At 38.5% G+C, this 72089-nt stretch overlaps 1 protein-coding gene across 8 annotated transcripts; it reads right to left on the bottom strand.

Annotated features, from left to right (window-relative positions):
* Positions 1-16758: 16758 nt before the first annotated feature.
* On the bottom strand, positions 16759-28148 carry LOC114256035 (transferases, transferring hexosyl groups). Of its 8 annotated transcripts, none has more exons than XM_028195605.2 (9): positions 28037-28148; positions 26957-27419; positions 26753-26858; positions 26167-26259; positions 25885-26080; positions 22229-22407; positions 21455-21705; positions 20816-20988; positions 16759-17373 (listed from the first exon to the last, which is right to left on the bottom strand). In XM_028195605.2, the coding sequence occupies exons 2-9, from the start codon at positions 27288-27290 to the stop codon at positions 17206-17208; spliced, it is 1500 nt and encodes a 499-aa protein (XP_028051406.2). In that variant the 5' UTR covers positions 27291-27419; positions 28037-28148; the 3' UTR covers positions 16759-17205. The 8 variants fall into 8 exon arrangements, with proteins under 8 accessions (XP_028051406.2, XP_028051403.2, XP_082778775.1 ...); XM_028195602.2 differs by having other exon boundaries at positions 20816-21003; positions 28037-28145; XM_082922649.1 differs by having other exon boundaries at positions 26957-27479; positions 28037-28110.
* Positions 28149-72089: the final 43941 nt, after the last annotated feature.

Genomic DNA, 72089 nt, shown 5'->3' with positions numbered 1-72089 from the left:
AGCTTGCAGCCTACCAACAACAGCTTGCCAGAGCTTATAATAAAAGAGTCAACCCAAGGGAGTTCCAAGCCAGCGACCTAGTCTTGAGAAAAGTCGTCGGCAACAAGAAGAATCCCAGGGAGGGCAAGCTTGACGCAAACTGGGAAGGACCCTACAGAATCACTTCGGTATTGGGCAATGGGACATATCGACTTGAAAATAGCGAGGGCAAAGAGTTGCCAAGACCTTGGAATACTTATAATTTGAAGTTTTTCTATCATTAGATTTTCCTTGTTATTTGCCGATGTAATGAATAAAATTTTAGCAGAATTCTTTTATATTTGTGACTGATGAAGATACATAACGTTGTTTCGGAATACGTGCATAATGAGACCCCAAGTGGACCTTAGGTTCACATTAGGGGGCAGAGAGAAGAAATGATGTCTAACACTTGTTGAAACTTGGGAAAAGCTTACAAGTTGAAGTTAAACCGAAATGATGTTTAACACTTGTTGAAACTTGAGAAAAGTTTACAAGTTAAAGTTAAATCGAAATGATGTTTAACACGTGTTGAAACTTAAGAAAAGTTTACAAGTTGAAGTTAAACCGAAATGATGTTTTACACATGTTGAAACTTGAGAAAAGTTTACAAGTTAAAGTTAAAATCGAGGTGATGTTAAACACTTGTTGAAATTTGAGAAAAATTTACAAGTTGAAACTGAGGTCACGCCAAGAAAGGTACTTGGATACTTGCCGAAGTAAATCGCCATAATCGAGGTATGTCACCCCGAGGAGGTTGCATAAAGATTAAAGAATATATTAAAGATATGCAAATTATTCTTAGTAGGAGAGTCATACAAGAGCAATAAAGGGAAGACAAACATACAAGCATTAAAGAAAGAATGAAGTTGTATTCATGAAAAGGCACATCGGCAACATAAAGAGTTTACATTACTTTGAAAGGAAAAATGAAGTACAAGAAAGGAAAAGAAAAAGAAAGACATCAAGACTAAGATTCCTCAGCATCATTAGCAGGCTGAGTCTGGATCTCGGAAGACTGTTGGGAGGACATCTCGGCCACCTTCTCGGCCGCAAGCTCAGCATCAATCTCTTGAAGGGTCTGATCAAGGCTCTTGTCGACGAGAGGCACGTCCAAAGATGCATGCTCAAGGGTAACTTCCTTGAAGACTTCCTCAACCTCTTCATCTTGAGTCAAGTCTAGGACTTGCTCATTTTGAGGAAGAGACTTGGCCCCAGCAGCTTCCTTACGCTTCCTCACCAAAACCTCCTCCTCAGACTTAGAGTCGTCGTCGGCAGGTTGGCTTGGAGTTGGGGGGAATGGTAGAGGAAGGACATCGGCATTCATGAGGGGGGAGTCTTCGGGGACATTAAGCCTTTTTAGCAAGGTCATCCAGCCAAGGGTAAAGCCCTTGTTGCATGCCTGCTTCACTTGTTTTTCATAGCCCGCCGTGACATCGGCTACCCCTTCGTTGTACCCCTTTTCATCAGCTGCCTTGACTTCGGCCTCTTTGGTGGCCAGGGCGTCTTGAAGCTCTCTTTGGGCCTCGGCCATTTTATCCTCGGCCTCTTTCAGCTGGGCTTGAAGTACTTTGTTTATCGCCTCAACAGCGCCAACCTTTTCTTCGGCATCGTCCTTGGCTTTGATAGCGATCTCAGCCTAATCCTCCAAAGTCTTCACCTTTGATTGTAGATTTTTGTTAGTCTTTTGCAGACTAGAGACCTCTCTCTTCTTCTCGGCCAGCTTCTCCCGATTCTCAAAAGATTGTATTGAGAAAGAATGGGTATGCTGGATGGCCTGAAAGTAAACAGAACAGAAGTTGTTAGAAAAAATTACAAGTATGAAATGAACAGAAAGAAAGAAAAAGTTACCAGATAAAGACACTTACTTGAACAGAGCGTTGAAGCATCAGAGCATAGTTTTCATACTCGCTCAACTTAGCGTTTCGGTCAAGATCGCCGGGGAGAAGCAGAGCGGTACTGAGGGCTACGCCGACATTAATGTCATCAGCGCTATCGTTGGCCATAACTGGCTTATCTTCCAGAGTGATGTTGGGGGCCCAGGGGGCATCATGTTTTTTGGACCCCGAGGTGGTTGCAGAGGATGACCTCGGCTTCTTTGATTTTGGGAATTCGGATGGTTGGGCCTCAAAACGCCTCTTTCTAGCAGCGGATTGAGACTTATCGCTTTCAACTAGTTTGGAGATCGGCAAAGTGTCCTCAGTGTCAACCTGAGTCACCTTGGCCTTTAGTTGAGCCTTCTTAATTCTTTTTTACTTTGGTGGAGGCTGGGTCTGCGTTGGCTGAGCGTCAACGTCAGAAGGGATGCTGGCTAAGATGTCTTTTGCAACAACTTTCTGGTGGCGCATCTCGGAAGAAAACACAGTTCGTCGCCGACGATGTCGTTGAGATGGTGGGATCAGGTATGGAGCCGAGGTTGAAAGCTGCTCAGCACGATCAGAGGTTGATCCTTGGTCTGTCCGAGATGTGGACACGACTTGTGGAGTTGTGGCAAAAGATGGAGAAAGGCTTTTTTTCTTCTTCTTTGGGACGTCGGGAAGAGCCGACTTATAAGTGGGGATAAAGTTGAGAAGCAGAGGGGCCTTCCCCTTGTGGACTGGAAAATTCAGTAGTTTCTTCAAGTCTTTGCTGGGAAAGAAAGACTGACGGAAGCCCTTTGGTGGCTGAGGGAGAACTGCCAAAAAGGAAAAAAAATGTAGACATTAGAATAGAATGTTGAAAACTTTATGCAAGAAAACAAGAAAATTTGTGAAGTGTGGCCCTTACCAGCTCCTTCCCCGAAAACTGTTCGACTTAGGGGATAAAGATGGAGGTCATCGTTTGGCTAAAACTCTCAATTACCCGAAACGATGAAATAATCATCCCCCGCTCCCTTGTTGGAGTCAGGGAGGTCGGCAACAACTTTGTATTCCGTAGACCTCGGCTTGAGGTAATAGATGTGGCCTTTTTCTGATTTCAGGCGACACATGGTATAACAGAACTGGAAGTCGGCAAGAGTAATCCTAGCATTCTCTTGTTTGGCTAAGGCTATGGTACCATTAATAACTCGGTACGAATTGATTGCAAGTTGCATTGGGTTCGACCTATAGAAGTGGAGGATTTCATGGAAGAAAGGGTCAGGTGGAAACCTAAGTCCACACTAAATAAACGCTACTACTGGGAAAGGCATGAGGTTTACATCGGGCATGATAAAGTCGTCATCCCAGCCAAACTCAGATGGACGTCGGCAGGGATGGAAAACTCTCGCCTAAAGTAGTCTAATTTTGTCGGGGTGTCTACCCTATGCTTCCACATACCCATGACATCGGCCTAGCTAGGAGGAACTGGATTTCAGAATAAAGGTATTTTAAAAGGGTTATTGCGACCTCGGCAAAAAACCTAAAGAATGTGCTGGGTAAGGATTTGCGAAAATAGTTTCAGTTTTTCCTAAAAATCAAGGGTTCTATAGGCAAATCCCAAAACCTAACTCTATGGGAGCAAGATTGGAGGCAAAAATCTGGAAAAAGATACAGAAAACAGAAAACAAGAACGTGTTTAAGAATTAAGAACAAAGGTGAACTACCAAGAACACTGTGACAGAGTGTGTGAAAGGGTACAAGGTCAAGAACAGTTGCAAAATTGCAGAAAAATTGTGAAGTAGTACGAGTATTCAAGACATGGGCAAAGGGCAAAATCGTGAAATAAACACATTCAGATGCATGATTCATGGATCAAATGTTTGAATAAAACAACAATGACGACTAATGATAAAGTAAAATTTCTTGGAGCGCAACAAGAACTGAAACCAGGAGGAACGATGACTTACCAGAGGGAAAAAGCCGATGTTGAGATCGCCGAAGTCAGAAGAACGGCGGCAGCAGAACAGATTGGCAGGAAATTCGCCGGAGGAACTGGACGAAACGAGTTGCAGAGCTTTGGAAGCTTAAGCAATGGAGGATCTTGAAGGAAAAAGTTCGAAAGAGAAAAGCTTCAAATGCAAAGGTAAAGAGTAAAGAGTGAAGAGACAAAGAGAGAAGAAACAAGTTTTGTTAATGCGCCTGGAACAACGAATACATCAGACGGCGCATGCAGGCGTGAGACGACTTAAAGACGCGTCATAAACACGATCGACTAAGGGGAAGACACGTGGCCGAAACAGTTGAGTTGTTATGTATAACAGCTCATACGCGTGAAGAAGCCCTTGGGATTCTTGATCTCTAAGAAGACATGTCGGCCTATAGTAATGATCTCGGCTGAAGCCGATGTACTGGCAAGAAGTACCGATATAGGTTCCATCACCTCAGAATGCCGAGGTAATAAAACCTAGGGGGCAGTTGTGAGGATATATTTTCTGAAGTACCAACACGTGGCTAAGGTGACGCCAACGTGTCAGCCGAGGTGCCACGTGTCCAGGTCATGACGCCGAGGTTATCTCGTCAAGGCCGAGGTTATCTCCGAAGATATCAGAATCCGAGATAAGCGGATAAGGGACAAGAGTCCTAGAATGATGGACTTTAGCATAGATAAGGATAACACTCTTAGAGAGTTTATCTTTATCTCTTAGAGAGTCCAGGATAAGTACTGAGCAAGAGTCCATTGAAGCTAGGCTTCTAGTGGGACAAGGATTGAGTTAACTATAAAAAAGAGGCACTCTCATGGGTCTAAGGTACGCAATTTATATTCTGAACAGTGAGTTTAGCACTATTGATTATCTTTGAGAGATATACTGACTTGATCGTCGGAGTGCCCCCGGGTGGACGAACCACCGTCGGAATCTTCTCTTTCTGTTGCAGGTCAGCCAGGTGTCAGCTATTCTGCCAGTGCTCTCCAGCTGATTATTGAGTTGGCAAGTATGATCGGAAAATCACTCACACAGAAACTTAGTCTCAATGGAGACTCTAAGAGAGAGATGTCCCTTTTTCTATTTTCATGTATTGAGATCCAACAGTTAGTAATACTTCTCTCACAACTTCTTGGCAAACAAATAAACAAAAAATCAAGAACAAAAAAACCAGTAAGTAATATAATTATTAAGAAAATAAGACAATATGAGCCAAATAAACCAAAAATCAGAAAACATAAATATAAAAAAACTAATAAATAATATATATATATATATATATATATTAGAAAAACAATACGGCATATAAAAAAACTAATTAGAAACTAAGTTATTTTTCAAAGTTCCCATCCTATATAATTGAGAGATTTTCCTGAAATGATCAAGGTAATACTCGCAAAAGTAATAAAGAAATTACAAATTGAGCAAATATTTCACTTTTTGGTTTTTTGGCATAAAAGAGAAAAATTCTATCCATCATATTAGATTGGATATATGAAAAAGATTAAAAAAAACATAATTAACTCATGATGGACCTTCCTTAAATTCTAAAGCTGATATTTGTTAATCCTCATGGACTAATTGAAGCTTTAAGTCATGCAAATATTGAATAGAAAGTCTAATATTATTATTCTTGCACAAAGCATAAAAAGTTACAGTGTATTACCTTTCATGGTAACTGATGACAGAAGATTATCGGTTATTATGGAACCAATTTCATATATAAGAACTGCTAAACAACAACGTGAAGCAGAAGAATTCCTTAACAATTTAATAAAAATAAATTTGCTAAATCTTCCTCTAGATTTGACTATGGAAGCCGACGAAATGAAAGCTTACAGAACACAAGAATGGAGTCAACCACAATATTCTTCATTATCTTAATTTAGTGTCTTTATGTACCATCTAAAAAATATGATGGAAGCATAGTGGATCCATAAGGATTCATTGTAGAATTACTCAAACCATTGCAATCTTATCCAACACGTGATAACATTTGCAATAATAAGAAAAATGGAGCTTTATTCATAAATCTCATTTCTAAGACTTTTATACCATAAAACTCAAATCATCTTTGATTATTCCATTAGGTCCCATTCAGTATAGTAAGACCAAAATATCCTCCTTCCATTTCTTCCGCGCATACTCCATTCTGAAAACTCAACCGTTCATATTCCATCTCTTCACTCCACAACACATTCATTTCCCCAACCAAAAAATTTCCAAACCATAACCCTAGATTTCACATCGCCTCACCACCGTCGTCCATCACCGCCAACCGTCGCCGGGCACTACTATTCTATATCAACGCACCACTGCGAAGGTTTAAATCGAAAGGATTGGGGTTCGTTCTTCCTAGGTTCTCACCGTCGATTTACGTATCCCACCTACAATGAGGACCAATGGTAAGCACCATCCTTCCACCCTCTGTTTTTCAAACAATGATAATATAATCTAATCACAAATGTATATGTTTACATTGCCCCTGTTATTATTGTTGTTTTTTTATTTCATTTTGTAATGAACCCCCTATTTTCACTCTCTGCTTTTTTCCTTTTGTCAATGTTGGTATTACTGATTGTTGATGTCCATAGAACTCCTAATTTTCCCTCAAATTGAAATATGATAGAATATGATGTAAACATCATATTGGCAACTGTACAAAATTTATAGGGCGATCAACTATGATGTGAATATGGTGTAAATATTGACATTGATGTAAATATCTACTTCAATGTCAATATTCAGATTATGAATATAATGTAGATATTTGACATCTAACATCAATGGAATATGATGTAAATATTTACAGAGTTGTTGGTATTGTTGCATGTTGATGGTTATAAAGCAATTAGAGCCCCTAATCTTGGATGGTTGTCAACCATCTTTTGGTTCAATGTGTATTCTATTATACATAATTTGTGCAATATTTAAAGGGTGATCAAATATGATGTGAATATGGTGTAAATATTGACATTGATGTAAATATCTACTTCAATGTCAATATTCAAATTATGAATATAATGTAGATATTCAACTTCTAACATCAATGGAATATGATGTAAATATTTACAGAGTTGTTGGTATTGTTGTGTGTTGATGGTTATAAAACAATTAGAGCCCATAATCTTGGATGGTTGTCAACCCTCTTTTGGTTCAATGTGTGTTCCATTAAATATAATCTATACAACATTTACAGTGTGATCAAATATGATGTGAATATGGTATAAATATTCACATTGATGTAAATATCTATTTCAATGTTAATATTCACATTATGAATATAATGTAGATATTCAACTTTTGATCATCAATGTATATATTTACATTCCTTTCCACCCCTCTGTTTTTTAGTCAATGATAACATAATGTATTCACCAATGTATATATTTACATTGCCCTATTATTGTTGTTGTTTTTGGATTTGATTTTGAAATGAACTTCCTATTTTCACTCTTTGTCCATGTTGCTGATGTTGATTTTTTTTGTTGAATATTACATTCATTTGTTATTAATGTTGTTTGTAGTTGTGATTTGATAATGGACTCTTTGGTTTTTTCCCTCTATTAATATTGATATTGTTGATTATTGATGTTCATAGAACCCCCAATCTTCACCCAAAAATATGATGGAGTATGATGTAAATATTCACATTGTGACATCAATGGCAATATTCACATTATGGTTGTCAATCCTCTTTTGGGTCAATGTGAATTTCATTATACATAATGTCAATATTTACATCAGATTGTTAAATTTTGGTAATGACTTGTTTGTCTTAAATTGTCATGTGTTATTGTTTTGTAATACACTCCTTATCTCCTCATTTGTGTCAATGTCAGACTTGTTGGTGTTGTTAGTTGTTGATGGTCATGAAATAATTACAGTCCAAACTTTGGATGGTTGCCAATCCTGATTTGGTTACATATGAATTCTTGTAGGCATGTTGTAAATAATAACATCATATTGTTTCACTTGTTATTGATTAACATCAATGTCAATATGCACATTCTGAACATAATATCAATATGCATATTGTGACATTAATGACAATATTCACATTATGAACATAATGTCAATATTCATCTTCTGACATCAATGGAATATGATGTAAATATTTACGGAGCTATTGGTATTATTGCTTGTTGATGGTTATAAAAAATTAGAGCCCTTAATCTTTGATGGTTGCCAACCTGTCACGACCCAAACCCGCTCCTAAGGGTTTAGCATCGTAACCGACTAGTAATTTGTGATTACCGAAGGCCTGAATGATAGTAAAAACAGCAATACAATATAAAAATGGCTGGCGGAAGCCAAACAGTAATAACAAGGTGTCCAATGAGCTGTGAAAACCTGAATGGGAAAAACTTTTATGAACTAATCCACATTCATAACCATATATATATACATATCAAATACACATAATATGCAGGTTAGGGATCCAATCCCTTCACCATAACTATACAACCAAGTTTTAAACATTCGATACATAACAGAGACAAAAGGGTGAATCTAAAACATCCCAAAACAGCCTTGGCTTGAGCAGGCTCGGAACCTCGAAGTGAGGCACAACGGTTGGCTGGACAAAACATAAGCTTAACTCGGCGCTTCTAGCTTTGGTCCGGTGCCTGGCCACCTACATACATATATAAACTATGAGCTAAAGCCCAGTGAATAACAAATGCGTAAAGGGGTTAAGAATGAATGTCCTTTCAGTAATTACAATAGTCAATTGCATATATAGATCAGTTATTCAATCAGTGACTCATAGTTCATGTCATAACAGTCATTTAGAAACCATAGCAGTCATACGCGGTATATCTAATAGCAGAACAGTATAGTAGATCTTAATAGACCGAACAGTCAGTTGATGGCCATCAAAACAGTAAACAGTAGTAGTTCCAATCATTGGAACTGACAGAGATCTCTGTAACAGTAACAGTAACAGTAGCAGTAACAGTAACAGTAGTAGTAGCAGTAACAGTCAATTGCTATGGATGCCACGGGTACAATTCATAAAATAGGATAAACATTCATTCAGTAAACAATGTCATTTCAGAAAACAGTACAGTCAATTGTTCAGAAAATAATTGTAATTAAACATAGCTTTACAACATTGTTACTCACAGATTACTGAGCTATACGCAGGCTAATCAGCGTCCTCGGGTGCCCACCCTACACAGTTGTAGAACGAACACACACTAAATTACACGCTCGGGATTAATAACTTAGCCCCTAACTTGACTTGGTGTGGTTCTATAACATTATCCTCATTATGATGACTTAAATATGGCCTAGGAATGCCTAGGATGAAACGAGGATGCAAAAATGTATTTAAAAACTTTTCCAAAACTGCTGAAAACAAGGGTCTTGCTCGAGCGTAGACTCCTTCGCTCGAGCGAGCTTACCAAATGAGAGAGGTCGCTCGAGTGTAGACTCCCTCGCTCGAGCGTAGACTCCCTCGCTCGAGCGATCTGCAAAAATGTGAAAAGTACTGGTTGCTAAAATTCTCTGCTCGATGCTCGCTCGAGCGTGAGACACAGTTCTTCACTCGAGCGTAGGTCTCGTCGCTCGAGTGTGCGTTTGCACACGCAAAAACCTGAGAGCTTGCAATTTACGCTCGAGCTAGCATTCCATAGCTCGAGTGGAATTCTGAAAACAAAGGTGGTCGCTCGAGCGTGGAATCCTTCGCTTGAGCAAGGAAGCCAAATTCTGGGTTTTCCAGATTTGCTCCCAAGCTTCAAACCATGAATCAAAACATGCCAAAACTCATCCTTTGGGCCAAATTTCTGAAAAACACTTAGAAACTCATAATACAACATGTTTTAAAGATCATTTCATAAAATCAAAGCCTAAAAGTATGACAATTGAACACCAATTCAACTTCAAATAAAAGAACATGATGCAATTATGCCATGCATGTGTTTATTTGAATTCATAACTTCTAACACATGATCAAATGAGTCATTCTTTCCAAAAACATGATAAATTCTTAGATTACAACTATAATTTGAACATGCATGGAAAAACTTCATGCAAAAATAACTTCAAACTCCATGATATAGACATGCATGCATGAATTTATGTTTTTTAAGCTTAAATCTCATATCTCATAATTCAATTCACTTGAAATCATAGGTGATTCAATTTAAATTCAAGACTAGGGACTTGGTTTCTTTACCTTAGATGTTCAATTGGGCTTAGGACACTAAAATCTTGAGCTAGATGAACTAATCTCCAAAACTCCTTCAATTTCCTCTCAAATTCAAGCAATACACTTGTTGAATTAAATTTTCCCCTATTCTCCCTCTCTCTCACGTTTTGGGCAAGGAGGTGGATGGAGAATGGTGTCAACAAAAAATGAAATCAAACAAATGGCCTTGTAAAGGCCCACCAATGGCAAATGTGTAATAAACTCAAGCTAAAGTAATTTAACATTATTTATTCTAATTTAATCATTCCAAATCGAATTTTAATTAAACCTACTATAAAATCATATAAATCCTAATTAGCACATAACACAAATCAATTTCTAAATCGGTCGCCGATAAGGCTTTCAATTCGCAATTCAAAATTAAAACATGAACAGATCATTCTGTAACAAACAGATAGAAATGCAATTAAACAACACATTCACACAATCAATTTGGGGTTTCACCTTAATTACTTATCATGCTTAATCATGAATTAACGCTAATCAGATGTGAGGGTTGTCACACAACCCTCTTTTGGTTCAATGTGAATCCCATTATACATAATGTCAATATTTGCATCAGATTATCAAATATTGGTAATGACTTATTTGTCTTAAATTGTCATGTGTTATTATTTTGTAAAACACTCCTTATCTCCTCCCTTGTGTCAATGTCAAACTTGTTGGTGTTCTTGGTTGTTGATGGTTATGAAATAATTATAAACTAAACATTGGATGGTTGTCAACCCTATTTTGGTTACATCTGAATTCTTGTAGGCATGTTGTAAATAATAACATCTTATTGTTTCACTTGTTATTGAGTGACATCAATGTCAATATGCACATTCTGAACATAATGTTAATATTCACATTGTAACATTCTAAACATAATTTTAATATTCATATTCTGAACATAATGTTAATATTTACATTGTAATATTCACATTGAATATTCACACCATATATTTGGCTGTGAACATTCACAGTCAAATATATAATATAATGATGTGAAGATTAGCATCATATATACATTATGTTAGTTTAATAGTTGTAATATGTTATTATTCCATATTTCATCTGTTATTTTCCTTTAATTTTTTGGTTGTTATCCTTGTTGGAGTTGTTGATTATGATCAAATGATTTGAACTCCCAAAATTTTGTTTATTTTTCAGACACATGAACTAATGACATGATATATGATCCATGTAAATGTTCACATAATTTATTTAATTTTTATTATTTTATCCTATGTTGTACAGTATTCATGTGAATATTGACATCATGGTTTTGCTCAATGCAACTATGGCCACATCATTCAACTATTCACAGCACATATAGTTTGCACTTGTTATGATTTACCATTTGTGACCATTAACAGTAAATTTGTTTCTAATTGAACAAACAGATGTTGCTCATAGATTTCATGACAAAAGAAAAAGAGAACAATTTACAAACTTCCCGAAAGTGAACATGAAAAAGGCCAACTGCTGATCTAACATCATTGGGTTAGTAAAATTGATGACGAGCACCAAATTCTCGGATCCTCAGCTGGATTGTTTGAAGGAAACGCTATTTTGACAGTTGTTTGATGTGTTGAGGATCAGTAAAGTTGACCTCAACAAATGCATGAAGTTCAACGATGTTATTGTATGCGTGCTAGAGACGTACAAGGCATCAAAAGACACATTTTACATTAACGAGAAAAATATGAATATGAATTTCACATCACTTGCGATTTTGTAAATATTAGAATACATTGGACAAAACAACCATAATTAGTTATTTTGATTGTGCTTAATAAGATACAATGATAAGTTGTCATAATATTTGTTACTAGAAAGTCAATGTTAATATTCATATTAGTTTATGTTGTCTTATAATTATGTACACATAACCATCGGTTTAATGTAACTAAATTAATTTATTTGATGTTTTATTCGTGATATTAACGTTCACATCAATAATCTAATTGTGCATAAATATACACTTCATGTTTGTGTACACACAAAAATGATGGTTTGTGGTTAAAGCAATGCTGATGTAGTCATATTTTAGAGCTTAAAAAATTGATGTGAACATTCACATTGTTGTCAGCTGCTTTACAATTGTGTACACAAAATCATTAGCTTAATGTGATATGTGGGCAATGCAATTTTGATGTGAACTTTAATATCATCATTCCATATTAGTAATTAATACTTTGAAACCATAGTGCATTTACCTATATTTCAGAATTCATGTTAACCTTCACATTCATATGTTTTAGTGTGAATATTCACATCATGTTTGTATTCAAAATGAAAGTTGAGGCTTGTGGTTGTGTAATTTGATGCAATATTGATGTGAACCTTAACATCACATTGTCATAGTGGTAATAAACACAACAAAAACATATTCATCATTTAATATTATATGGGTGTGTGACTAATATTAACATAAATTAACTACACAATGACAAATTTTCAATTCAAATTAATGTGAATATTAATAATGATTAATAATATCAACATTTACATAATTTTTATATCAGACACATTACAAATCTCAAAAAATCATTGCTACATTGAATCCAATAACAAAAATCAAAATCAATGACATTAACAGAATCATGTTCACTTATCCAAGCAAATATCACTGGAGATGTGAATATTCACATAAATGTGGATATGAAAACAAAAGTAATATGAACAAAAGTAATGTGAATATTCACATGAATGTGTTTAATATTCACATGATAAATTTTCAATTCAAATTAATGTGAATATTAACACTGATTAATAATATGAACACTTACATTATTTTTATATCAAACACATTACCAATCTCAAAAAATCATTACTACATTGAAATCCAATAACAAAAAATCAAAATCAATGACAATAACAAAATCATGTTCACTAGCCCAAGCAAATATCACTGGAGATGTTTCCAATGGGAACAACTTTTTTTTACTGAATTTCTCATTTGAACATATAATCAAACACTTGGTGGGCAATAATTTTAACAATTGTGAAAAAAAAAAAGAACATCATCCGAAAGAAGAACAATATGAAATGTGAACATTCACACTAATTGACAGAAAAACCAGAAACAGAGCACAAACTCCTCTATCTCCTCTTCCCCTTTGATTCAATCCAGTCGAATGTGGGTTTCAATCAATCGACTAAACAAGTTTGTAAGCCATCTTATCCAGTCCTTCGATTCAAATCCTTATCTTTTCCTTTGATTTCCAGTTGAAATAGTAACTATGACAGAAAAAACAAGAGCACATACTCTGAGTCATCAGCTTCTTTCCTACAAGAATGAAACTCTACTACAATGAAACACTACCACAAACTCTGTATCGTCGTCTTCTCTTCTATAGGAACAAAACCCTACCACAAAAAAAATAGAGGGAAATATGTATATCATTCTTGTATATAATATATATCAATAATAGATATAAGGGTATAATAGTTTAACAAAAAATATAAATCAGGGAAAAAAGACCTTATGGAATAAAAGTATAAATACATAGGACTAATTAGGTTATAATTTTCTTTTGTGGACTTATTGGGATAGAACACCTCTAAATTGGATTTATCAATAAAAAAATCCTAAGGACAATGATAAGATTAACCAAATTTTATCTGACGCAATTTATCTTTTTCAAAAAAAAGAAAAGGGAGACTGAATTTGTATAATATATGTACAAAAGGGTGTAAGACAAGTTTTGGATAGAATAGGCCCTTTTAGAGCATCCGCATCAGTATAGTCAAAATAACAAAAAGGTAAAATATAGCTAGTAAATCACAAAATTGTTCCTTCATCATGCTCAACAAATCTTTTGTAAATTAACTTTTTGTTAGATTTGCTACAGTGCCTTAACAATTTTGTTGTGGCACTGTTCATTAGCTACATATTTTTTATTATATTTTCTAGAGCAAAACTGGGCTAAAATCTTTAAACCGGTCGTCCACCCGGATGTCCCCCCGAATATCCCACCGGATGTCTTGTGAGTGCCTATAGCAGAAGAAGAAAAAATGTCAAAACTTAGTCTAACCGGTCAGCCAGCCGGTCAACCAGTCAACGAAAATTTTTTTTTCGTTTTTTTGGTGTATTTTTATATTTTTTAAGAATTGTTTGGATGGCACCTTATCAATTTAATAAAAAAAATAACAAATACAATAAGAAATTAATATTTTAATAAAATTGAGTTAAAATAGAGAGTTTGATGCAGTGAGTACTAAAAAAGTGACTAACTAAAATAATAAAAATATATCTAACTAAAATAATAAAAATATATTTTAAATTATAATTTAATCTAAAATTTGTTGAGACTGATAACGCTCTTAGTTTATAGGCTTGGTTTGGGAAGTAAGTTGGCTTTTTGGCTTTTTTGGCTATTTTAGCCTGGGCTAAAAAGCTTGGTTTGGGAAGAGCTTTTTGGCTTTTTAGCTTTTTTGACTTTTTTTGTGAGAGAAGAGTGTAATGATTATGGGTTGGATGTGATATTTTATTTTTTGTGGTTAAAATAGCCTATTTTATCTTTTATGGCTAAAATAACTAAAAAAATCCCAACCCAACTTGCCAAACGGAGCCATAGTCTATTGTAAATGATGTCCTATTGGCAGTAGAACTTTTTGATAGACTCGACTTTTCTAGTTTTTTTTTTATGGATTCTGTATTTTAAAAAAGGGCCTAGCTTTGGTCCAATCTATCATCGAATTGGACTGTGTTGTTCGGTCCGTGGAGGCCCACCACGGGTCTTGTTTTGAAAATTTGAACCGTTCAATGTATAGAACTCGTCGAGTACTACATGCTTGTGAAAAATCACGTTGATCGGATATCAATAGCTATGTGATCAAAACAGTTTTTTATAAACCGTTAATTTATTCACCCTCTATTTTTTTTTATACCAAACTAATTTGATCACATAACTATCGATATCCGATCAACGTGATTTTTCACAGGCATATAGTATTCGACGAGTTCTACACATTGAACCGTTCAGATTTTCAAAACGGGGCCCGTGATGGATCTCCACAGGCCCAATAGGACGGTCCAATCCGATAGCGGACTAGACCAAAGCCAGATCCTTTAAAAATTACAAAAGTGGGTACATTTCTCAAAAATTCCCTCATATTTCGTTTACATCTCGTTTACATATTTTTACTTTCCGCAATTAATTAGTTATTTATACTTTTCGCAAATTCGATTACAAATTTTTACTTTTCGCAATTAATTAGTTGAGCGTATTTTGTGTTCAACAATTAGAATTGTTTTGAGGATGATTTCTAAATTATTATTTTTTTATCTATTATGAACAGACGTGTAAATCAATTTAATTTATTCTATCAGTCATATTTCTACTTGATTGTTTTTTTCAGGAGCAGCTTATCTTATTTGGTAACACTAATTTTTGTTATCAAATCAATTTAATTTACTTTTACTAAATGAATTTGATTGTAAGTAATGAATTAAGTTATCAAACAATCACTTAGTTTGATAATGTGATTTCTACTTGAATAAGTGATCTGCAATTAGGGGTAAGAAAAATCAAAAAATCAATCAAATCATTTGAACTAGACCACACCAGCTATATTTGTTTTTTTTTTTTTATTTAAAACAAGAATCGGTCTGTGCGACTTTTTAATTTGATTTTTTTCGATTTTCAGTTCGATATTAGTTCAAACACCTTGTATACCGAACAAAACCAAAACTGACCGCTTCATCGTATTTATAATTTATAAATATATAATCTAAAAATATAATGATATTAACAAGTATAATAACTTATTAACAATAATTAATTAATCTTATCATTTCTATAACCTAATTTGTAAACTCTTATTATATATATAATTTTAACTCTAATTCATTATTTTTGAAATCTTAGTATTTTTTATTCATTTATTTTTTGTTTGTATTTTTGTTAATTTAGGAATTAAAAAGTATTTATTAAATATATAGATTGGATACGATTTGAAATAGTGTAGAAATAACTAAATTAATATTTTTATATAAATTAGTGACTATACTAAAAAGTAGTTCAAGTTTAAAGATCCTAAACCTTTTAAACTGTACCGTTTCAATTGGTTCGGTTCAGTACAATTTGATAAGAGAAGCGGTATGTATTAATGCTCAAAATAATAAAATCGATATTATTCAGTTCGGCGAAAATTTTTCCCTAAATATTGATCGTACCGAACCAATTATATCCCTATCCGCAATTGTATTTCTATTCTAATCCATTCAAAACCCTAGAATCATGTACACTCAGAATTAACTTGTTTGGTTTTACTTTTCTAGATTCACTTTTCAAAAAATTAGATTTTTTTTTTTCATATTTTTTTTATTTTCATTGAATATTTTTATATTTTAAGCAATTTTTTTAATTTTTAGATACATCTAATATAAATACACATAAAAAGTATAATATTTATTAAATTTTTTTTTTAAAATTCACTAAATACCAACAAAAAAAATGAAAATTTAATACATTTTTATATTCTTGTGTATTTATTAATTTTTTAAAATATTTATATTTTAGACACATCTAAGCAAGATGTATTTGAAAGAGTAAAAAAATTACTTAAAATTTTAAAATATTCAAAAAAAAAAAAACTCAATTTCCAAAAATTTAATTCAAAAAATTAAAACCAAATACCATTCAACCTCAAAATACCTGCTATTCAAACTTAGCCTATAGGTTACAAATACATTAATCAACATTGCATAATATACTTGGGAGAACAAAAATAATTCTGAATAAAATAATAATTCCACATTTCTGCAAAGGTTAATCTACAAAATCACGAGCATTGCCAATAAAAGTTACAAATTGAGAAGCACAAAATGTTGATTTTCTCACGAGCACAGGGATGGTGCTTCCCATCAGTCGCTCCAAATAATACACATTTGGGCGTCCATGAGAGACAATATTAACGGTAACTAGGCCATATCATCTCTCTGCTGGATGGGATTAATTATAGGATTCCTATTTCCCTAATCCACTCATCCATAGCAAAAAAATGTTTCACCAATATTGAACTTGTTACATGCTAGTTTTGACATCCATTGCTCCCAAATCAAAGTGAAAAGCATGCAACAATCAACTGTTTGCAGCAGCTCAAGGTGCATATATGTTTCTCAGGAGCCCAGAAGTCAAAAAGAACAAAGTATCAAGACTCCTCAAGTGAAAGGATAGAAGTTTGAGAAGAGCAAACTGCCAAGAAGGATGTAGGCTGCACAGTATGCCCATATCAAGTATCCCCATCTCTTACCAATTCCAGGAGATACCATTAAATGTGAGGCAAACCAATAGAGAGGCGGACTGGCAGATAAGAAACGAGTTGCAACCTATTAAATATTTTACATCATTAGTACAGGCATTTCATGAACTCTCATCTTTTCCTTATGAACAATGATGTGTGACTTCATTTCCAGAAGGACAAGGTTGAGCAAAAAAAAGTTGTTTTGTCGCAAAATATGAATACAAAGAGGCGGCAGAAACTAAGAAATTGAAAAGAAAAGAAAGATTAATAAAAACAAAAATAGCACACGAGAACATAAGAAAAATAATATTAGGTACCAAATTATTCCACCCATCTTTGCACATCATAAAAACTTTACCAGAAAATTTGACCTGAAACATGCAACAGTTGCTAACCAAAGCTAAAATGATCCGTTTCAAATTTTTAATTTTGGCTTTCTGACTAATATCACTAGTCATAAGATCATCTTGATGAAACCAATTTAGGAAAGAGATTTCATTACAAAGAAAATCATAATTAGAGATACGAGGGCTCTCAAGCTTGGAAATACAATCACAAGATATCATAAACTGAATACTAGAGCCTAGAGGGGCCTAACCACCTATTTATAGGATAAAAGACACAACCAACTCTTATGGTACGGGAAACATGACGACCACACTAATTCTAACTACAACAGACTCCCCCTCTAAAGAAAAACAACTTGTCCTCTAGTTGGAACTACGCCAAACTGACTCAAGACCGTAATCAACAAAATGATTCAAAACAACGACTCATGGAAATGAACATGCAATGCTGAACAAGACTAAGCAATTGCAAGTCCTTGTTCAAGAGCACCCTAGCATATATCCCTTCATCAAAACAAGTTCTCGCTTATGCACATCAACCGAAGCCATCTTGAGGTGTGAATAGGCCACCCATGTAGCATGTCATTTTGGAAGCAAGATGTCATCAAAATAACAGCTCTCGCATGGTTCCAAAAAAAGCTCATCCTTCCTCCACGAAGTTGGGCTGTGTATCAAATGAACACAAAATGGCACAAATGACTTTGAAGATAGCATATGAGGGCATTCGAGGAAGCAACATCCAACACCTATGAAACTTCAACTTCATGACTCTCCACCATAATCATCTTGGAACCTAAAAGGGATCGAAGGTGGGATTGCCACGACTTCCTTCATGGGAATCAATGTAAGAGCAAAACTTGTTTCATCGACAAAACATTTTCAAGTATGCCTTCACTCTCTAAAAGAAGGTCATCGTTATCATCATAGTGGTCAAAGATTGGAACCCCTCCATATTCACAACTATCAACTTCCTCTTCATATTCACAAACATCAATTTCCTCATAAGCCAACGCCACACTATCGTAGTCAAAGAAGGCAACATCTTGACTTGATCATAGTCTTGTTCCACATCTTGATCAAAGATGGGAATATCTTCATCACAAATGGAAAGAGCTTAACCACAATTTCAACAAAGATAGAAGCTTCTTCCTCATCATATCTTAGTTCAACCACCTCGTCACTAAAGAGCATCTTATGATGACGTCCATCATCGAAAGTTCTTTCACTCCAACACTAGTTGAGTAGCCGACTTGGACATAGTCATAAGATGGTTGTCCGATTGCAAAGCCGCTTTGGTATTGATGTTCGGAACTTGAAATGCCCTTCTTTTGTTGCTTCTGAACCAACAAAGACAACACGTGATTAGAAGACAAGAAGTGCTCCTTGAGCTTCTTTCTCATCTTCCTCCAACTTTCTAACCTTTTCTCGGCCTTTTCTTTCCCTATCAACTTGTAATTGTTTCCACCAATCAGCGGCTCTACCTTTGAGGCTTTGAGAGACAACTTTCACCTTCTTTACATCTGGCACATCATGGTACTCCAAAAGAAGCTCAACAGAAGTAAACATTCTATAAACACATCTGGGATATGGCTCCCATGAAATTCGGGAAGTACAAAATCCTTGACAGTGTTCTTCCACTTAGATTCAAACCCATGTGAATATGCTTGATGCCTGTGCGGAGCACCGAAGGAATCATCAAGTTGATGATCCTTGGAACCATTACTACTACCACCTTTGGAAAGAAGTTTCCAATCAAGGTAGCAACTTGTGAACTCAACTCATCAATCTCATTTCTTGGATTTTGGTTTACCATTGGTTCATCCATTTAAGGATACCTCCCGATTTCTTCTTCCAAAGTCACAACAAATGCCCTACCATGTTTGAGCCATTTACAAGACCAGTTCCAGAATTTCAGCAAAGTAACACAAAGTAGTACGACTCTTCAATGCAAACCCAAAAAGAAATGGACTACAACAGTAAAGACTGAAATTCTGACCTAGACAAAGTTTCACAATCATAGAACAGCTAATATCAACCCAATTCAAAAGTACTCTCAGCAGTATCTCAGAGCAGGAAACAAACAATCAAAGACCAAGAACCAAAAATCAAGAATGGACTCACAACAGTATCATTTCAACCAATAGAATTGACTACAGCAGTTGATTCGTTGGTCGATGCATGAATGAGGAATCAAGTCAAGCAAGGTTGATCTTGAGTCGCGAAATGGAATCCCAATCGAAATTCAAATCGTGAAGTTAAATACAAGAAGACACTGAAAACAGATCATGAACAACAAGGGCTTTGATTTGAATTTTAGTGCAAACACCTAGGTTAAATCTGGAGGTTTTCATTCAGATTGCAAGTTGTGATCTAGGGCAAACTCAAACTACAAAATCGAATCGAAGAACAGATTTGCGGCAGCCCAAATCTCTACCAGAGTTCTGAATATCTTCAACAGAAACAGCAAATCTTGAACAAGAGAATTGAACCAAGAACAGGTCAAGAAGTACCCAGGTCACACCAGGGCTTCGAATCAAACCCAAATTGCAACCTTGCAGGTCAGAATTGCAGGCTGAAATAAGAACCCTTCGGTTCGAACCAGAAAAATTCAAGGAACAAAGTAGCGATCTTGATATCTTGACCCGAAATAGGCACAGTTCGAACCCAGAACTCAGAAATCGTGAAGAAAAAAGATCGCAGCTTGCGATAGTGTCTGGATATCACACAATCAAACTTGAATTCTAGGTGTGTTCTTCATGATTGAACTCAGATGTTGAAGTATAAGGTCCAGTTACTCTAATGATCAGAACTCAGTCGCGTAATTATCCAACCAAATTTCAAACAGTGCAATTAGGCAAGAATTGAAGAAACAACACAACCTAATGCTCTGATACCAAAATGATGAAACCAATTTAGGAAAGAGATTTCATTAGACAGAAAATCTCAATTAGAGATATAAGAGCTGTTATGCTCTGAAAATACAATCACAAAATATCATAAACTGAATATTAGAGGCGGCTAACCACCTATTTATAGGATAAAAGACAACTTACTCTTATAGTACTGGAAACATAACAACCAAACTAATTCTAACTACATCGCATCTCCACTCAAATTTTGAAAACTGTACGGATTTATATTTATAATTTATAACAAAGAAGAGATCGGTGTGAGTCTGACCTGCACATGCATGACAAAAAATGCAGTGGCCACCATGAATCCCAAGTGTAGGACAAAAGGAAGAACAATAACTGATAAATATCTTGATTTATCGGATGAATTATTTTCTGCTGGAAGAGTAACAGGACCCTCTCCTTTGATTGTTTGTTTCCTCCGTCTAAGAATGTGATCTTCTGTTAACACAAATACTGGAATGAGACTGTTGTAAGTAGCTACCAACAAAAACTGTCAATGCATCTCACAAAATAATGCAGCTGAACTAATGTTGATATTACAGCAGGCCACACTACTAAAAGTTGACCTAAAACACCTCAACAGCATGAAATATCTTCTTCAATGGTAAGGATGGTATATCCCAGGTTAGAAACACACCTTCAGCTACAATCATGCTTGCAACAAAATATAGTGGGTGTAAAGTACTATTCTTGGCACAGAAACGAATGAGTAGAAAAACAAAACATATCAAAGTATTGCAGATGAGTCAAAGCACCTATTTTTTTATAGCCAGGCCACTGGAAACATAAAGAAGTGGCGTAACCAAAAGCCATAATTGATTAGCCAAACTACTTAAATCAGTAACATGTGAACTGGTTGGCTCTGTGCCAACTCCAAAACTATTTGGGACTTCAAATGATATACCTTGATATATTCTAGAAGAGTGTTCCTCTAGAAAATAACCACCTTTTTCTCTTGTGTTTGACCCCGTTGGAAATGAGACAGATGCTGAATCATTATCCTCAGGTGAACCTCGGAAACCCAGTGAGAAAAAAATTTCAGGCTGTAGCTTTACATAATGGATGATCGAGCAAAGTGCTAGAGATAATATTGGAGATGCAAGCAGGAAATTTGGCAGTTGTTTTAGTTGGAAATATCTCAGAAAACCCACTCCCCTGACACACAAGAAATTATCGATGTAAGTTCACAATAAAAATGTATAATCAACACTTTTATGAAAGTCATAAAAAATATGAATTACAGGACTCTTTATCAAAAACAAATTTACTGTAGCCCCAATAGACTCAACTTAGCAAAATCATAATGATGCAATACCAAACAATAACATAAAATGTAGTGATAGGCTTGCTCCTTACTTTTAGTTTGAATTACATTTGAATCTCACATCAGCATATCCAACAATATTCTAAGTTTGCACTTTCAAAACTAATGATTAACATTGATATAAACTCCACAGATCCCACAGAAGAAGAAAAAAAACCTTAAATACTCTTCTGGAAAAATTTCACAAAGAGTTAGAAGTAGAAATATTATACTAATCCAAATGAACATAAGAATTAGCAAAACTACATATAAAACAACATATACGATAGCATATCTTTACTGGCACATGGACATGGTTTTGACAATGAAAAGGGAGAATAGGCAGATTAACTAGAAAATATATCAATGACATACCAATAATGACTTTGAATATAGTTGTACAGTAAAGGAACTCTTGCCTTGCACCATGGTCTCATTTGATCTGGAATAAATCCCAGACAAATATTATAGTATCCATATGCTTGAAAAGCAATAAATGGAATAAAAATACATAGACAACGCAAAGCTCCAGCAGCAAGAACCTGCACTGCCAACTGGCATAGGAAGAAAAGAAAAAAAGACGGAAGGAATCCATGAGCATGCCAACTTCAGAAATTCGAGATATATAGTAGGCAATCCATATAACTAGTAAGTAACTGAATTTCCAAGTTATATATATATATATATATATATATATATATATTCAGGCTGCTATTGCTTGCCAGAAAGCGAAAATAAAGGACTGTCTCAATAAAATTTTCTTTCATGTTGTCCATCAAAAAACAGAAAAGAAAAAAGAAAGGATTGTAAGGTTACAAGCTGCTACAGTGAGGGAATCAAAAGCTTGCAGGTCAGGGAACAAAATTACATTTCCCCTCCAATAAGTTCATTCCCATACTTGAAGACCTAGAAATACTTCAATCTCACTAAAAAATACAGCATGCTTTATAAGATGGCAGTGATTCAACTGAAAATAAGAAAGGGATACCATACCCTTTATTCGTGCTGCAGCCTAACCAAAGAGGATGAAGCCTAAGGTATTCTAGATGATACTCAGAAGATTTTTCTTCTGCTTTTTCTCCTAGGATCATATTTTCGAGTCCTTGCCGGCACTTGATTTCTTTGGTTTTAAGTCAGAAAACTAGTATTGCATAGGTCAACTCTTTTTTATATCCTATTGACTAATTTGAAGAGACCAATTACCCAAAAGATAAAACAACCTATCAGCCAATGTTGGCAAAAGCACGCTTAAAGCACAACAATACAAAATCTTTTTAGTGGTTAAAAGTGAAGCGCATTTACAAAAGCGATTTTTTTGTGTTCTTTTATGCTTCAAGCTCTCTTTTTTGGGCATTTTATTTTTTGTTTAAGAAAATATATTTTATTAACTTTAACCTTTAGATTATAATAGTATTGAAATGAATGGGCTCATGATTTGTTACATAAATTCCAATATTGTACACTACACACAAGAGAACACCAAGTAATTTTTGGTCTGTGTTTTGGGTATGTTTTGATTCAACCATGTACTCATTTTTTATCATCGCTATTGTTAATATTTTGTAAATCACAAGAGAAATTATATAAAATCTATGTTTAAATGTTATATGATTAGTCGATCATTTGATTATCAGATTATTCATTAACAATTGTTCTCAAATTTACTTCACAGAATTTTTAAAAACTAGAAAGTCTATAACCCCAAGAGATTGGCCTGGTGGCAAGGCTTTGAGTCTTGTAGGTGTGCTCCCTCTAAGGTTCAAGGATCGAAACCTCTTAAGTGCTAACAATTCCTTGGGCCATCGGACTGGAGAAAAACTCTTGAATTAACCGTGGTGTACTTGCTAGAAACTCCTTGCCGAAGGCTTGTGCACCCCTGGGGATTAGTTAGGCTTTGATCTGGACAATTCAGTGCCAATAAAAAAAAACACTACAAAGTCTGTAAAATTTGCACTGGCAACCTCTGTACAAATTACACAAGACTAAACCATAAAAAGTTAAATATATAGATTTTTTATTATTTAAACATTTTTAATTATATATCATGAATCATTTGTCATTATACATTATTTGAAATGTGATTTACTTCAATTTGGTCCGTGCTTGTGCTTTCCGCCTAAAGCTTAAAGTGGCCTTTGCGCTTAAGTGAGCCTCACATATTCACCAACACTGCTACCAACTTTGAACTAGAGCAAACCACAACATTCTCCCATCCATTAAAAAATACAAAAACAAAAACTTACACCAAATTTCTACCATTTAAACCCTCTAAACTTACAAGCTTCCATAACCTTCGCCTATCTTAAAATTAATTATGCTGACACTATTTTGAAAATTCAAGTGCTGTCCTGCGTAGTTGTTGGTATCAGAGCTCATAAGAGCTTATTTTGTTCCACTTATCCTACACTATCATTTCATATGCAACAGTGACCTCGAGACACTCTTGGACACATAGCTAACTCCTCTTGATGTGTCCATAATTTAAAAGCAAAACTCATAATTTGGCACACTTTATCAAACTTATTAGATACTCTCTAACATGGGCAAACCTTTAACATTGAGAGAAAATATTTTGAGAACCACCCTATGGGAAAGGAAACAAACTTGAGTTATATGAGGCTAACTATTATGTCTACAAATATCAAGAAGCACACAATCAAATAATTTTTTGTTCTTCAATAAATGGGAAGGCTTCTTACAGTCTTATTCTATTGATTGCCTCTAGATTAATACTAGTAAAAATCAAGGTAAGCAGTAGATAATGCTGAAGGTGACAAAATGTGCATGTAAGAATAGAAATGTGCAAAATCAGTTCCAAATTGCAACTACTTACATCCACATCTTACAGGTTACATTTTACATGGGAATTGTATGGAACACCCTCCAAATTTGTAGAACTTGAGATCAAAGTTAATGCTTTCAGCAAAATTGAACAAACAGAAAATAGCTCAACCTTTATGGCTTTGTTTGGCAAAGGTTTTTTTTTTTTGGACTTTTTGGGCTAAAATCCACAAAAAGACAAAATAGACTAAAATAGCCAATAAGACAAAATATCACATCAAATCCATAATCATTTCATTTTTTCTCTAACAAACATCACATCCAACTATAAAAAAATCCAACCATCTTCCCAAACACAAATATTTTAGCCTACTAAAATAGCCAAAAACTAAAATAACTTACTAAAATTGCCAACTTTCCAAACGAGACCTATATATATACTAGGCTACTAGCATTTGGGTACACGAGATGCGTGGGGAACTCAACATGTGGAGGTTTTTGATTTGTTGATTCTACTTTTTGGTCCTTAGTGTAACTGCCAAGCAAAGATAAATAACAACCTAAGAAGCACGGACACTTCTAAAAAGGTGATGTATCCATGTCGGACACCGGCACTCTTTGGACACTTCCTTGACACGTGTCCGACACTCTTCAAAACGTGTTCTATTTTTTAATTTTTTTTTAAAGACATGGACACTCTCTGGATACTTGGAGGACACATATGTCTATTGTTTAAACACACGATTATTAGACACAAGGGAAACTAATTATAAGTTTGAACAAAATAATTTAAGATATAATAATAAAACAAAAACCATATAAATGTATAAGAATTAATGTCACATTGCATTTTTTATTATCTTTGAATGATATATTCATATATATAATATATAATAAATATATAAAATTATATATTTCATGTGTGTCCCCCACGTGTCGTGTCCTGCATTTTTTTAAAATTAGCGTGTCCGTGTCGTGTCGCGTGTTTGTACCCATGCTTCTTAGATAATAACATTGCTTTTGTGACAAAGCTTAAAATGATGTTCACGCCAAGTGAGTTGTGTTCTTTACATAATACAATAGATACGCAAGATTAAACCAATTCAATGCATATAACAGCTCACATATTGTTACACTAATGAAAATCAACCCTCTCTGGCTTTATCCCTCCCATATAATCCCCATCCCCAAGGATGGTACAATCAACTGCAACTAGTATGTGGCACTCAAATAAAATAAGTAAAGCTTACAAAGAAATGCCTTCTACAAAAGACAGCATCATAAGCATTGTGCATAGTCTGATAGCATATATAACCTGCGGTAATCACCCCATTTGACCTTGCAGTACCAGAGAGGGCAAGCAAAAGTGTTGCAACATTATTTGCACCAGACATGAACTGATATAATCCTCCAATTGATAATAAAGAATATAAACTTTCAGTATATCTGCAAATAACCCACAAAAAAGGTAATGCAGAGTCTATTTATTTTCAGTTTAAATATGAATATAGGAATGAAAATAAGAAGAATACATCGATGAGTAGAATATGGAAGCTGGATTGAAGCAAAACAAAATTGATGCTCTCAGTGCTCCTTCTCGGTCCTTCAAAATGGTAACTGAAAGCCTGTTAGAGAACAAGGTAGGAAATAAATGATCAGAAGTGCAAAAGCATATGCATTTCTAGATCAATATACATATATAAACATGGAGGAACATGTTCATGTTTATTTATATGGGTATGGGTGTCATCATTTTAAACAATAAATGCTCACCTCACTACACAACCTTGATAACAGTACTGAACTTAATTGTACGTGTTGCTTATCTATATGCCGGCCGTAGCTAGCTTAGACAAACCAATTTATTGGGCCTGTTTTGTACAAACACCGATGTATTCCTCTTGAATACCAACTGCATCATTTCCATCGTTTTAAATATTAAGTTACTCTTCTTCTGGAGAAAATTACTAACTAAAGGAACTTTTCCTTTACATTCAAATGATACACAAAAATTTGCATTGACAAATAAGGAGTATATACATGCATTTAATACACCGATGCAAATACATGCATATACATAAATGTATGAAGACCCAATTGAATTAGCAAGGAACTCACCTGTACAAACAAATTGCAGCCAAAACGAATGCAACGTTACTAATTACATATCCAGACAGTCCCAAGACAGCTCTATACCCAACAACTGGAATTAGGAGTGCAAACACTGGAACAACAAACAAACACACACCGACATTTAAAAACCAAACCAAGCCTGCGACTGAATGTCAACAGCTACAGAACAGAACCATTGAATTGACTGACCTGTTCGCGATAACAAAGTGATACAGAGAGGGAGAAGAGGCAAAAAAGCGTAGGATTGCTCGTGCTCGTAGCCGCATTGTGCGATGCGCACAAAGTATACACTATCCCAGACAATGCTGTTGTCGATTGCCGAGGCAATGCGAGGGAAGAGAATGGAAGTTGAGTTTGGCGAAGACCTAGAGAGGCAAACGGGATTTATGGAGGCGGAAGTGTCATAGGGGCTGAGGAGTGACCTCCACAGACTGATTAGGGCTATGAGTAGGACTCTCGATGCAATTGCTGCTCGTAGAATGATACGAGTATGGTGGGTTTCGATGGAAGATTCACTCGTCATTTCTCCAAACAATATATACACATATACAAAGAAGAAATTTGTTTTGGCTGAAGGTAATCAAATCAAGGGTTTCATTCCATCACTCCAGAATACTCCCAGAAGCCCCGCTTCATCATCATCTCCATACCCCTGGATGAAAGGAAATCCAGCAAACTTGAAATTACATGACAAATATAGTACTTCTACAACCTATTAGAGAACAGAATACATAAAACAAACAAAAGGCTTAAGAAGAAGAAGAAGAAGAAGAAGAAATATAGAAATTGTTAATAAATCAAACGTCAAATATATCATGAAATAGCATCTCCCTTACTATCAGGTTTCACAAATTTTATCCCAATTTAATATCTCTAAAATATCAAGTTTTGAATGAAGATCATCACAATTATACAAAGCAAAATACAACCCACATAGTAAAACATCAGAGGCACATCACATTGTTATCTGATAAAAGCAAATTGTACTGTAATTAAATAATTAAAAACCCATGTAAATAAATCACAAAATGAGACAAACAAAGCCCACTTTTTTTTGGAAAATCAAAGCAAAACCCTAATTTTATTTTTTGAAACCCACAAATTTTTGTAGATTGTAGATATATGGAAGCAGATAGATAGAATCGTAATCGACTCAACCTTATATATATATCAAGAAAGAGGGAGAAGGAGAGAGAGAGGTGATTATGGGATAAGGGGGTTGTTGTGGGATGTGAGAGCTGAAATCCTTGTGGAAGAAAGATACGGTACCTATTGTGATTTCTTCAACACCTCCCTTCACTGATGAGAGAGAGAGAGAACAAAATGAGTTGTATGTCCACTTTCGTGGGTTAAGTGTCCTAATGGTCTATAAATTGATGATGTATGGGTCAATTTGTTTAGTTTTTTTAATTAAAATAATACACATTTTGATTGGGATAGAGCCTTGTTTCTCTCTAACCCTTAGCCCGTTTATTTTCAAAGATCGAATAAAAAAAATTTATAATGAGGAGATTATTAATGAGAAAATTAAATAAAATTATATTTATTTTTATGATAGTTATTAGTGTAGAAATTATTAAATTATTTTTATATAAATTAAATATAAAATAATAAAACAGATAAAAAAGATACAAAAACATTAACCATTAATATTTTTAAAAAAAAAAACCAACATGTAAAAAAAATTAAAAAATTAATAAAAAATTTTCCAAAAAAAAATAAAACAAATAAAATAATGATTTTTACTTAACAAAAAAAATAAAAAATTAAACATTAATGTTCAAAAAAAACAACATGTAAAAATAAAAAATTTCTAGTCTCCCGGACTATTTTTCTAATACCAAGTCCTGGAGGCCCATTCGAGTCCCCTTGAAGAGGCTCATCCTAATCCGGAGCTCACTATCAATCCCCTCTCCATCTCTTAAAATAAACACAATATTAGTGGGTCCCACCTCACTACCAATCTCAATCCCCCCTCTAACTCTCCAAACAAACGGGACCTTAAGATTTACCCCGTAATTGTAGCTTTCTCTCTCTTGATTTTAAATTCTTGATTGCATTTTATTTGCATTACAAAATGCTTATTCTATTAATAAAAAATTATCACCTATTTTAATAGCGACTTGACATACGCTTAGGGTGCGTTTGTTTGGACAGACTAAATAAGGGAGGATTGTAATTCATCGGACTATTAGTTATGGGATACATTGTCCCGGGACTATTTGGTTGGACTAAATTTGTATATTATGTTTGTTTAGTCATGTAATTAGATGTCTGAATTGAACTATTTTTAGTTATCCAATGTTTGTTTGGAATATTTTAGAGAAGGATAAATGCTCAAATAACTATTGTATCGTTTTCAATTATTTACTAACTAATAGTAATATTAAACATAGCTTTAATATTTTAATTATTTTTACTAGATTAAATAAAAAATTATTTTATTTTATTTTTTGCACAATATTTTAATTATTTTAATTTATTATTTTCAATTAAATTAAATTTATATTTTTTATTTAATATATAATTTTAAATTAACAACAATAAAAAATAACTTTATTTAATATATAAATTAAATTTTCAACAACACAAAAAAAAATTAATTTATAAGGCCATAATTTATAATTTATTATTTTTAAATAAATTTAATTTATAATTTATATTTTTTATTTAATATATAATTTTAAATTAACAACAATAAAAAATAACTTTATTTAATATGTAAATTTAATTTTTTAACAACACTAAAAAAATTTAATTTATAAGGCCATAATTTATAATTTATTATTTTTAATTAAATTAAATTTATAATTAAAATTTTTATTTAATATATAATTTTAAATTAAAAACGCTAAAAAAATAATTTATAAATGTTTAAAAGACTATTTTCTCATTTTCTATTTGTTTGCTAAGTAATAGCATAGAGGGTAAAATGGACATTTCACAAAATAATCTCATGGGATACCAATCCCATGATTTCTATCTCACCTCCCCCATGGGATAGGATAGTCCCATATTTGTGGGACTAATAGTCCGGGGGAACTATTAGTCCGGAGCAAAAAAAAATGAAACAAACAATGGACTATTAGTCTGATGGGACTAATAGTCCAATCTCACCCCCTAATCCTTCAAAACAAACACCCTTAGGTCATGCTTTATTCACAAGACTAATAGTGAAGTATTAATAATCCTATTAAATTAGTGTAGTATTCACTATCCAATTAGATTAATATCTATTGGATTAATAATCTCACCCCTACCCCATTACTAATAATCCTACAAATTTGTTGGATTAATTATCTATTGGATTAATAATCCTACACCAAAATATTAAAGCAAACATAGGATAATTGGACCCACGGATTAATAATCTCAATCTCATGCTCTAATCCACTCAATTAAACATACCCTTAAGGTATTTATTTATTCTATTGCATCAAAGAGAGACTTAAGCTTCAATGGAGACTGCACAAAAAGAAACATGTTTTTTCTAATCTCAAGCATTGAGATCCAAAATATGAATTCTTATCTCAGGATATCTTGGCAAACAAAATCACGCAATAAATAATATATTTATAAAAACAAAACCAAATTGTCACAACCCGTTCCTCGTACCCAAGGGTTAAGCATGTGATGGCCACTAACTGATGTTACCTCCGGCCAATTCATAAACAAATCAATAAATGCGAGCGGAAGTAATATTTAAATAAGGGTACCAAAATAATCATCGGAGCTTCTATTTTTATTACAGAATTATTGACCAAAAAGGTCGATATTTACATAGAAAAATATCATAAAAGTGCTGTATGTGTCTATTCCGCAGTCCCGCATCTAAGACTTTCCAGAAGCTATTTCTGAATTGCATGTTTCCTGAAAATTGGTAAAAAGTTATAAGCACATGGTAGGTGAGAAATATTATACCAAGAGTATAAGGGACACGAAATAACCATAGATAGTTATTTAGGCCAAAACATTTACAGATAACTTAGTCGGAACAAATAATCCTTTAAGTAGCAAAACTGAGATTATTTTCATAAATCATTTAAATGTCAGAAACTAAAATACAGAAACTATGTAAATATATCACCATAACCACGGTACTGAACAGAACAGAACAGAGCAGAGGTCACAGAAATGACAATCAGAACAGAGGTACGGATTTAAGAGGTGACTCGTACGGATTCTAGCGGTGGTTCCCACAATAGTGTAGCACTTAGTTCCGCACAGCACTTTGGTCCGCACAGAACAGAGGTACGAATTCAAGAGGTGGCTCGTACGGATTCTAGAGGTAGCTCTCACAACAGTGTAGCACTTAGCTCCGCACAGCACTTTGGTCCGCACAGAATAGAGGTCAATAGATCCATGACAGACAGAGGAGCACGAAGTGGTCAAACAGAGGCCAATGGTTATTTAAGTCTCCCAAGGCGTGAGACTCCCGTGGTGGTACTTACAAAACATAATTGTTTATAAGGTCATAGTCAAATATTCTTTAAAATATAAACAGACATATCAATGAGTTTCCTTTTAAGGAAATAGGGTTCAGAAATAAAACTACGTAACTGAAACTTTTATTAAAAACATAACTTGTGTAAAACAGATTTTAGTAAGTCAAAACATACGTAAAATAAATTTTAATAATTCAAAATATAATATAACTTATCTTAACTTTAATACCTTACTCTTCTTTTTCACTGTCAAAAAATTCTTTTAACTTCCGTCTTTTTTCCTTCCTTTCCTTTTATTCTTTTCTTTTTCTTTCCTTCTTTCTCTGTTTCTTTTCTTCTTTCTTTCCTTTTCTTTTCTTTCTCCCTTCCAGATTGATCACTCTCCCAATTTATAGGGGGGGGGGTGACGCCACTCCTTTGCCAACACGTGGCCGAGCATCTCTCTCCCTCTAGATTCGTCATAAATATATATAGATTTAATCTTATCCTAAATAAATATTTAAAATAATTATCTTTTGACTCAATATTTTACTATAATTATATAAATTAATTAATTTTTAATTAAATTACGCATTATCACATATTAATAGAAAATTAATTAATTATTTTATTATTATGTCTATTATTATTATTATTATTATTATTTATATTTTGACCCATAAACTTTTAATAATTATATTATTTTACAAAATTACACATAATAATATATAACAAATTATATATTTTTCGAACTGAGATTAAATAATATTAGTATAAATTCTATGAAATAATTAAAAATTTAGGTTGTTACACAAATAATTTGAAAAAATTGATTAAAATCTATACTAATCAAGAAAAGCAAAGCACTACTACACCTCCGTTTGGCAAGTTGGGTTAGGGACTATTTTGGTTATTTTAGTCACAAAAGACAAAATATGTTATTTTAGCCATAAAAAACAAAACATCGCATCCAACCGATAATCATTACACTTTTCTCTCACAAAAAAAATCAAAATAGCCAAAAAGTCAAAAAGCCCTTCCCAAACCAAGCTTTTTAGCCCAAGCTAAAATAGCAAAAAAAGTCAAAAAATCAAAAAGCCAACCCACAGAGGAGTTATTTTTTTACAGAATAAATGACTTTCATCTCCTTTAATTGTTAGGGTTCTCACATCTATTTCCTCCAATCCAAGGCATTATTTACTGACCTTCCTCCCACTTTTCTTTTCTATTATAGCCATTGTAAAGTGTAATACTGTTTCTTTCAAGAATTAGACAAAGCATATATACACCCAATTTTCTATTCAATATATTATTGCACACCACACTTGTAGTAATTATAAAACAAAAGAACAGTAAAAAACTAATAAGAACATGGAAAATCCATATACAAATCAAATAATTGAAAGAAATAGCCCACAATATATACCAACAGTTAACAGACACATTTACCAGCATAGGTTGTGATTTGGGTCGATTTTGGCATCAAATTCAACTGTCACGAACTTGTTCTTACCCTCTAGGGCTTCCCAAAGTCAGGGTTGTAAAATCAGACAAATCGCCAAGAAGAGTGAGGGGTTTTGGAGAGTAAAAGACAGGAAATCAAAACTGACATTTGCTGTGAACAACAATGGCGGGTTGGGGTGTGCGTGGGCAGGTCAGTGTGGTTTAAGAGTAAAATGAAAATTGTACGACGGGTGACGGATTGATAAAAGTGTCATTAGAAATTATCACTTTTCTTATCAAGAAAATGACGGTTTGGTTGGCAAATAATGATAGTTTTGACTTGGCGGTTCAGGAAGATTAACAGTTTATAAAAAAAAATAATTCAAATTACAAAATTAAAATCAAAGAGTAAAAAAAATAATTTATAAATTAACTAAAATAGCCAAAATTAAAATAGATATTCGTTCAAATAATCTAACATTAAACATTGACAAACTGGTTAACTAAAAATCCAACAATTCAAACAAATTACAGAATAACAATTTAACAAGACAATAAATACTAAAAAAAATAAATAACATCATCCAACATCCAAAGTTATGTACTCAAGAAAAAAAAAATCCAAAACTCAAATATGTGGAAATGTTTGAACTGTTTTGATAATCCGAACCGTTGAAGATGTAGAACTCATCTAGTACTATATGCCACTAAAAAATTACGTCTATCGGATATCGCTAACTACATGATCAAATCAGTTTTGTATAAAAATTGGATGGTGTTATAGTTAACAGTTGACAAAAAAAACTAACACGATCAGATAGCTATCGATATCCAATCCACGTGATTTTTTACATGTATATAATACTCGACAAGTTCTACACATTGAACGATTCCGATTAGAAAAATGGGACCCGTGGTGGGTCCCCATGAGCTGAACAACACCGTCCAATCAAAACCCAAAAAAGAGACAATCTTTTCCATGTATTCACCAAGTCGCTGCACTGCCAATCCATAGGACGTACTACACTATCTTCTCCTATACACTTTTTATACAATTTTTTAATACACATTTTTTCATAAAAAGTTAACCCAAATATTCATATTTTTTTCCACAACTTTTTAGTTTAAAAAGACAAAATGTACACTTATTTAGGACACCCCAAACAATTCCTAATAGTAATAGGAAGGCAAATTGAGCTTGATGGGGGTCAGGCCGGTTTATATGGCAGTTTAGATTTTATAAATCGTCGCCCGTGCAGACCTATCTTCTTTGGACCCTTCACCTGCCAAATATGTACGTCAGAAGTGAAAAAATACGTAATTCGATACGATTTGGATAATTTTAACTGTATTATACATAGTCTGAGGGATTGTTTGGGGTGTCCTAAATAAGTGCACTTTTTTATCTTTTTGAACTAAAAAGTTGAGAAAAAAAATATGGATGTTTGGGTTAACTTTTTGTATTTTTACGAAAAAATGTGTAATAAGAAATTATATAAATAAAATGTATAGTAGAAGAAAATTAATTGATTGTACGGCTCTCATGCGGCTGCGCAACATGTCTCCACATAACTAATTGCCTCATTTGGGACAAATAACTTTTGGACAGTGATGGTTGGTCTATGGGGGCCATCATGGGTCTCATTTTAATAATCTGAACCGTTCAATATGTACAACTCGTCGAGTATTATATGCCTGTAAAAAATCACATTAATCGGATATCGATAGCTATATGATCGGATTAGTTTTGTTCAACAGTTAACTATTACACCATCCGTTTTGTTTACACAATCATATAGTTAACGATATTTGATCAATGTGATTTTTTACAAACATATATTACTCGATGAGTTTTACATATTGCACAGTTCAGATTATTAAAATGAGACCCATGGTGGCCCCTACAAACTGATCATCATTGTCCAAAAGTTATTTGCCCCGAAGGAGGCAATTTTTTTTTTGCCCCAATAGAAGTGTATGATGGCCTGCCTAACGGCTGTGACGTTGTCAGTAGGTTTATATTATAAAAATATATAAAATATTTTTTTAATATTTTTTATTTGTGAATAGTAAACTTTTTTTTGTTTTTTGTATAATTTTTTGACTTTTTGGATTATATTTGACTTGCCAAACTTAGCCTTAATAACGGGTATGAGAATTTGAAGACCACGAATCAAAACCAGACAGCAAGAAAATAAGATTAAGGCCTCGTTTGGCATATGAGTGTTTTAATTTAAAAATCAAAACATCAAAAAACCTATAACATATATTAAAAAGTCAAAAAAAAAAAATTCTATACTTTTTTGCATATCTTTTCATAAAAATTAAAAAATTATTATAAATATATTAAATTTTTTTATTTCATATTTTAATTAAAAATTAAAAAATTAATAAAACAACATATTTTCAAATGAAATCTAAGATTGTAATAATTTAAACCAGAGTAAAAAAAGTTGGAAAATCGAAACTCACATTCAGCGAATATCAATCAATCATAGGTATGAGAACTCAAAGAACACAGATCAACTTCGTGGTTGCGATTAGGGATGTTGAAGAATCCATTTTGGAAGACCGTGTTGCGGTAATAAAGCTAAACCCTAAACACAAATCGATTGTACCATACAATGGTCATACGTAACAACAACGGCACCCTTGCCCTAGACTAGACACACTTTCCAATTGTGAACAGCTTGCCCTTATGTCTCCCGTGACCATTAAATTTAACTTTATTTGAAATATTTTTTTTATTATATTTTATTAAAATCATTTTAATTTTATTTAAATACCAGTATTACAAGTATATATTTTTATTAATGATTTTGTTAATATAAAAGAGAAGAATATTATACATCATGAGATTAATTTACACATAATTAAAAAAATCTACTAACATTTATAAAAAATAAAAAAATAAAATAAAATAAAAGAGGTGGGGACTATTAGTCCAACTGGACAAGCTAGACACTTTCACTTATTGAGCTAAGAGAGAACATAATGAATTGCCCGAGCCCTCCTTCTTTGGGAGCTAAATATTTTAGCAAAAATGTTAAAAAAATATTATAAATTATCACATTACTCTTTTTTTTTTTACACATCTTTCTATAAAAAATAAAAAAAGTTATTAAAATAATTTATTCTCAAACAAAGCCGAGTTTATTAGTGCAACCTTCATTTTTCTAACCAAACGCCGCACTATTTATTTTGGTGGACATGAAATTCAATCCTATAGCTAAGAGCAATTCCAATGCTATTCTTCATTTTTCACTAGCTAAAGCATGAAAAAAGTATGTTTTTTATTTTATCTAACTAATTTTTTATGAAAAATAATATACAAGTTAACTTTTTAAATCCAATGATGTGTAAGTAATGTAATTAGTTGATGATTGAGAATATATGAGAGAGTGTTACCTTAGAGCATCCACAATTGACACACTAAGTTGTGTGTTAGTGTTAGGTGTCAAGTTTTGGCTAGCTGGTGGGGGTGTTGTTTGGGGCTGCAATGTAGCTATTAATGTATGTGTTAGTGTTGTGTGTTAGTGTCAGATGTTAATATGTGTGTTAACTGCAACGAGCGTTTTAGCTAGTGAGAGAGAGAGCGAATGTGCCTGGGGGACGTCTCCCCAGACGTCCAGCTCTGAATCCTTCAAGCAAAGAAAAAAAAATAAAATTAGTCTTACCAGTTGATCGGTCGGATGTACGGCCAGTTGACCGATCAACAACAATTTTTTTTTGGGCTTGAAATTTTTTATTAAACTAAATTATTTATTTATTTTATTTATTATATTCACATATATATATATATATGTGTATATTCTTAACACACACCTTAACACACCCCTTAACACATCTATTGTATCACCATTCATTCACTATTCACTCACTAAACTAACAAATTCTTAACACACATTTTTGGATCCCACTTTTAACCCTTTTTGTCATATAACACACTTTAACACACAACTTTAACACAACTATTGTGAATGCCCTTAGATATCTTAATTGATTGTCACATTATTAGATTTGAAAATTAAGTCTAATTTTTAGATTTGCATAGCAATGTCTATTTTTTTATTTATGTACCCTAACATTACTATTTTTTTACATATTTATTCACGTAAACTAATTTAAAATGTATTTTAATACTCTCCAAATATAATTAACTTACAAAAATCTTCTTAAAATAATTATCAAATTAATAAAATAACATGAAACTAGTTATAACAACCAAGAAGTCATAAGCACTATACATCTCCAGTTGAATTCCATTTTCCTCTTGTTGAATTCCAATTTTTCTCTAGTTCCAAGGTAATATGTGTAAGAGGAGCTAATTTAAGCCCACTAAATTATTTAGGCCCAATAGCCCAAGATTAGTGGGCCCGAATTTATCGCAAGTCCAAGATTGGTGGGCTTTGATTTATCGCCGTCAAACGGGCTGAATGGCTCTAAGCCTCGAAAGGGTTCGGATCCACAAACCTAGAGACTTACTCGGGCCCGGACTCGAAAGGGTATTAAGCAAGCCTAGAGATCCGAGGCACTCGGACTCGAAAGGGTTCGGATCCACGAACCTAGAGGTCCGAAACACTTGGCTTCGAACGGATTCAGACGCAATCTAGAAGTCGCTCCGTTAATGAGTCCCAGAACACTTGCGGGCTCGGAGCTTTCCGGGATCTACGCACCAGAACCATGGGCGTAATGGAGTTCGAACAAAGGACCCGATCCCGAGGACGGTGAGTGGAGATAAATTCACTCTTCGGTTAAACTAGCCTATACCCGAGTCGAGGTGGCACGACCCCGGGGGGTCCATGAGACTCGGCAATAATTTTTTTTTTGCGGCAGGACGTCCTCTGGGACTACCCCTGACCCTTTGGGATGATTGGGGATCATTGGTTAGGTGTGGCTAAGAAGAAGGGTTCGCCGAGGGAGTGATCTCCTCTTCGGGGTTTTCTCATCCTCGGAGAAGTCACCTCCTCGGACAAAGTGGTTAGAGAGAGAATATCCCCCATGTGCCTTGCACATGGGCTCCATCATACATCATGAGGTGCCTATAAATAGCACCCACCCATAGCTTTACAAGGGACGGATTTTGGAGATTTTTTAACTCTTGGGAAAGAACTAATTTCCTTTCTCCATTATCAACCTTGAGAGTGAAAGTGGGAGATCCATGGGAGAGCCTTGCCATTATTCTATTCTCTAGCCATTTTGCCTTCTTCTTCACCCAATCTCTAATCTCCATCATCTCCTTTCTTTTGTGTTCTTGAGTTGAGACCATTGAAGGATCTAAGCCTCTCATCATATTCTAGAGAATTCGAAGTTGTTCTTCAAGGATCTTCGAAGATCTTCGAATTTTCCAACTCCTTTCTTGAACCCTCTCCTACATTTTGGCGACTCTGCTGGGGAGGCGGATTGGTTAATGGTCTCAACGAGATCTGGAATCCACACAACTCCAACAAGGATGGCGGGAGAAGATGAAGTTCACCAACAAGGATCCTCTAATGGTGGTGATGACAGGACCATGGCTCCAGATCAACCACTTTTACTTGAAGCCATTCAAGGACTTCAAAATACTCAGCAAGAGATTCTTACCACTCTTCAGAATCTCACTCACACCATGTTAGTGATGAGTTCTAATTTTGCACCGGCGCTAAACGGAAATCAAACTGGTGGTGGAGTTATTCCCGCTGGAGCGCAAAATCAAATCCAAGGAGAAGTAAGCCCCAATCAGCCTATGTCTCATGGCAACACGGTCACAGTAACACATGCTCAAACCACAGTAGGAGGCAGCAGTTTGCCCATGCCCGGGCTCCATGGCGTGCCAAGCCAAGATCCAATGGTGACTAGGGGAGTTTCTGGTGTAATGAATGGCGTTCCGGCGACTGTTGGTGTCCAGGAAAACACAAGGAGCATGATGGCGCAAAAGAGAGCTCTACCCGTACCTAATCTTGTTACGCCACCAGTGAATGTTACCCAAGCACCAAGCGGGCCTCCTTTGGTGCCGACAACAAATCTGCAAGCACAACCCGGTATAGCGGCGCCGTGCGGTGGACTCTATGGGCCTCAATTCAATATCCCATCACCAACTGGCTTGTCTATAGGCGCTGATGGCCAGTATCGTCAAATGTCCTCACCAATGATGAATTCGCAGCACCAGAATGGCCAAGACGCCCCTAGCTCAGTCTTCGGGTACATAAGCCAAGTCCCGGGAATACCACCATCAAACTCTCTCCCTCAACAGTTTCTCACTCTCGCCGATGTGCAGGCCATGTTCGATCTCGAACGGGGCAAGAGGACCTTACCCTCTTTGCCTGATCCAGACGTCAAGCCGCCTTACCCCATTGAGATGCTGAGCTATCCATACCCTGAGGGGTATACAGTGCCGAAGTTCATCAAGTTCGACGGCAAACAAGGAAATGCCCGAGAACATGTTGTGCGATTCATCGAGACTCTAGGTATTCATGGTTCAAACCACGTCCTCCGACTGAGAGAATTCTCTAAGTCCCTCACCGACCGAGCATATAGTTGGTATGTTAATTTGGCCCCAAACTCCGTCCGAAGTTGGGAGGAAATGGTTAACAAATTCCACTCCAAGTTCTTTCAAGTGGCGGAGAAGGTGACCACGCTTACATTGTGTAAAGAGAGGCAACAAGAAAGTGAAGACATCCTTGACTACGTCAAAAGGTTTCAGGACAAGGCCGTGGATTGTCATGAAGCAGTTAAAGAGAGTTATCTGGTTCAAATTTGTCTAGAAGGGGCATTGAGCAGGTACAAAATGTTTCTAGTTAACCACAAGCTACCCACCTTCTCGGCATTAATAGAAGCAGCTCGGAACATTAGCATTCCTCAGGCTCAGGAGTCCGGATTTAAAGCCAGTTACAAGACTAGTTTCAAGTCATCTCGTGGACCTATCGTTCCTGCTGCCTCTGCCCCGGATACCCGAAATTCACAAGGAGGAGGTCATAGAGGCCAGAAAAGAAAGCAATATAATAGTGAAAAGGGGAATGTTTCTTATCCATGTGGAATCGAGGAAGTGAAAGCTCTAGTTAAGGAATGGGTGGCTGACGGAGAGCTAAAATTGCCTTATGTTGAAGAAATGCCATCAAAAAAGGACCGTGAGAGCCCTGAATTTTGTGTCTACCATCGTACATTGAAACATCCGACAGAGAAGTGTTGGACTCTCAGGAAAATCTTCAGAGATAAAGTCGAGGCAGACGAATTGAGGTTCAAAAAGCGAGGGACTCAAGACATCCGAGAACAACCATATCCTCAACACCGAGACAAGGGCAAGAATGTTGCTATGATAGCTTATGAAGGCCCAATGATCGAGGCTATCGCTAATCTCGATGACGATGACTGTTATCTGGACGACATCCTCGAGCCAGAGGGTGAGCAAGTTTACTATGGAAGTGCTCTCGATCCAGAGGGCAGAACGTTTATGACTCATGGTGAAGATCCCTTTGATCCAAAAGGAGGAGAAGAATACTATGGAAGAGGAGGACACCATGTTTATGTGGCATCTTATTTTGAGGAGACCGAGGAGATGGTTAACTACGAGCCTCCAAGAGTGGAAAAAGATCCGGATCACTATGCCAAAACCCTGCAAGACTGTGTAAAGTTCAAGCAGTTCTTTGACCAGCTTGGACTTTCCAGGGAGGCAAGAACGAAAATCACCAAGTCTATCATTAATATAGCCGAGGCACACCATGAGGAATGCATGTCGACTGAGGGGTCTATCCCGAGGAAGGCAAAAGAGCAATCTAGTGCCATTACTTTCTCCGAGGCTGATCGGAAGTATCCTTTTTCTCACAATCGCCCGCTTTATGTGACTGTTTTTATTAACGGGGTTGAGTTCAAAAGGGCCTTTCTAGATAGTGGAGCCTCTATCAACATTATGACTCGCGCTACTCTAGAAAAAGCCGGAATCTCTGAAGAACGCATTGTGAAGCAGCCGATAGTCATCACTGGCTTCGGTGGAGAAAGGAGAGTTACTATCGGATGCGTAACAGTTGATTTAGCCGTTGGAGAGATTCGCTCGGCCACCAAGTTCCATATTATCGATTCTGAGGTAAATTATCACATCATTCTAGGGAGGACCTGGATGCATAGATATGGGGCTGTACCATCGAGTTATCATCAGTGTGTTAAGGCTAAATGGGGAAAGAAGACGGTGACAATTCAGGCTACAGAAAGGCCTTTCGAGATCCATGAAGCTCATTATTCTGATGCCATCTACTTCACCGAACTGGCTGTCGAAGAAGTTCCCACCACCTCTAAGCCTCGAGGGGTCAAAATTCCTCGTTGGGAGGATATCAAAGATGACAAGGAGCCGATGGCAGAGTCAAGTAAGCGGGCAATGTCTAGAACAGAAAGTCCGCCTATTCCTCGGAAGGTGATGAAAGTTCGAGAAGGAGGCAAGATGGTGTACTATTTATGAAGGTGCGGGGAGTCGGTTTCTTCAGTCACCGACTCCGAGTCAAAAGAAGAGCCTCCTGACAATGATATAGTAATAAAGCCTGAAGTGGCTCCAGAATGTATGCAAGATGGGCCGAAGCCTCAGCCCGAACAACTTATTGAAATAGATCTGAGTGATGGACAAGATGCACCGAGGCCGGTATTCGTAAGTTCGAGCCTTAGCCCAGAGAAGCGGGAACAGTTGTTAAAGTTGATAAGCCGATACTCAGATGTGTTTGCTTGGTCATATAAGGAAATGCCCGGATTAGATCCTGACCTAGTCTCCCACTATCTTGATGTGTTCCCAAACTCCAAGCCAATTAAGCAAGCTGCTCGAAAATATCATCCAGATCTCAAAGAGAAGATTAAGGAGGAGATTGAAAAACTTCAACAGGCTGGTTTCATCCGGCCAATACAGTACCCCACGTGGTTAGCAAACATCGTGCCAGTAAAGAAGAAGAATGGCCAAATCAGAGTATGTGTAGACTTTCGAGATTTGAACAAATCTTGCCCGAAGGATGAATTTCCTCTTCCTCACATCGACACCCTCGTGGATACTACCTCGGGACACCAGATGTTCTCATTCATGGATGGATTCAGTGGATACAATCAGATTAAGATGGCTGAAGAGGACGCAGAAAAGACTGCTTTTAGAACACCTCTCGGAAACTTCTTCTATACAGTCATGCCTTTCGGACTCAAGAATGCCGGTGCAACTTACCAAAGGGCTATGACTGCAATCTTTCATGACATAATCCATCATGAGGTGGAAGATTATGTTGATGATCTAGTGGTGAAATCCAAGAAAGAAGAAGACCATCTCCGAGACCTTGAGAAGGTATTCAAGAGGTGCCAGAAATTCAAAATGAGGATGAATCCTCTCAAATGTGCTTTCGGGGTGACGGCCGGGAAGTTCCTCGGGTTTCTTGTACATAGGCATGGTATCGAGGCAGATGAAGACAAGGTCAAATCTATCAGAGCAATGCCTCCCCCGCATTCTCAGAAGGAGTTAAAGAAGTTCCTCGGGAAAGTGTCTTATATTCGGAGGTTTATCCCAGCACTTGCAGAGATCTCGGCCCCTTTCGGTTCATTGTTAAAAGGAGATGCCAAGTTCGAGTGGAACCAGGAGCACCAAAAGGCCTTCGAGAGAATCAAGGCAGCCTTGACCTCGCCTCAGACCATGATAGCCCCGCAGCCCGGGGTGCCGCTAATGTTGTACTTAACTTCAACCCCCAAGTCCATAGGGGCATTATTGGTCCAAGATGTAGATGGAGCAGAACGCCCGGTGTATTACATCAGCCGGAAGATTCGAGGAGCAGAAGTCCGATATACCCCGGTAGAGAGACATTGTTTAGCTTTGGTATTCACTGTCCAAAAGCTCAGACATTACTTCTTAGCACACCAGATTCAGATTGTCACTAAAAGTGATCCAATCCGATACCTCCTCAGCAAGCCTGCTCTAACCGGGAAGGTGGCAAGATGGTTGTTAGCACTAGGTGAATTCGAGATCACATGTGTAGCCCCCAAGGCGATCAAAAGCCAAGCCTTAGCTGATCTCCTTGCCCAATTTCCAAGTGGTGACTATGAACCAGTGAATGAAGAATTAAGAGGAGAGGTGCATGCAGCTATGGCTTCCGAGGAAAACTTCTGGACATTGAGCTTTGACGGAGCAGCAGCCGGAGGGAAGGGAGGAACCGGGATAGTCCTTACAAGCAAAAGTGGGAAAAAGTTATATTTGTCTTATAAACTGGATTTCCATTGTTCGAATAACGAAGCCGAGTATGAGGCTCTTATTTTAGGCTTGATAGCAGCTGAGAAGCACAGTATCAAGAAGATTCGGATCCGGGGGGACTCAAAGCTGATAGTGAAGCAAGTTTCAGGACAGTTCGTCTTAAAGGAGCCTGCTTTGGCCACATATCGAACAACAGTCCAAAGGCTTCTTGACAAATTTCAGAAGGTCGAAATAGAGCATGTGCCTCACTCCGACAACAGGTTTTCAGATGCCCTCGCAACATTAGGGGCAAGAGTTGACATTCCAGAGGAAGAGGCAATAATTGTTATCAAGAAGAGAACAGAACCTTCAATAATACCCGAAGATAAAGGCCTTCCGGAGGACTGGAGAGGAGAAGTCCTCGAACAACTCAGAAGCAAAGTTGGAAAACTGACTATGGCCAAGCTTGCCCAATTCACAATTATTCAAGGTGAACTTTACTTCCGAGGAGGTACCGGATTCCTAGCCCGGTGTGTTGGCCAACAAGAAGCAAGCTTCCGACTACAACAGATCCATGAAAAGTCTTGCGGGGATGGGGATATCAGTCTGTACAGAAGAATCCAAAGACAAGGTTATTATTGGCCCGAGATGGAGAAGGACTCGAATCAATTACCGAAGGAATGCCCCAAGTGTCAGTCATACATCCGGGAGGATGAGAGTTGCTTTGAAATTGATACCCCTGACTGGAGGCAAGTCTACATTGACTATCTCAAAGAGGGAACACTACCTGAGAGCCCGAGGGACATTGCACACCTCAAGAGGAGAGCGAGGCGGTACTTTCTTGATCAGGACAAGCTGTATAGAAGAAGTATTGAGGGCACTCCCCTGAGATGTCTCTCCAAGGAAGAGTCAGATCTAGTCCTCGGAAGAGCCCACGAGATTGAACATCAAGGAAGGGCTCGGCTGTTCGAGCAACTTATACACCTTGGGTATTACTGGCCGACCATGGAGTCAGATGCATCCCATCACGTGAAAAGGTGCCAGACTTGTCAAAAACACGGAAATTTGATCCATGCTCCAGCTGTAGACCTGCATAGTATCCGAACGCCATGGCCGTTCCATACCTGGGCTTTTGATCTGATAGGGCCCATCTCCACATCTTCTAAGGGGTACAAGTGGATTCTCGCAGCCACAGAATTGAGTACAAAGTGGGTCAAAGCAATTCCTCTGAAGAACGCTACGGGGCCTGCAGTTGCGAACTTCATCAAGGAGAATATCATTTGCCGATTTGGAGTACCAAACACCATCCTCTCGGATAACGGCACTCCCTTCATAAACAAATATGTGAAGAGCCTCCTAGAGACTTACCAAGTGAAGCATCACAAATCCACACCCTACTATCCAAAACGGAACGGGCAGGCGGAAGCCACAAACAAGACACTGATAAGGATTCTGAGCAAGATGATGGATGAGTTTGGGGGGACTTGGTCCGAACAGTTGATAGTAGCCTGTTAAAATTTACCTACACCTACCACCACCTACTACCACACCTACTACACCTACCACCAATTTACCCTCACCTACTCCTCACCTACTACCCAAATCCTCTTCTATATAATAGGAATCCTTGTAATATCAATAATATAACATCAATGTACATCAATCAATAATAAGATCATCAGATACATTTATTCTCTCTGTATTTTTTCTCTTTATACATTGATTTTCTACATGGTATCAGAGTAAGGTTAACAACCTAGTCATTCTGTTTTACCGGCGGGCGGCAGCCTCGCCTTGGCCGCCCGCCGGACCTCTACACATACCTTCCCTCCGTCGGCCCACACAACAGCCACCGACGCCGTGTTCTGGCCAACGTCAACCCACGCCATCTTTTCTGCTCAGCATTTCTTTACCTGGTCCTTGAGCTCCCAAGAGTAAGCTCAAGATCATCACCACAATCCTCTCTACTGTGTGGCTTCCAAAAGCAAACTCATCTGAAATCACTTCAGACATAGGGACATCAGCAGTATGGTCAGAGCCTGCTGCAATGGCGGGAGAGCAAGTTCCACTTTGCCCAGGTGTCCCCATCCGACGGAGGCAGCTCGGTCGTACACCGTGGCGGCTTCCTCAGGCGTATCAAAAGTCCCAAGCCAGACCCGCTTTCTCCGGGTCGGGTCTCGGATCTCCGCCGCCCAACGCCCCCACGGCCTCTGGCGGACGCCGCGGAACTTTTTTCTGGCGAGTGACGTCAGATTCCGCGCGACCGTATAGTCCTGTGGCTTCGCTTCTTACTGCTTGGATTGGCTACTGATTTAGGCGATTGCTTGAAATTGATCTCTCTGATGTGTCTCTTCACTCTCACAACCTGTGGTTCGTCGTCACTGGAAGAGTCAGTGGCGTCGGCGTCGGCCAGTATGATTCTCACGACTTTTGGCCGGAAAACTGGAGATCGGAAGGCATCTGACCGAGACGACGTCGTCTTCTTCATCGTCTTCGTGGACCTTGTCGTTCTCACCTCAAACCCTTTTCCACCTCAAATCCTTCAACGCTCCGACTACCCCAACGGCGTCACTAACCCCTTGCACCACGAGTCACCATCACGGAGCTCAGAGCATGGACTCCAGCAGCAACATCAACGGTGAACATGGCACATCCCATAATCGGAGCCCGTCAATCCGGATTGCACACCTATAAACATCATCCCTCTATCTCTGTTCTAGAGAGAGAGAGGCTATAGCACTGCAGACAGAATCACTAAAGGACATGGAGTTTACATGGCCTTGTGCTGGGAGGTAAAGATGCGCTGATTGATGTTGGTACATGGGGAAGGGGACTCACGTGGGTGGTAATTTGGCCCACGGTTTTTGATCAAAACCACCATATAGTTTCAAACATCTCTGGTCTTTTTTATTTTCTGTTTTCTTTTTTTATCATTTAACTACTCTTCATCTTTTTTAATCAATCCACTCCCCCTCTCTCTGGTCCCTCTCTCCACCAGACATTGTCTTCCATCTTTTTCCTTAATTTATTCCACCCACGTTACACTCTTTTTTTTTTATTTTATTTTAATATATATATATATCTATATATTTTTATTATCATATATTTCCCCTATCCCTACCATTGTTAGTGAGCATCACCATTTTCCCATTATCTTCTTATTTCCTTTTTTTTTTGTGTGGAATATAAAAAAAAAAAAAAAAAACCAATCACACCGATGTTTTTCATATCACTTCTCTACAAATATTTTTATCTATTTTCTTTCTCCATTGTTTTCTTTTATTTTATTTTTATTCTTTACCAAAACAACAACACAAAATAACACCAACAACATTCCACAAACTTGTCATTTCTTCATGCCGGGATCAACCCCGATCACAATTTTACACCAAAAAAAAAAAAAAAAAAAAACAACAACAACAACCAAACAAAACCACAAAAACCACATCCACAGGTGGGATTTTTCTTCTCTACTCTGCCGCGGGTCTCTTCTTCTTGCCTCCGTCCTGGGCGGCCCTTGCCGGTGTTGCCTCAGTACTTCCTTGTCCACTGGGCATGATCACTACTCCCTGCTCCTCCACTGCAGCATATGGTGGACCTCTAAATCGAAACATCACGGTGGCCTTCCGCTTCAGCTCCTTGTTTTCTGCCCTTAGCACGCTTATCTCTGCTCGCGCCTCCTTATACATGCGTTGGAGCAGAGCCAGCTGGGCGTTTAATTGCTGCACCTCATTTGTCCTACTCTGCAGCCGGTGCGACAAGTTTGTGACCGCCGTCATGGACTCCACACATGCCTTCAAAGTATACTGATTAGCCTCCACATCCGTTTGCACTGCCATTTTTTGCTCCACCGACCGCATCGGAAAGTTCAACGGAGCAAACTCTGGGGCACTCGGTTGAGGTTCCAGTGCCACCGCTCCAGTTCTCTCTCTTGTTGACTCGTTGAGGTCGGGAAAGAGGGTGAGCAGTCCACGGGAAGACGAGGCCATTTTCTGGGCAACAAAGTGTTACAGACTATCTCTCTCAGCACAAGGAACTCTCTTTCTCAGCAACACGAAGGATTTTTTCAGAGGTTTCTCTCAGTTTTTCTCTGCCTCAGCCTCTGCCTTCGTCTTGGTTATATAGCCAAAGCAGCCACGCGTATCATGCGCCGCTCGGCGCTAGACGACAACCTGGGTGCGCAAGCCAAGTCACGCGCCTCGCCATCATGTCCGGTACACCTTTTGATAAAATGGGCACGCCTTTTGATGGCACGCCTTTTGACAAATTGGGCACACCTTTTGAGGGTGCGACTTTTTATGGGTCCGACAAGACTCTGTAAACTGTCCCGACATTGATTCCGGTTAGCTCCTTTATGGGTCCGACAAGACTCTGTAAACTGTCCCGACATTGATTCCGGTTAGTTTCTACAAGGGTCCAGCAAGACTCCGTAAACTGTCACAACAACTGTCACAATAGTGTCTGTTACAACGGTCCGACATGACCCCGTAAACTGTCTTCTACATCGGTCCGACATGACCCATAAACTGTCTTCTACATCGGTCTGACACGACCACACAGTGTCTGCTACAACGGTCCGACATGACCCCATAAACTGTCTTCTACATGGTTATGACACCCCCATACAGTGTCCTCTACAACGTTATGACACCACCATCCAGTGTCTTCACCAATGGTCTGACATGACCATACAGTGTCTCTTATCCTCTTTTATTTTTATGTATTTTCTTGTTTTTTGTTCCTCTCTCCAAACTCAAGTTGGTTAGTTTCTATCCTCCTTGAGTTTGCGGGGGGCTGTTAAAATTTACCTACACCTACCACCACCTACTACCACACCTACTACACCTACCACCAATTTACCCTCACCTACTCCTCACCTACTACCCAAATCCTCTTTTATATAATAGGAATCCTTGTAATATCAATAATATAACATCAATGTACATCAATCAATAATAAGATCATCAGATACATTTATTCTCTCTGTATTTTTTCTCTTTATACATTGATTTTCTACATAGCCCTATGGGCGTATCGCACTTCGAAGAGAAAGCCAACTCAAGCAACTCCTTACTCCCTTGTGTATGGGTCCGAGGCAGTGTTACCTATAGAGTTGGAAACGCCATCTGCTCGAATAGCTCTCGCCTCGGGGATGGTATTGGAGCCTCGAACCACCAGATTGGAAGCATTAGAGGAAAAGCATAACAGAGCTGCAAAAGTCATGGAAAGGTATCATGAGTCCATCGCCCGAGCCTATAACCAGACTGTGGTACCAAGGAAGTTTGAAGAAGGTGATCTAGTATGGAAGATTGTAGACCCAATCATGCGAGGACAGCCTTTACCCAAGTTTTCTCCAAAATGGGAAGGGCCCTACAAGGTGGTTCAGGCAAGCTCAAGCGGGTACTACAAACTTGTAAAGGTTGAAGACGGCTTCCGAACTGGCCCGCTCAATGCAAAGTTTATCAAGCATTACTACCCATAGTTGGACTCATCTATGTTGAAATTCATTTTCACTTTCTTACTTTGTCTAAAGGTTGTATTTCCCTTACGTTATGAAGAAGCTGGTTTTCTCTATGGTGTATGTTTTATCCCATCACTTACAGTGAATCTATTATGCTTTTGTCAAGAAAGTTGAAGAACTAATGAGAATATTTCAGCTTTTATAAACATGTGCATATGATTGTTCTATCATTCGAAATAAATATTTTATCAAGTAGAATGAGAAAACAATGCGAAAATATCCAAACAACAAAAAATTTTGTCATTTCATTGCATTGTCCTAGATAAAACATTTTTATCGAAAGGGGCAAGAAAGTAATGATAAAAAAAAAAAACTCAATCTTTCCTAAAGACACCCTCGAAGAAGCTGCCCGTCACATCTACATCTGGAGGACAAACAGTAGAGTGTGCCTCTAAAGTCTCCAAGGCCCGAGCATAACCCGACTCAAGTTCACGAAGAGTTGCCTTTGTCTCATCTATAGAGGTGCGATAAGAGGCAAGCACAGACATAAGTTCCAGCCGATGACTGGCGTTCGAAGCTATATCCAGGCGCTTCCGAAGCCATGATAAGTCCACTTGGTGACACTCCATGTCAGAGATCCCCTGATACGCCGTCTCGACTACTTTTCCATTAAGGTCACACAACCGTTGCGTGTCCAAGCTATATAAGATAGTGGCAAAAGACTCGAGAAGAGCAGTCTGAATGAGTGGACACTGGCAAGCAAATGAAGCAAAGGTCTCCGGGTAACTTGAATGCACAAGCTGTAGAACTGAAGCAAACTCAGGAGCTACCCAATAATGGAGAAATGATACTTTGCCAGAAGCTGAAGGAGGAATTGGGGCCGGAAAGCTGCTAGTCTCAGGAATCTCCCCAATGTCTATCGGGTTAGATGAACCACCCGGAGGGGTAACTCCCAGCAGAGGTCCCGAGCCTGAGAATGCCGAACGATAAGGGGAAAGACCAAAAGCATCACTATCAATGTGAAAATCACTGTGATTCAAATCCAAAATATTCGAAGGCACTGGCGATAAAGAACCTCTGGCAGTCGTCTCAAAAGCAGGTGTTCCCCCTTGAGAAGGAGTACCGTGAGGAGTTACAAAGAGAGTCGGAGTAGAGTCCGGGGCAGGTAAAGACGGGACCACGGTAGCAGCTAACACTGGAGCAGAGTCTGAGGCAGGTGAAGGCAGGACCCCGGTAGCAGCTAACACTGAAGAAAAGATAAGGAGGCCTTATTAGAGGTAGGGAACAGGAAAGCCATTTGAGTAAAGATTTCTCACAGATAGAAGTAAATGACAAACTTCAGAAAGAAAGATTACCAGAGGGAGAATCAATATGCAAAGCCGGAGCAACTGAAGGACTCCTAGCATCAGCAAGGTCACTTGGCCGTATAGAGAGCACCTGATCGATCTCAATGTCTGACGAAGCCTGAACAGTAACAGTCATCCCTGAAGAAGGAAGGAGGGCCGGAGGATGAGAATCACCATAAGTGCCAGAGCGAGTCTCAGAGATTTCTAGCACATCCACCTCCACACCATTCCCAGAGGCGCACCTCGTCTCTACATTGCTTCTAGAAGCATGGCCTACGGCATCAATTTCTGTGGCATCAGTCCCTCCAGTAATCTCAACATCAGAATGGTGAGCCCCAATAACCTCGTCACCAAGATAGCGCTCCTCCTCAGCTACGGTAGGGCAGTGACGACGCATGCGTGGAATAAGGTCACAAAAATGGTCGGAGGACTCAGCCTCATCATCGTCATCGTCTATAACTGCTATACGAGAGGTGCACATCTTCACAAGTCTTGCAGACAAAGGGAGGGTGTCGTCCAAGTCTGAGTCCGGCCTGGGGGAGGCAGCATGGCCAGGAGCCACGGTACTGAGAACGTCAACAACCGCAGGATCCTACACAACATGGACAAATAAAAGTTTTCATTTTAGAAGGTATAGTCGCAAAAAGAAAAGTAGCTTCAAATCAAAAATTTCGGGTACCTCATGAAGCCTTTTGGAAAGGTGAGGAGCGAAAGGACTGGCATCAGAAGTCCTCTTGTGAGCCATCTTCTTAAGGCGGGTTGTCCGAGGACCAGAGACCTTATTCAAAGGGACTGGCTCCGGAGAAGTAATTGCCAAGCTAGAAGCAGATGCCCGAGCAGAAGGGTCAGTTGGAGCAGATGAGGTGAAGAAACTCTCGTACATGTGGTCAGATTTTCGGCTCTCGGGTAGCCGAAGAGAAGAATCCTTCTTATAAATCGTCGGAGGCAAACATACGGTCGGTCTGCTCTGGACAAATGCAATAAACGCATCGATATTCTTCTGCCAATACCGCCTGAAAGAGGATGTGAAACCCCCTACTCGGCTCAAGCCTGGCATCGTCAAAGAGCCGGATGTGGGAAGCACGGTGTGTACAAGCCTGCGACTGAAGCGCCCGTAGCTCTCTGAAAATGATAATAAATGAGGTGCTGGCCCCGGGGCACATTGATCAAACCCGAATTGACATGCTACACGGTCAGGCCTATAAACGGCACTATCAACGCCTTCTTCATGCCACACCGGTAATGAACTCGGACGGATCATAATCAGCATATCAACAAAGGGTGCAGGGATGTTCTTCGGCAAAGGAAAGGACACCGAGCGGGAGGAACCATGATAGATAAGCGGTGTGGCCACACCCATAGGTGGGCATACATACGGCCGTGCCACAAAGCGACGGGGATCATCCACCAGAGTATTCAAGGATAAGGTGGAAATGGTACGTGACCACCGTGTAATCAACGGCTGGCAAGACTTCGCTTTCCCAAATGTCCGAGACCCATCAGTATCGAGCACGGGAATGCCATCTTTATCCACTATCTCCCGAAGAACTTCCGCCTCAAATACAGTCGGAGCAGGGGCAAATTTTGGGAACCTCTCGAAAAAGAAACAAAGCAGGAACTGGCTGTGAATAAAGGAGACAGGCTCATATCGACCCACGGAGCGAACCATATCTCGATGTAGTAGATCCAGCCGATAGTAGAGATTCCCAAGAAATAGTGGAGCCAAAGGGATCCGATCTCCTCTGAAGAGCCTGACTGCCAAGGGGAAGACGAAAGGATTGAGGGAATCCGGAGGTGTGCTCGGAAGAATGAAGAATGAAAGGAAGCAAGCCAGAAATCCCAAGAAATAGAGCCTGGAGCCATACATCGGACCGGCCTCATACTCCCGAGAGTCAGGGTCAGCATCTCTGGCCAAGGGCTGAAGATCTTTGAAGAAGTGGCGGATCCATGCAGTATAGGAGGCACGGTCCGTCCTTACTCGACTAGTCCTCCTCGCTGAACCATCAAAAACGGAACTCCACCGACCACAAGTTTGAAGATTTAGCTTCAGAGATTGGATCAAAGAATCATCTTCGGGGGGTGTCTGCTCAGGGTCGAAGGCATCAGGGCCGGTCACTTCCAGACGCAGCAACATGAACACATTCTCAAGGGTGGGCCCCATCTCGTGCTGGCCAAGTATAAAGGTGTGTGTCTCGGTGCTCCACCGAAGAGCCATGGCTTCCAGGCTAGCATTGTTGCGACGGATGGATAGGGATCGAGATATTTTCACTGGGATCAATAGGCGGGCCTCTTGAAGTCGCTGACAGAAGCTCTTGTCCGAGAGAACATCATCGACCCACTCCTGCCAACCAAAAGGAGGGTTTGAGAAGGCCTTGAACTGAGGATAACAGTATGGAAAGTCCCCCCGCTCAATCCGAAAGCGTAGCATCGAGGAATGAGAAATGAGGGCCTCGTGTCCAGAGTCAGTGTCCTCGGTGAGACATAATGGAGCCCCCTTCGGAGATAGAAGAGAAGTGGTGGAGGTAGCCGCCCGCCAGAAGGGGTCTTTCCGACCAAAATAAGGAGATTTCCTCCACTCAGATGCCGGAGGTACATCCCTCTCTTTCATGAGAGCCGGTTCTGATGACCCCGAAGCTACGGGTCTCTTTTGAGAAGACATATGGCTGAAATAACCGGTATAAATATTAAAGAGTTGACCGTATTAAAATTCAGAATATTGTTACATGCAACATGATGGGTTTATCAACAAATTCAACTTCGGACGTCATCAACAATTCATTTTCTCGGATATTCTTCAAGCTCAACAAATTTTAATACCAATGGGTGCATCATCAACATATAGATTTTCGTCTTCTATCATCAATAAGAGGTGCAATGTCATAGGTCGCTTCATGATGAAGCTCAATCGGGTCAATTTCTTAAAATCACTATGTTCCATATTAAAGGTCCAATTTATACGGGGCTCAAAATTTGGACAGAGTGAAGTTCAATAGTAAATTTCAGGCCCGAGATCCGAAGTATATTACATTGCTTATCAGTAGCAAGATTCAATGGATCATTATGCAAATTACAAGAATGTCCTTTCCAAAGTCCATATTCATAAGTCCAGGGTTTTCTCTCTCCATGTCAAAAATGGAGCTCAAATACTAGTCAACAAGTTATATTCGGCCTTTCCTCGGTGATAAAGTTCAACAAATTATGTTCAAGCCAAGCACCTCAATAAGGTTTCAAGTGCTAGTGCATGTTTCCATATGGCCAAAATCACGGTGTTTGAGCTAAAAAAAAAATATATATATATATCATTGGGATTGCCACAAAAATTGAGTCCATATTCAGATTCAGTTTTTATTTATTTTATTTTTATTTTCATCAGACTGCTTGAGCCCTCTACATTGCCACAAAAATATATTTATATATATTTAAATATATTTATATTCGGAAGAGGGGGTCGAATGTCATACTTACAAATTTGGGCAGTTAGAGAGGTGAAGTCCGAAGCCGATACTGGAAATTTAAGCTGAAATCAGAGAGGCTTTACAGACTGTAATCAACAAGACTGGGCTAGGCTTGGGCAAGACCACACACGTTGCGTTGAGAGGGCGAACGTGCGTGGTCAACGTCGGATAAGCTGAAGCCGGAAGCAGCGATGTGGAGCTAGGTTGGGCAAGACCACACACGTTGCGTTGAAAGGGCGAACGTGCGTGGTCGACGTCGGATAAGCTGAAGCCGGAAGCAGCGATGGTGCCACAGAAGAGTCGGCAACCACACACGTCACGTTGAGTGGGGCGATATGTGTGGTCAGCGTTGGACCGTCGAAGCCAGAAGCAAACCAGCAGAGAGAGGCCAGCGGTGGGTATTGTCTTCACTCGTTCAAGATTGTTTGCAAGCCTCAAGACTGAAATAAATCATCACCAGAATTCCCAAATTAGAAAATGTATCAGTACATATTTATTTTGTGCACAAAAGTCCATCAAAACAATAAGATGGAATACCCACAGATCCAAAAATATAAGAAGAAAAAGGAAGAGGGCTTTGAACAAAGATTCAACTAGATCCTGAAGTCCAAAGATCAATAAATCTGAAACAGTGAAGGGAATGAAATTAGTTGAGTAAAAATCAAAACCCATTTATTTATATATATATAAAGAGCTCACTCCCAGATCTGGGACAATTCAAGAAGTTGGGGTATTAAATACTTGCTCACAGATCTGATGTAACAATGGTTAAGGCGTGAAGCTAAAAGAAGGAAGAAACAACAAATGGCATAAGCCTGCGGCTGGTTCTCTTGAAGATTGTCCAAGAAACAACAAATTCAAGATTGTCCACGAAAGGCAAGACTGCGGCTGGTTCTCTTGAAGGCTAACGGCGCGGTGAACGGCGCTCGGCAAGACATTGCTGTGATGAAGTAACGGCACCGATTGGCAGTGGCAAAGTAGACAGTGTTTGGAGCAGAGGAGCAAAGCAAGGCCGAGATCTATGTAAGAAAGATGCTAGACGGACCAACGACGCGTTGCGAGGGCGACGTGGTCGGCACTGGCCGGTCGCGTCTGATAGAAGCAGCGGCTTGGGTCACAGGTGCGAGCCGAACTGTAACGCAGTGAGGTCACAGGTGCGAGCCGAACCGTAGCGCAACAGCGGCTGGAGCAGGACAGCAACGCAGTGCACTGACTGCTGTGAGTGAGTGTGCGCTGCCGAGTTGTTGTGTCGGCGACAAGCTGAACGGTGGTCACACACGTCGCGTTGAGTAGGGCGACGTGCGTAATCAGAGCTGGACAACAGAGGCTGGAAGCAGCAGTGGTCTGCAAGAGGTGGCGAAATCGCAGCAGAGAAACTGTGCCGAAATGGGCTCTGGATCGAAGAAATGACAGTATGCATGTCCGAGAAAATTACAATTTCTCGCACACGCAAGGGGCAAATGTAAGAGGAGCTAATTTAAGCCCACTAAATTATTTAGGCCCAATAGCCCAAGATTAGTGGGCTCGAATTTATCGCAAGTCCAAGATTGGTGGGCTTGGATTTATCGCCGTCAAACGGGCTGAATGGCTCTAAGCCTCGAAAGGGTTCGGATCCACAAACCTAGAGACTTACTCGGGCCCGGACTCGAAAGGGTATTAAGCAAGCCTAGAGATCCGAGGCACTCGGACTCGAAAGGGTTCGGATCCACGAACCTAGAGGTCCGAAACACTTGGCTTCGAACGGATTCAGACGCAATCTAGAAGTCGCTCCGTTAATGAGTCCCAGAACACTTGCGGGCTCGGAGCTTTCTGGGATCTACGCACCAGAACCATGGGCGTAATGGTAGGGATGGCAATTTGAAACCGGCCCGACGGGGATCCCCGATCCCGACCCCGATTTAAGCGGTTTTTCCCCGAAAAATATCCCCGACGGGGAGGGCACGGTATTTGAAAATCAATCCCCGATCTGTTTCGGGCCGGGGACGGTGATCAGTGTTCAAGCCCCGGCCCGGCCCCGTCCCCGGCCCCGTCCCCGTCCCCGTCCCCGTCCCCGAATTATCCCCGAAGTGAAAATACCCTTTTACCCCTCCTATATATATATAAACCAAACCTATTTTTTTATTTCACTTCCAGTGTGTCTCTCTCACTCTCACCGTGGCTTTCATCTCTCTCTCCCTCACTCTCAATGACTCAAATCTCATCTCAGTCTCATCTCTCTCCCTCCCTTTCCTCTCCCTCTCTCTCTCTCCTCATCATCTAGATTAGATCGAAACAGATCTGAACAGATCCGTCGCCGATCCTCCACCACCACCGCCTCTGTCGCCATGGCAACACCGCCTCTTCGCTTTCTCTTCGCAACACCGCCGATCATCCGCTGCAGCTTGACGAACAGATCTGCAGATTTTTTTATTTTTTTAAGTAGATGATGATAGATGATGATGATAGATCCTCCACCACCACTGCCTCCGTCCCCATTTCAGATTTTTTTTTTATTTTTTATTTTTTAAGTTGCTGTTGATGATGATGTGGATGATGATAGATGATGATGATAGATCCTCCACCACCACTGACTCCGTCGCCATTTCAGATTTTTTTTTTTTTTTTTTTTTTTCAAGTTGCTGTTGATGATGATGATAGATTCATATATATATATATATATATATATGTATATATATGCAATAACAGGTTTTTTAATTTTTGAGTATATATATTCATATACAACAGATTTAAGAATATATATAGATATGTTTAAGAATATATATATAGATATATAGATTTAAGAATATATATTCATATACAACAGATTTTTGAGTATATATATTCATATTTATATATATATATAGATTTTTGAGTATATATATGTTTATGTATACAACAGATTCATTGAATATTTTTTGAATAGGTCGGGGATTTTCGGGGTCGGGGAAACCCGAACCCCGATCGGGGGCGGGGGTGGGGGGGCCGATAGAGTCCCCGTCGGGGATCGGGGGCGGGGGCGGGGAATTTCTCACTATCGGGGATCGGGGACGGGGAGGGTGGTCCCCGGCCCCGCCCCGCCCCGTTGCCATTCCTACGTAATGGAGTTCGAACAAAGGACCCGATCCCGAGGACGGTGAGTGGAGATAAATTCACTCTTCGGTTAAACTAGCCTATACCCGGGTCGAGGTGGCACGACCCCGGGGGGTCCATGAGACTCGGCAATATTTTTTTTTTTTGCGGCAGGACATCCTCTGGGACTACCCCTGACCCTTTGGGATGATTGGAGATCATTGGTTAGGTGTGGCTAAGAAGAAGGGTTCGCCGAGGGAGTGATCTCCTCTTCGGGGTTTTCTCATCCTCGGAGAAGTCACCTCCTCGGAGAGGTCACCTCCTCGGACAAAGTGGTTAGAGAGAGAATATCCCCCATGTGCCTTGCACATGGGCTCCATCTTACATCATGAGGTGCCTATAAATAGCACCCACCCATAGCTTTACAAGGGACGGATTTTGGAGATTTTTTAACTCTTGGGAAAGAACTAATTTCCCTTCTCCATTATCAACCTTGAGAGTGAAAGTGGGAGATCCATGGGAGAGCCTTGCCATTATTCTATTCTCTAGCCATTTTGCCTTCTTCTTTACCCAATCTCTAATCTCCATCATCTCCTTTCTTTTGTGTTCTTGAGTTGAGACCATTGAAGAATCTAAGTCTCTCATCATATTCTAGAGAATTCGAAGTTGTTCTTCAAGGATCTTCGAAGATCTTCGAATTTTCCAACTCCTTTCTTGAACCCTCTCCTACAATATGTATGAATCGAAAGATCTATCATTGCACCAAAACTATCATGAAAGAAAAAGTATCTCTTTATCTGTGAAACAAAACTTGTGCTTATCATCTATATATAGGGAATGTGAAGAAAGTCCAATAGAAGGGAGTGTTTTTCATAAAGAGTGAGGAATCTCTGATACCGTGTGGTTGCGGCTCATGCTGAATTTTTACTTCTTCGAGTAGACAGGCTGCGATTCTTCATTCTCTACAAAAACAGAAGAGTATAAAAACCAGAGTTTTTTTTTGCGTGTCCTGTACGAAATCAATCTCACTGTTTTCCTCGAAAAATGATTTTAAACTCTAATAAATAAGCTCTATTGGATGTAGAGTCCACTATAATGTGATATTTTTGCTTTCTTTTTTTTATTTTTTTATTATCAAGTGTATAGAGCTCGGCTTAGAATTCTATTTTTAAGGAATGTATCATTGCTCTCTCTACTCTGCTTTGTTATGCTTAGTGACAGACACCTGATCAGTTTCGATTCAAGAGATCAGTGGTGATAGATATGGATCATAGATGGATACAAGAGATCAATGAATGATATATACACAGTGGGCTTGAGGATGTCTTTAGACAGATCCTCATTAAAGTAAAAGAGCATACTTATCTGATGATGATGATGATGATGTTCAATGAAGAGGATTGCCTCACTCATTTTTTGAGTTCTGTCACTTAATGGTTGATTATTTCTTACTATTACACAGCTCCTTCTTCATTTTCAGTTTTGTGGATTGGATGGTATTTTGATTCTCAAGAGTAAATTATACTCGCCTACTTTAATTTTTTTTAAAAAAAAAATACAATTAGTCTCATATTTTTAGAAATTATTTGAAATGATCTAAATAAGTATATTTTTTTATTTTTTTACAAAAAGATGTACAATATAATAGGAAAGTGAAGTGACCTAAATAAAAAGTGATGTGACTTAAATAAGATAAAAACAACCCCCTTAATATAACACTTTAAATTCAAAATGTTTTTTAATCAACAATTTATTAGTTGTATAAAATTTTATGGCACACAGAAATAAAATTGCGCATTTTGTGGTAATAATATGTATTTTGTGGCAAATATTAGAAATGAAATTGTACATTTTGTGGTAATATTATGTATTTTGTGACAAATATTATGTTTTTTTTTTTTTTGTTATCACAATTTGTAGTTTAAAAATGAAGTTACATATTTTTGTGGTAATGTCACCAACAAATTTATCTAAATATTTTTTAACCAAAAGGTGTGTAAAATTATCACAAAAAATACGTAACATATACCACAAAAATGTGTAACAACAGTGCATATGTGTATCATAACATTACCCATAAAAATTAAGTGTATTTATACTTTTTAAGTGTATTCATGTTAGGTGTGTCTAAAAATTAAAAAAAAAAAAATTGCTTAAAATATTTAAAAAATTCAATAAAAACGAAAAATAAGAAAGTAGAATTTTCTGAAAAGTGTTCTTAGAAAACTCAAACCAAGCAAAGGGAATATGATTATATCTAGCCTATTAAAATGTATATTTTCTTTTGTTTATTTCAATATTTTACCTTCCATCTACATTATTTTTTGTCATTTCAACCTTAATAAAAGAGGGGTCAGTGTAATTATGTCAAAAACATATGATTAATTATATTTTTTTTAAATCTCAAGGGAGGTGAATGTAATTTACCCTAATTCTTATTTTTATTTGGTTTATTATAATGAGATTAAATGAAATGCTTATTCTTTGAACTCCCCAATAGAATGATCATTTTCTTATAATGATTCAATTTATAATATATTTTCCATCAATTTTTTAGTTAATCAAACATAGGATAGGAATGAACAATTTAATAAAATTATCATTTTATGCCTGTGAACCAAAAATCACCTTATAGGACATGGACGCATAGTTCACTAGTATGATCAAATCCTCAACAAAACTATTAGGTACCCAAAAAATTGCATTAAAAAAAGAACACACACATTGAATAATTGAGATTCATTTCATAAGTGAGTCTTCTTGTACAATAATTAAATCTTACCCCACCACATTTTTTTGTAATTTTTTTTTTTCAGACTTTTCAAACCTTGCATTAGCATTCAGTATGTTAATGTAATAAGAAACAATGGGTTTACATACCCCCAAAAAAAAAGAAAAAAAAATTATTTGGTTGTTTTGGGACATGAGCCCATAGTATGTTATGATTGGTGAAGTTAGTGGGATTTACGATTTTATATTAAGTGAGTGAAAACAACATGAGATATAATAGTTTGTTATTAGTCAATAATATGATCACGTAGTGCCCCTTAACCATGAAATATTTTTTCCAATAAATTAATTAAAATTTTCAATTAATGGTCAGCATCCATTCATGGTTTGTGCCCACAACTTTAAATATTTTTTTTTTGATTCAAGGGAAAGACATAACAGCGATAGTTCAGCAGTACAAATAAAACATAGCAGCAAGGAAACAAATCAACAAGAGGGCTAATCCCTCAACTCAGCAGAGCCAATTAAGTATGCAACAAGCAGCTCCTGCATTTCATTTGGTGGATCTTCTAGCAGTACAACATGTTCATCTTGAGCAACACCAATCTTAGCCAGTTGATCAATACATTTGTTGCCCTCTCTCAGTGTGTGCTTTAGAGAACAGTGGCATCTTTTTAGAAGGAATCTGGCATCTTCAATAAGAGCTCTGTAAGGGGAGTTGATGCATGGGCCATCTTGGATTTGGGATAATGCCAATGCAGAATCTGTTTCAATCTCCACTTCATGTGTGCCTTTTTGGAAGAGGATGGTGAGACCCCTATAAATGGCCCACAACTCAGCTTCAAGACTTGAACAATGTCCGAGCTTTCCATAGAAGCCCCAGATCCAAAGTCCTATTTCATCTCTTAGTAGACCCCCATAACCAGCTTGTCCTGGGTCCCCTTTCGAGCAGCCATCAACATTTAGCTTTAACTTACCTGCAGGTGGGAGAAGCCAACGAATAAGTTTAAGATTGGAAGAATTTGGGTGGAGGGCAGATTGGTAGGCCGCTTCAATCTCATGAACATAGTTCCATATGTGCTTGAGACTGACTTGAATGGGGTTAAGCTGTTTTTCAAAAACAAAATTGTTCCTATCTTTCCAAATCTGCCAGAGGGTAGTGATAAAAACAGTCTGCCATTTTGTTCCAAAAAATAAATTTTTATCCTTTTAAGTTAAAAATAACCCATTCATTGAAAGGCTGTCCACAACCAGCCCTCCACCAGATAAAGTCTCTGATTTCAGTCCAATAATTCTTGGAGAAAATGCAGTCTTTGATAAGGTGAGACATGTCTTCACTAGCTGATCCACATCTAGGGCATAGATCATTAGTGGCCATATTCCTCACAAGCCGGAGTTGATTTGTGAGTAATCTCCCTTGCAACAAAAGCCAGAGGAAACTTTTCAATTTCTGAGACACCTTAAGTTTCCAAAGCCATTTCCAATCTCCACCAGATGGCTCTTGGTTAGCAATGAGTCTATAAGCTGAGGCAGTTGTGAAATTTCCACATTTTGAACCAACCCAGAAAGGAGCATCTGTAAAAGTGACATAATGTGGTCTATGCATTTTAAGAATGTCCTGTAAAGCTTGGGGGTTGACAAGATTTCGAAGGACCTCCACATCCCAGTTACCATAATCTGTGAGCACTGAACTCACCTTAATTTGTTCATTATTCTGTTGGGGATTGTGTGTCTCAAAAAGAGGTTGTGAGCCACACCACCAATCATTCCAAAAGGAGATGTTAGTCCCATTTCCCACATTCCATTTAACTCCTCTTTTCAGAAGATCTTTGTTCCTATAAATGCTTCTCCAGATATGAGAAGAGTTATTTTTTTGGGGCGACTAACATAAGGTGTTTTTGTTAAGATATTTAGAGTGAAGAACTTTACAACAAAGCTTGTTTTTATCACTTAGCAGCTTCCAACCAAGTTTGGACAAGAGGGCAGCGTTGTTGTCCCTAGCCTTACGAAGGCCTAGGCCACCATCAACTTTACTCCCGCAAACCTTGTCCCAATTAACAAGATGCACTCTTCTATTGCTACATGTCTCTCCCCAAAGAAAGTTTCTATAGAGTCTATCAATGTCATCACACATACTTCGAGGGAGTTCCATGATTTGCATATTATAACTAGGGATCGCAGAGGTCACAGATTGGATGAGGGTGAGCCTACCAGCGAGGGAGAGGTTTCTGGCCTTCCAACCTGAGAGTTTATTTTTAAGCTTTTCTATGGTGTCCCGAAATAAATGTTTATTGACTCTACCATGGATCATAGGGGAGCCCAGGTATTTACCAAGGTCATGTGTAAGGGGAATGCCACTTAAAGAACTAAGGGATAGGGCCTTAATATAAGGCACATTAGGGGACACAAAGAGTTTAGATTTGGTGTAATTGACTTTTTGGCCAAATATAGCACAAAACTTAGTTAAAGTATCCATAATGGTATCATAATTTTGCCGGTCAGCTTTGGCAAAAGGAATGAGGTCATCCGCAAAGAAAAGATGGGAGATGGGTGGGCTAGTGTGAAAAGCTTTAATTCCCTTCCAAGTATTGCTATCAACCTTGGAATTGATCATGTTGGAAAGTATCTCCATGCAAAGGACAAATAGGTAAGGGGAAAAAGGGTCGCCTTGGCAGAGGCTTCTCTCATTTTTAACACCGTCAAGCACCTCTCCATTCCAAAGAAGATTGGATTTGTTATTGGTGACACAACTCATGATAAGATCAATCCATCCCTCATTCAAGTTCAATTCTAGGAGGGTATCCTTAATAAAGTTCCAGGAGAGTCTATCATAAGCTTTTTCTAGATCAATTTTGAAAATCACGCCTCCACTCTTCCCTTTTTTATGTCTCAAAGTATGAAGGATTTCCTGGATTATAATGATATTATCGGCTGTGTTACGCCCAGGTATGAAACTGCATTGATTGGGGCTAATCAAGTTGTCAAGTAGGGGGCGAATTCTAGCCACTATCAGTTTGGAAATGATCTTATATGTAACATTGCAAAGGCTGATAGGTCTAAATTGCTTTATGTTTTTAGGATTATCAATCTTGGGAATGAGAACAATAAGGTTCTCATTGACCTCAGCAGGCACAACTTTGTTAAGGAAACACTGTTTAACAAAATGACACACGGACTGACCAACAATGGGCCAATATCTTTGATAGAAGATTGCTTGCATGCCATCTTTTCCTGGGGCTTTAAAGGCCCCAATACTCTTAACAGCATGGTGGATATCAAGATTAGAGATAGGTTTCAAAAAATGGTCTTTATCTTCTTTAGAAAACTTGGCTAAAGTAACATGCTTCCAATGATCTAGATAGACATCGTCTTCTTTTCGAAAAAGATTTTGGAAATATTGGAGGATGATGTTTTTGACCTCAGTTGTATCCGTAATCCAGTTATTATCATCATTCTTGAGGGCATTAATTTTGAGTTTTCTTCTCTTGGTTATGGTGGACATGTAGAAGTATCTGGTGTTTTTATCACCAAGGGTAATATATTTGGACCTCGATTTTTGAAACCAAAGCATTTCTTCTTGAAACAACGTCTCATTATAATCCTTGATGAGTGCTTTTTCTAGGATTTGAAGATTATGAGAAAATTTCTCAACAAGTGCTTTTTGGATACCCTTTAATCTAGCAATAAGTCTCCTTTTTCTTTTAAAAATATTACCAAAAACATTTTTATTCCAGTCAATAACTCTGTGGGTAAAGTCAGCAGTTGCATCCAGAAGGTTATTGTGCATAGTTAACCAAAAGGTTTGAATAACATCACTAAAGCCAGGATGTGACATCCAAGCCGCCTCAAATCTAAAAGGTCTATTTAGAGGGTTAAGGGGGTGTATACCTTAAGTATAGCCCACAAGAGGAGAATGATCAGAATACGTTATGGGGAGAACACGAACAGTGGCTTCAAGAAACATAGTTCGTCATTCCTCATTACACAAAGCTCTATCAAGTCTTTCCATGGTGTTGGCTGCTCCTTGACGGTTGTTAGTCTAAGTCATACGGGGGCCGGAGCTACCGAAATCGATGAGATTGCAATTGTTAATTCGGTCTAGGAATTTTCGAGTCCTTGCAGAGTTCTGATTAGGTGAGAAGCTTCTACGTTCACTCTGATTGGCATAATCATTAAAGTCGCCAGCAACAAGCCAAGGTCTGTCCAAATTATTAGCCACATCCTCCAAATTGTGCCACAATTAATCACGAAGAGTGGGATTGGGGCTAGCGTAAACAGCGACCAAGACCCACTCCTCATAATCCTCTTTATGAATTGTGGCGTGGATCACTTGTGGGCTGACAGTAAAGGATCTCACATTTACCTGGCTAGTATCCCAAACTATCCATATGTCCCTCACTTTTCCTACAGGATCAACAATAGTCGAGGGAGTGAACCCAAGCCTATTAAAGAAGTTGGATAGTTTACTAAAGGCTACTTTAGTTTCCATAAGGACTAGGATCTCAGGTTTATGAGTCTTAATAATCTCCACTAAATTGCGCTTGAAGGTGTTGTTGCCAGCACCGCGACAATTCCAAAATAAAATTCGTAACAAATCCATAGAAGGAAAAGTTGGTGGGTCACTAGTAGCAAGATCCGTAACTATACTACGAATTCACCGATGGTCGTCCTCTACTGATCTGAAGGAGGCCATTTGAATCGAGTGGAATGGGTGGGTTATATTGGTCTCCCAGCTTGGTTCGATTATCATACGTATCTGTTCTATCCACTAGACGAAGGCAACTAGGTGAATGGCTTCTTTCTCTAGATCGAAAAACAAACTCACTGAGTTGTGTTGCTTCGCATGCTCCTCCACTTCTATTTTCTGTCCCTCTGTGTTCAGCATTTCCTCTATTTTTCTGGTCTCCAGGGTCCGAGGGTTCTCTCTCTTTAACCAGCTGTTCTTTGGTTGTTGTGGGTGTATCTAAATTGGTTAGACTAATCTGGTTAGGAGTTGGAGTAGTTTCAACCATAGTTAAGTCTTCCTGTTGGTTGTTGGTTTCCAAGGTAGAGCTCATTGCGGGCTCTGCATGCTGTTGCTTCATTTCTTGTGTGGGTGCGTCTGCCCCTACCTGTTCCATATCTGAAATATCTGTATAGGATTCTTGGGCAGGATTCCCTAAGCTAGTACCAGCTGATTGGACTATTGACTGAGGTTGGACTGGTCTATATTGATCTTGAGCCTTAGTCTGAGGTTGGACAGTCTTTCCTTTACCTTTGTAGTCTTTGGAAAGGCTAGGGCTTGATTGTTGAGGATGGGTACTTTGGGCCTTTTCAATACTTGCTTTGTAAGTTTTTCTTCCTTTGGAAGACTCACCTTGGCCTTCCTTATCCTCCTCAAGGTACTTAAATTTATTGGACTTTGTGAGTAGGCCAGCTGAATCATGATTTTTCCGGGTCTGGATTAGTCTACGCCCTCTCTTGGTTGCAAGCATCCAAGGCCCAAACTCTGTGTTTTCATTTTCCATGGGTTGTAGGTAGCCGTTAGGACTCAAAGACGGGGATCCGTCGCTGGGATCACCAGAAACGGCTAGTTTCTCTGACTCCGGTTGAGTGTTGGGTACTTTGAATCTGCTAGCTTCTTTTCTATGATCAATACGCCCACATAAGAAGCAGAAGGTATGGAGTAATTCATATTCAATGTTGTAGTATTTTCCCTCTAAGATGAACTTGGGTGTTAAGGGCTTCGTGAGGTCCATCTCAATACAGACTCTTGCGAATTTACCTCTTATTGCCATGGCAGTTGTCCAATCAATTTTTAGGGGTTTTCCAATGGTGTTGGCTATTGCATATAAAACCTTATCTTGATAATACTCTATCGGAAGCTCTGGAAACTGAACCTAAATTGCAGTTGTGGTTTCAATAGCTTCCGAAGGTTTGAAATTAGGCTCTCATCTCCTAACAGTGAGATAGTGATCCATTATCACCCAAGGGCCTCCTGTGTAAACCTTAGTATAATCTTCCTGAAGGGAAAATTTAAATAAAAAAAAGTTGCACCCCAGATCAATGGCATGGAACTCACCTTGGAGAGCCCAAATGTTCTTTACTCTAGTACAAAGCATGTTATAGCCAATGCTTTTTCCCAGAAGTCTGATGATAAAAGCACTTTCCCATCGTTTTCTGATATTTTGAAAGAGCTTTTTGGGAAGGGACACCTTGGGAAGGCCCATGTGCTCAGAGATGAAATGGCCAGTCGATGTGTGCCCTCATGGTCCTCATCTTCTTCATCAGAGGAGAGTAAATCTACTCTATTATCGAACATATAGTCCCTGGTCGTGGTTGTGGTCAACGCTTCTTTGAAGGATTTTGTAGGTATAGGCTCTTGCAACAAGAGGTTCTGTGGGCTATTGTCTTCGCTGAATCCAGACGCCATTTTAACCTCATTCTCTATAACGGTGTGTTCAGAGGAGTTTGAGCTCTTAATTTTCTTGGTACTGCGCACTAGATGATCCTCTTCCTCAGAAGATTTGGTCGTATTTTGGGTATTTCAGTTGCCAGAGGGGGTATCGGAAATCGTCATCAGAGACTGCTCTCTGATTTTGTATCCTTTTCAAGGGAACGGGTTAGCCGGTATAATCTTGTGTGTCCACAACTTTAAATATACATCTTAGATTTATCATTCTCGACAGTTTTACTTATTTATATTTTTCCAAGTACCCAAACTTTCTAAATGTGTAAAAGAGGAGGTTGTAGTAGAAGAGAGAGATTTGTATGAGAAAATGAGGGTTTAGTTCACAATAATTTAAATCATTTAATTTTTACTGTGTTTTGAATAGATATTCATACAAAAAGTAGAGATATAGGCACATATATGTATCATATTAATATAATAAAAAAGAGAAATTTGATTTTAAATATAAATCATTTTATTTTTTAAAAAATAAATATAATATACATGTAAGTACAGATATTCGATAATTTTAAAAAAATATTGTTGTTGACCGTCATTTCTATATGCAACATGTTTGTTGTGTGGACTGTGGATTCATGTAAGATGTTTAAATAAATGTTATTGTCACTATACTTCTTCGTAACTACACTAAAAAAAATCTGTCTTTTTAGTGTGCTTAGGAAATTATGAGTTGCTTATTGCTACTTAAATAAGATAATTATAGTTTATTTTAATTTGAGAGTATAGATTATTTAGTAAAATTTCTACTTATAATTTGTTTAACAAAACTAATTTAAATAAGTTGATTATCTGAAAGTTGAGAAAAAAATAATTTTGACTCATATTCTTTGATTACCAGCTTTTAACTTATAATAAGATTCGTCAAATAAGTTATATGTCATGTATAATTTTAGACATTAAAAGTGCATTTATAAAGAATGAATAAAAGAGCTGCGAACATGAGTAATGAGATACCCAATCAAACCAAATAAAGTCAGTTATATGAATTTTTGTTTTACTATTTCATTCTATCAAGAGCAATATGCTCATGACTATTAATGCTATATAAATAAATAAATTTTGATAATGTTTTTTTAGAATTGTCATTCTTACTCTATTTTACTTTAAATACACTCTCTTAATTATTTTTATTATTGTGTGAGTGAATTTTTGACCACACTGCCAATCAAGCACTCAGCTGGAGAGTACTGGCGGAATAGATGACGCCTGAATGACCTGTAACAGAAAGAAGAGATTCCGGCGGTGGTTCGTCCACCCGGGGGCACTCTGACGATGTAGACACCCCATTTTTGACCGACCTTAAGACTCAGACGTCACCGATTGAGCGCTCGGTGATGTTGCATATCGTGCTCGTTCAGAAGTTTCAGAGTCTCGGCTGCGAGCCTTGCCTCCGGACTTTCGGACTTTTTCACGCTTTGCCTCGGTTTGCGAACCAGGCTCTATTTTCTCTATTTTCTCTTCCTGAAGGGAGGGAGAGGTCTCGTAGACCATCTCTCAGTGGCCGTAGGCCATTTTGCCCATTTGGAGTCCGGTTTCCGATTTTTCGGAGCCGTTGGCCGTGTGCCTCGGTTCGGGACCGCTTAACCACCTCCGTTTGCTCCGGTTTTTGGCATACATCTTATTTTCTCCCTTTTGAGGGACACTGTGGCCCAAAAAACCAACTTCGTGGTCGAACACCACTTCCGGTGCCTAACAGCCAGTTTTCGGGGCCTCGGGCTGCGCGTTTCGGCCCCCGAACCTCCATTTTGCATCGGTTTGAGCTCATTTTTGGCAGAGACCTCTGTTTCATTATTGGAAAGGCTGTAGAAGGGTGGGAGGCCAATAATTGTTCTGTCAGCCAACTTTATCCCTTCATCGCCCTCCGTCGCCCGTTTTTTCTCACTTCAAAGCCAATGTTGACCACCCTTGGGCCATTTTCTTGCACCCTAAACCCCATATTTGTGATGTACACATCTGGGAGGCCACCAATATTTGGTGGCCAGCCAGTAATTGCTTTTGAACCTTTTGAACCCCTTTGAAAAGTGGGTTGTTCTCTGTCCTGGTTCCCTATCTCCAGTTTTTGACCACATGGTGCACACATGAGAGGCTCCTTTTTTGGTATGGCCGGCCACTAATCCTCATTGAACCTTTTGACCCTTGGCCGGTCGGCCATGGGAAGAGCCGGCTGGCCACCTGCAACCTCAATAACCAGTCGGCCTTGCTCCTTGCTGCAGATACAGTTCAAATATGCATCTCTTTTCCCCCAGATTTTGTATCCGAAGGGCCAACTTTTCCACTTACCTTTATATCCCTATTTTGGCCTTATTTTTGCATGATTTGTTAGCCCCTTGTGCTTATTTTTTTAGGCTTTGGTCCGAACTGTAAATGGACTTATTTTGACCCCCTATTCATGTTTTATCAAGGGACTTTTTCTGTTTGAGGCTTCCCTTTTACACTTTGTGTTTAAGCCTCTTTTTAGGCCTTATTTTGCATAATATTTTAGGCTTGCTTATGCACTGTTTTGGGTTTGATCATAAACTATAAAATGCCATGTTTTGGGTCCCTATTCAACATTGTTGAAGGGCCCTCTCTTGTTTGAGGCCAGCAGCCATGACTTGCTTCTTTATCTCACATTTAGGGCCATTTTTGCATATTGGTTTAGCCCTACTTATGTTCACTGTTTGGCCTTGCTTAAAACTGTAAACATACTTTTTTTGGGACTGCCTTGAATCTGTCTTCACACTTCATGTTCAAATAGTGCATTTTTTGTATAGCTATAGGTCATCGCGCATGCCTAGTTTTGCATTTCGGGTCCCATTCCATGCATCGGGTGCCATGTTTCCATGATTCGGGGCTGTTTTGGGTCATATTTTGGCGCTGAAATTTGCATGCTAGTATGCCATACTCCATGCCTTGCCTTGCCATGTCTTGTTAGAGTGACATTCGTGCCTTAGGTTCGGTCCTCGGTTTGCGTGCATGTGTGCACGCATTCCGAGTTGTGTCATTTTCATCTCATGGCCTCCTATGTGAGTGTGGCTGAGGTCCACTCATGTTGGTGTAAGTCCCTTGTGCATTGTGTATGCCATTTCATTTCATAGCATTGTATATGTTAGGTTGTATGTTAGTGCATTGTGTATGCCGTGTTACCTTGTGCATCGTGTATGCCATTTCATAGCATTGTGCATGCTAGGTTGTATATTAGTTGCATTCATGCATGTCATGCATATTGCATCGTGTTTGGGATAGAAGTTAGCCCGAGCACGGGAAACGAGGGACGTTTCGTACTTCGAGTGACGGAACGTGTCTCAATCCCCAGTCACCGACACTCCGGATTATCCATGATGGAGTTTAGGTTTCGTTGTGTTTATGTGTGCATTCATTCCATATTGAGTCATGCAAATCGACTCATCGACCATTATGCATCGATATGCGTGATTGGTGGCACGAGGATCGAGGACTAGACTCCCTGAAGAGTAGTCACGCATACATGTGTGAAAATACATTGCCATGCCCCTTTCCTGCTCTCTGTTGCAGCAAATCAAGAATCAGCAGTCTTCTGGGGCTTGGCAAGCTTTCTAAAAAATATTGCAAAACAGAGGCTAATTGGGGCATCACAGTGGATTTCCGTGCAAAGGCGACTCGGACATGCATCATCCATCATCTGAAGAAGAGTCAAGGCAGTCCCTGGCTTGCATGTCAGTTTATTATTTTCTTAGTTAATTTGGTAATTAATTAGGATTTTTGTAATTATTTGGACTGTAATTATTTGGGACTGTATATTATTCTTTCGGACCCTCTGCGCGAGGGCAATATTGTAATAAGTGTGCGTGTGTGTGATGTATGTCTTCCAACCCCACGTCTTTCTCCCTTTTATTTACCCACTTATGATGGTTAGATTATGGCATGTTTCAATTAGCATACAGTATGATAGCATGTTTGCATTCATTTATCTGTTTTGCATGCACCGGGCTCGGCGCATCATACTAACTGCATTGTATTTTCAATTCCAAGTTGAATACATGTTAGCTGTAGCATTTCATATGCCATGTTTAGAATAGCCGAGCCTGCTATAGTTGCATTTTTGCATGTGTTGCATTAGGCATTTCTGTATAATTAGGATCATGCATGGATTTCTAATTAGCTTCTGTTTTGACTTGGAGTACTCGGTAAGTTTTATGCTTTAGCATCCTTGCATGCGTGTGAGTGACTGCCATGAATAGCATGCTTACCATGAGGCTATATGCTTATGTGATATAACTGCCTGAATGCCTGTGGGTGAAGGTTGGGTTATTTGAATTGGAACAATTCATCAAATGAGTGTTTTAAGCCCGCTAGATAGTGGCAAAATCATGTTTTTCTAAGCCCACCCGAGGGTGGCAAATTCACGTCTTAGCCTACTTGCGGGTAGCACCATCAAACCATTTTCAAACAAACAAACATGAAATGTTTTGTTCCAATTCAGGCGATCTAGTCTATACTTGTATGCTGTGCGCATCACATAGAAAATCTAGGCTAATAACCGGAATAAGAACACATAATGTTTTCAAAAATAGATATCATGGTTAGTAGAGGCCGATCTTTGATCGGGCGAGCGGGGGTGCTCACGAAGTGACCTTCCCCGATCGTACCCAAGTTCCCGAGCCGAGGCAACTTTGGTGATGACGGACACATGGCCTTAGGCAAACGAGTCAGGGTTTCCTAAATTTCCCCAAAATAAAATATTTAGGTGGCGACTCTGTATCTGGCAAAGCAGTCCATGTTTGACACTTCTTTCAAAAAATCTATTTTCTCAAAACGATTTGCCGGATTTGGACTCTTTGGTTCAAACTTAGAACCGTGACAATTTGAGAGTCCTGAGCTATAGTGAGCCCAATATCGAATGGAACGGGGGGACTCGTTCCTCTCCCGGGGCGTTCGGGGACGTCTACAGTTTCTGGCGACTCCGCTGGGGAGTTAGAGAACTTGACTCGAACTCATAATATCTGGTTTTGACTACACTTATGTGTTTCTTTGTATTGCATTTGCATTGGTGCGCCTAGGACACCGTGTTTGCCATCTGTTATTCCTGAACGGTTTACCGGAGGCTTGTCTTGTCAAGGCATAACCATAAGGCTGACCGGTTGTGGGCTCTGCCAGTATGGGAACACAAACCCCGGTTTTACCGGGGCACCCTTTTTGACCATTCGACCTAGTGCATATTCGGATCCATAGTGACCATTCCAAACTAAGACAGGTTGCTTACCCGTTTATAGGTTGTTTGAAACCGCTGCGTGCGTAGTGAAACCCTAGCTCCTGACAAAATAGGATAGAGAAAACCCTACCCCAACATAGGGGTGTTTTGGCTCTCACTTATCTGCTATGTGCTTTTAGAGTGCGTCTCTACAGGGAAATGCATGTAACAGTTTATAAGTCTGGGGCATCAGGCCTGCGGGCATCAGTCAGTATTTGAGAATCAATTATCTGTGGGTATCAGAGATTCAGTTTTGGGGACAGTGATTCAGAGATAATAATCAGTGTTGGAGGATAGTGTGTATTCAGCTTGTCGACCGTGTGTTGTTATGCCCGGCTGTGTGTCATGCATTTACTTTAAGCTGTTATGCTGTCCGTTTATCTGTTTATTTCTTTCCTTATTTGCTTTATTTATCTTTTTACTAGGGCAGTTCTAACACAATTGCTTCCAACCCAGTAGATATTTCCCCAAGCACTTTGGACAAGAGGTCGCCGATTCAATCGATCCGAGGATCTGGTTGACGGACAGCTAGTGTTTCATTCTCTACCCCCAGTTGTCAAAAGAAGGCCAAAAAGACGCAGTGTGTCTGAGCAAAGGTTACCAGAACAGTGATCTACCCTAGCAGTGAACAGTCGGGCTGAGGTTTTAGTTTCTGCCATAGAAATACACATACCCGTCAGTTAGCAGGATCAACAGAGTGTAGCCGGAATGGAGGAAATGATGCGCCAGCTCCAAGAGAGCATGAAACAAATGCAGGAGGACGCCGTCCGCCAAGCAGAGTTCTCTAGACAACAGGCCACAGTCATGGCTCAGCAGGCCGAGCTAATCACTAGACTGCAACAGCAAAATGCAGAATCGGCCTCACATCAAGTTCTTCCTCCACCAGGGGTCCCGTTACCCGAGCAAGCACCTACTGTCCAGAACGCTCTGCCAAACACCTAGAACACCTTGCCCAATGTCCAGAACATCCAAGAGGACACGGACCTTCCAACGGGGCCAGTTCCGCCGCCGCTTCCGCCTCAACTGTCCAAAACCTATACACATAACCACCCGGACTCTCCTTTCGAGTTCGAAATAGACCATACAGCTCTGAAACTGAGCAAGCTTGAGAAGCTTTTCAAGAAATCACAAGGGGTAAAGGCTATTCCAGATATCGAGGACGGATATACCGATGTGGCCGTAACTTTGCCAGATAGATTCAAGATGCCGCAGATTGATCGTTTCGACAGATCCGGAGATCCCATGGTCCACCTCCGGTTATTCTCAGATATACTGCGGCCAATGGGCCTAACCCGACCACAAAAGCTTTCACTGTTCGGCCGGACCCTGTCGGGTGTGGCCGCTATCTGGTACGCAAAGTTGGAAGATGAGGTAAAAAGAAATTGGAATGAATTGGCCGAGGCCTTTGTCGCACAGTACTCGTACAACACCCAGATCGAGATTACAACTCGTGATCTCGAAACGACAAGGCAGGAGCCCAAGGAGACTTTCTCAGATTTCGTAACTCGGTGGAGGGCGAAGGCATCGATGATGACTTTGAGGCCCACTGATAAGGACCAAATCCGGATGATTGTGCGCAATCTCCAACCAAAATTGATG

This window comes from Camellia sinensis, chromosome 4 (genome assembly GCF_055761805.1).
Source record: "Camellia sinensis isolate YWXY chromosome 4, ASM5576180v1, whole genome shotgun sequence".
NCBI classification, from domain to species: Eukaryota; Viridiplantae; Streptophyta; class Magnoliopsida; order Ericales; family Theaceae; genus Camellia; species Camellia sinensis.
This window is presented reverse-complemented; position numbering and strand designations above follow the sequence as displayed.

Excerpts from the sequence above, each read along its gene's own strand:
- LOC114256035 (XM_028195602.2), bottom strand. The coding sequence starts at position 27,290 with ATGACGAGTGAATCTTCCATCGAAACCCACCATACTCGTATCATTCTA. Across the intron at positions 26,081-26,166 it reads TCCATATTCTACTCATCGAT|ATATACTGAAAGTTTATATT; the intron begins GTATTCTTCTTA and ends GGTTATTTGCAG. Across the intron at positions 21,706-22,228 it reads TATATTCAAAGTCATTATTG|GGGAGTGGGTTTTCTGAGAT; the intron begins GTATGTCATTGA and ends CTTGTGTGTCAG.